Source organism: Micromys minutus, assembly GCF_963924665.1.
Source record: "Micromys minutus genome assembly, chromosome: 1".
Lineage (NCBI taxonomy): Eukaryota > Metazoa > Chordata > Mammalia > Rodentia > Muridae > Micromys > Micromys minutus.
Window position 1 is genome coordinate 84,614,940 of NC_137969.1, and position 72,089 is coordinate 84,687,028.

Sequence of the window (72,089 nt, forward strand, 5' to 3'; positions counted from 1 at the left end):
GGACAGCCCAAGCTACATAAGACTCTTTCAAAAAAAATGTTAATCTCCTCAGTAGGAAAAAAATATAAATGAACCTATCCAGAATTCTTTGTGCCGAGTCTGTTACCTTTAGTAATCTCACATCATCTGGGATGAGAATCGAAGGTGATATCCTTTTTGAGGGAGTCATCCAGGGAGATATTTTCTGAAAACATTTTAACTCCCCTCTTAATGTTGGCTTGTCAAGATAAAAGGATACCAGATTCAGCTGGGTAGATTTTACTTGAATGGCAGTCTAATTTCCATGGTTTTAGAGATAGATGTTTATACCTAAAAATCTTGATTCCTTTTCTCCTAGGCTTTGTCTGAAAAGGGATTTTTGTTTTAGTTCTGAGGCCTCAACGGGTCCTTAAAATATAAATACCTGTTCCTTCTAAAACTTGTCATTGAAATGTTGCAATATCTGGGTCCATTTTTTAATTTTAGGATGCTCTCTTCTGTTAATCTACTAATCAGCTATTCCTGCTCCACTTTAAGCCGAATATAAAAATCCTTTCTAGTTTCAGATTTTAAAATATTCTTTAATATTCCTCATTCATTGACAGAACATTTTGTTCACTTGGGATATTCATTTATGGGTTTTAGGCAGTAGTATCTATGTGCTTAGGGAACCTGTAGTGGCTGCTTTTGTGTCAACCTGACACAAGCTGGAGTTATCACAGAGAAAGGAGCCTCAGTTGAGGAAATGCCCCCATGAGATCCAGCTGTAAGGCATTTTCTCAACTAGTGACTAAGCGGAGAGGACCTAGCCCATTGTGGGTGGTGCCATCCCTGGGCTGGTAGACCTGGGTTCTATAAGAAAGCAGGCTGAGCAAGCCATGGGAAGCAAGCCAGTAAGTAACATCCCTTCATGGCCTCTGCATCAGCTCCTGCTTCCTGATCTGCTTGAGTTCCAGTCCTGACTTCCTTTGGTGATGAACAGCAGTGTGGAAGTGTACGCTGAATAAACCCTTTCCTCCCGGACTTGCAACATGTTCATGATGTTTGTGCAGAAATAGAAACCCTAAGACAGGATCCCACTCCCTTTAAGCAACCCACCAGTACCTATCTAGCTGGGGCTTTTCCTTTCTCCACCTCCAGAGCGCTCAGCTCAACAGGTGAGCATCATCCCACCTAGTTTCTGGTCTCTTAATTTGAATCCTATGAGTATCTTTAAATTGTCCATTTAAAGGTGCATATTGTTAAGGGAAAGTTACCCATACTCTGCATTTCTACTTGGTAGTTTTTGAAGTCTCTTGTCAATCTAGTTTACAAATCCAACAAACATATCCAAATGAAATTATCTTCCGTAGTCTCCCACTTCTCTTCTTTCCATTGCCCCTGGGATGTTCTTCATTCCAAAAGTTCGTCCGTCCATCCATTCCTCTCTTCTAGGAGTCAAAGTCGCGTCTAGCTCAGCAGTAAGTCCCAAGCCAGAACCAGACTCGCTTTTAATTTCCCCCCCCAAATAAGCACAGACCAACGGGGTGAGGAAAGCCTTGGGTCCGATGGGGCGGGGTGGGGGCACCTGTCCTGGCTCAGCCGGCGGGTGCCTGGGGGCGGGGCGAGGCCGCTGAGCAGTAGTGAAGTGTGGTCCAGCGGCACTTGTGTCTTCCCCCTGCGTCGGAAGGACGTAGGCGCTGCAGCATCGAACAGGAGGGGGAGCCGGGCCTTGGCCTCACCCGCACTCACACGGCGGGTCTCCGCTAACCGTCACACCGGCCGCGCCTCCTCGCGTGGAACGTGGCGCACGGGACCGGACGGCCCGCGATGCGCAGGCGCACGAGACGCTCGCCAGCTGGGCTTCTCCGCGGCTCTCCCGGAGCGCGTCGGACTTGGACAGTGTGCAACGGCAGCGCAGGTGCGAGGTAGCGAGGCGGGCGAGCCGCAGCCAGGTAGTGGTGGGCCTCAGAGGGATGCTCTAACGCCGTCCTCAGCACGACTTTCAGACTCCTGGGAAGAGCACGGGGCAGACGGGAGGACCGGCCAAGGGAGGGGATCCCTCCCCAATCCCCACCCTACTCCCTCTTCCCGAGCCGAGTCAGGCGACCAGGCGGCCTACGATCTGTTCACGCTTCTCCTGGTCATTCCTACACCGCGACCTAACACATTTAGTTTCCAAAAAGTGGCTGAGAGTTTCAATCTGATTCTGAGCTGCGGTGGGGAATGACACCCCCTAAGGAGCTTGAGATCATACTTTAAGCATCCTTATCAGCCAGGCCCTGTTGGTACTTAACTACCAACCAGCCTCTAGGAGTGGGAGGGTTCATCCCTCTACAAGCCGAGCTTTGGAGTTTGTAGTGAGTGTGGCAGGAAGGCTTATTGTGGTGCACGAGCCTTGGAAGACTTAGGCTATTGGCTTCAGCCTTATTGCCTATAACACCCACATCTGAGTTTTTATATTCTATGGCTGGTCGTTAAAGGCTTTTTGTTTTGTTTGCTTGCTTTTGGGTTTTGTTCTGCCATGGGTTTGACCACTTTCAAAAGCATTTTTCCCCTTAAATCCTATAGCACAATGTCTGAACAAGAGCGTATACAGGACTGTCTGAGGAAAGAGATCAGGTCCCTTCTTATCTCCACTAAAGATGGCTTGACTCCACAACAGTTAGAAAAGGAGTACCTTTTGATGGTTGGCAACCACCTACCCCTCCGAATCCTTGGATATCGGTCCACTATGGAACTGGTGTTGGATATGCCTGATGTGGTTAGTGTCTGCCCCTGTGGGGATGGTACCGTGATATTGAAAGGTAGGTTTAAGATTTTGGAGGGCCCATCGTACCCTTTAAATTAAAACATACCACTAAGTACAGAATTGTTTTAGCTCTACAGTTATCTTGTATCCCAAGGCAGTGGGTCTTAACTGGGGTGGTGGCCATAGGTGCCTTTGAGGCTGTGGGCAAATGAGAGCAAAGGGAGACCAAAAAACTCCCCATATTCAGAAAACCGTACTGAATTTTAAATTCCTAAGGCTCACTTTAGATTTCATTAAGCACAAATTAGTGACACTTTCAGACCCTAATTAGCAGTACTAACACATTTTTCCAGCTGGTAGAGGAGTTAGGAAGCTACTGGTCAGAATGTAAGAAATGATGGGACCAAGAGCTTTGTGCTGCTTTACCTACATAAACAGCTCTTTGGAGAGTTAAAAATTGCCTGTGTGATGACACATATAAAGGATGGATGGAGTGTGTTGTTTACCTGAAAGTGATTTCTCTACCTCCCCCATATCTCCTTAGCCATTCCGGATGAATCCACCAAAGGAATAGCAAGTTTGGTTGCAAAGCAGAGAAGGAGCCATAAGGTCCGGAACTCCATGCAAAAGGGAAGAACCAGCCTTTGCTCCGGCCGGGTGCCTTACCGAGGACGGGTACCCCCGATTCTTCCAGCAGTAGTGAAGAGTGAGTTGAAAGACCTTTTGGCACTGTCTCCTGTTCTCCTTTCTGACTTTGAAAAGGCATTTGCCAAGCGTTTTGGAAGATCATTTCAGTATATGCAGTATGGATTCCTCTCTATGTTTGAAGTGCTGAATGCAGCTTCGGATGTCATTTGTGTAGAGCAGACCAGAGCAGGCTCTCTGTTGACACTAAAGAAGAGTGTGTCTGAGGAGAAGCAGAGAGGATGGCCAGCAGGTAAGCTTGTAAGCATTAATAATCGTGCCGTGCCCACAGACTCTCAAATACAGTTACCTAAACAAGACCCTGCACACAGACAACAGCAGCTGGCATGTCACCATGGGGGCACCTCTCAGAAGGCTCCATCTGCACCAAGCTGACCAGCTACCTTTGGCAGTTACCGGCTGCAGAGGGAGACTCAGTCTCCTCTGAGGACGAGCCCTGTGATGCGTTCTCTGATCCCAAGCAGTCTGCCCTAAATATGTTTACCTGTGAGCAACCCTGAATGAACTCAGCAGGGCGTGTGTGAGTGAGAGACAGTAATTGAAGAGGTCACAAATTTGAGAGAGAATTGGGGGACATGGGAAAGTTAAAGGGAAGACATGGGAATGATATAAATACAGCACTCATGTATGAAATTCTCAAAAAAATTTAAATTAGAAACAATAATTGTGGGGCTAGAGAGATGGATGCTCTCCTGGAGAAGCAACATTCAGTTCCCATCACCCACAGGGCAGCTCCAATTCCAGAGGATCTGACCCCGTCTTCTGGCCTCCTGGGGCACTGGGCATGTATGTGTTACACAGACATATATTCACGCAAAATACATATAACACATTAAAAATATTTTTTAAATGATTGTGCTTTGGGTGAGCAAATGTTAGAGCAATGTCCCTGGAAAAGAAATCGAAGGGTTAACCTTTGAGTTTGTTAAAGTAAAATCATGTCTGCCACTTGCAAGGTGAATAATCTTGGGCAAGTCTTGGTCCAGATCTCTGCTGTAGCTACAATACATGGGATTTGGAGTTGTACTGAGGACCTTACAGGAGACAAGGGCAGAGGAGAACTTGGCATTTAGTAAGTTCCTATGATGTGGTAGATGAGGCTCAAGATTAATGTAGTCATCACCCCCTAGACCCTGGACAGAACGTATATCCTAAGCAGGGAAGGGGGGCTTGTTTCAGAGAATGGTATGTCTGTTTTGCTGACCTTTTCCTCCAGAGTCTGCATTTAGATTCAGTAAGGTAAATCACGAGAATGTGTCAGGAGTTTGCAAAGCAGTATTGAGCCGGTAGGTGACGTAGTTCTTAAAGACAGGAAGATGCGTTGTGCTCAGAGAAAGCACTGGATGCCAGTGCACACTGAAAGGGGGCCTCCCAACCCTGCTGTGTTCTTCAGGGCTCAGGTTAGGAGGACTAGGCTGTGCTACTGAGCTTACAGGGAGGCTGAGTATGTAGCCAGCTTACTGCTAGGACATTTGCCTGGTGAGTACCAGCCCTGGGTTTGTGTTCCAGCACTCAAAGAAGAAAAGCAAAAAATTATTATGTAAAGCAACTTGCCAACTTTGACTGAGTGTTGGAGTGGGTATTCTTCCCAGTGATTGGCTTGTTCACATTTCCCATCCATGGCTCATTTCTTGTATCTTCAGATATCTCAGAAGCAATTGGTATATTTAGTAATCTCGACCTTGGGGTGAAGAAAGAAAACGCTAGACTGTCAGGATTTTCAGGGCACACGGTACTGTGGAATACAGTTCCCAATAGAGAACTTACATTTTGGACTGTGTCCCTGGTAGCATTTCCTCCTTGCTTTTCCTTACACCGACCCCGAGAAGCATAGCTCTTTGCAGACCGCTTAGTTGGGCATTCTTTGGTCTTTGGAATGAAGTGCAGTTTTAAAGGGTTTGGCTATGAAATGCTACTTCCCAGTTATAGTCAGGCGACCTTATATGGAGCTTTAGAGAGCAACAGTCTTTTCAGTGAATGACTAACGACTTACATGTTTATGAGTTTTATTGAATATATACATTTTCCCTTCTAAACCGAGGGCAGTTAGTGCACAGTAGTCTTTTTATATAAAACTCCTGAGAAATTGCTAGTCACTTTTTTTTCTCTCTTTCTTAACCAAAGGTAAAATTTTTACTCAGCCGTTTAGAATGAAACAGCAGGGGTCATATTCTACAGGGTTCCCAGTACCGAAGACACGCTTTTCACAACCCATTTCAAACATGGAGCCCCCAAAGCAAGTACTGAGCATGGAGAAGATGCCGCTGTTTAATGCAGTGGAGACTTCGAGGCTGAACCACACTGAAAAATTGAACCAGGTAAGGGATAGCGACTAGTTGAGTAGTGCTGTGACTCAGACCTGGTGGGAAAGCTGACCTTGGAACAACCGACACCTGAGGCTGAAGACCAGCTGCAGTCAAAGGCACTGGCTGCTTTTGCAGAGGACCTGGACTCAATTCCCAGCATATGATTTCTCACTGTCCTCTGTAACTCAAGTTTCAGGGCATCTGATGTCCCTCTGGTCTGGCCTCTGCTGCCACCAGGTGGTAGACATGTGTGCAGACATCCTCACCTATACATATACAATAATAAAAACAAAAGTTTTTTTATCCATTCATCGATTGTAGGTGTGACTAAGCCTCTTGTCTGGTTAGTGATTTAGGGAGAGGTGAAGCAGCATGTTATGAGCTACATGGCTTCTGGTATCTCTCTGGCAGATGCCTTCTTGTCCATAACTCCAGTTCCAGCTTCTGTTTAGAATTATGTTATTTGATTTTATGCTGGAGAATATATCTGATAACCATGTTAGGTATCTTTTTATGCACACAGTTGCCATTCGTATACAGTTTTTGAAATATCAGAGTATTTGGTCCTTACAAAATGGGGTTTTGTCATTTTATTGAAATGGAGGAATTCAGTACATTCTGGCTATAAGTCTTTTAAGAAGAACATATAATGCAGACATTTCTCCTGGTCTATGGTTTGACTCTAATCTTTTAGATTTATTTTTTTTATTCTCTGTGCATGAGTGTTTTGACTGTATGTATGGATGTGTACCATGAGCATGCCTGGTGGCTATGGAGGCCAGAAGAGGGCATCAGATCCCCTGGAACTGGAGTTAACAAATGGCTGTGAGCAGCAGGTGGATGCTGGGAAATGAACCTGGGTCTTCTGCAAGAGCAAATACCAGATAGCCTCTGAACTATCTTCCAGCCCCACTCTTCCTCTTTTAACCTTGTCTTTTGTAAAATTGAAGACCTTGATTCTGGAGATCTAATTTTCTCAGTTTTCTCACATGGTTCCTGTTTACCTAATAGATCTTTGCTCAATACAAAATAACAAAAATGTCTTCTATATTTTTTTCTAGAATTAAGTTAGATCTGTTACCAGTTCCATACTGCTCTTTGTATAATATGACAGGTGTGAACTGATGTTTTCTAAGTAAGGACAGCAGTTAGGGCAATGCTGTCTGCTGGATAAACACCCTTGCTGCATTGGGTGGACTACCTCATTCCCCTCATACCTCACTGCGGCTTCTGATCACTACCACATACATTTTATTAAACATATTCCTTACTCTTCTCATATTTTTGTACTAAAGATGATATTTTAAAATTAATCATTGTTAATATGTAACCCATGTCTTAGAACCGTGAGTCAAGGTTCTTGATAAACTCGGTTTGTTGTGTGGGGTAACAGTTTTTTCTCAGAGTTGATAATGACAGCTTTGCTTCTTTTCCTGTATCTGCCTTTTCTCTCTTGCCCTTAGGCTAGGCCCTCTAATGTGTCTTGTTCCTGCCACAGGATGTATCTGTGTTCAGTCGTTGTTGTTGTTGTTTTGAGACATAGTTTCTTTGTGTGTAGCCCTGGCTGTCCTGGAACTCACTCTGTAGACCAGGCTGGCCTCTGACTCAGCTGCCTGCCTCCCACGTGCTGGGATTAAGGGTGTGCAGTGCCACAGCTAGCTTGCTGAGCCTTTGTCACACGGGTGGATTCTCCTTACTGGATTGGGGGAAACTCATTCTTACTCACACCTCCTGAGAACTTTTCCACGGCTAATGCTATTTGTCATGGTTTTCCCTCTGTTTACTGAGACAGTTATAAAACTTTAAAAATCACATTTACAAAGACAATAAGCTGACCATGCATTACTAGATGGCTCCTACTTAGTTACATGTAGTGTCCTTTTTACATGTTACTGTGCTCCTCCTCTAATTTGTTAAAGACTCTGGCTCTCATGTTCATGAGATATATGGTTCCTTAGTTTTTGTATAATGCCTTTGATTCTGGAGTAGCATATAGGCCTCAAAAATGAGAAAACTTGCCTATTTTTTATTATAAAACTTTGTATAGCATTGTATTGATCTTTTAAAAAATTCTTCACAAATTTATTAATGCAGTAGATTGGATCTGAAATTTTCTCTGTGGAAATGTTTTTAAAGTGACATTTAGTGTTTTGAACAGATGTAAAGGTACTCTGTTTTCCTTCAAAGAAGTACGTCAGGCTGTGTCCTGTTCCTCTGGCTCATCGTTTGCTGGAGAAAAGTTGAGAGGGTTTATTACTCAGTTTTGAAGGTCTATATGGTGATATTCTCTCCTGCAAGTGGGGAGGAAAATATATATACAAATACATCCTACCCTTGTCTTGTTAAAAAAGATCCAGATTTCCAGATTTGGGCTTTGTTGAATTTTCTTCTTCTCCTTCTCCTTCTCCTTCTTCTCCTCCTCCTCCTCTTCCTTCCTTCCTTCCTTCCTTCCTTTCTTCCTTCCTTCCTTCCTTCCTCCTCTCTCCTTCCTTCCTTCCTCCTCCCTCCTCCTTTTTTTCCTGTTTACATTGGATTAGATCCATCTTTTTTAATTTTTAATTTTTAGTTTATGGGTGTTTTACCCGCCTGTATATATGTGCACCACATACATGCTTGATGTGGGGAGGGATCCAGAGATGAAGGGGGTGTGATCCCCTGGAACTGGACTCACAAATGATCGTGAGCCTCCACAAGGGTGCCCAGAGCTGAACCCAGTACTCTGCAAGGGCAACCAGTGCTTTCATCCGTGTCTCTCCAGCCCGTTCCTTCTGAACAACTCTGCTCCTTTCCTAACTAAACATTTAAGGCCATAGGGTTTTTCTAATATTGCTTTAGCAACATCTCATAAATTTTGATGTATTTTTGTTCTTACCTTGGTAAAATGTTTTCTGAGTCTGTCATGGTTTCTGTTTTGTCTCATGGATAATGCTGTTTCACTTTTAAACAGTTGGTTTTTTTTCCCCCCAGAGGTATTTCTGTTGTACTTTGATTCTATTACAAGCAGAAAACGTGGGTTTCATTTCTTACAAAATTAATGAGACTTAGTATATAGCTCTATGCCTATTTTGGTAGATGCTTTATAATTCAAAAGATGGCATTACTATATTTGTTTAGAGTGTTCTGTGCCACCTAAGTCAGTTTACCTAAAACCATTCAGAAGTTCTAAGTTTTTACTGGTTTTCTGACTTCCATGAATTACTGAGGGAGGGTATTGAAATCTTCCAATATAACCATGGACTTGTCCGTTTTTCCTTTCAGTTTGGTCACTTTTTCTCTTTTGGTTATCATGAGCTTCTTCTGGCTGCACGTATGCATCCCACACAGTTCACCAGCCACTTGATCTGTCATGGTAGCTGACTTGTTTCAGGGGGTCTGGAAGTGTTTGTCCTCAGTTTTCTTCCCTTCCCTTCTAGAATTACAAAGGGTGGTACCTTTGTGCCTGTCTCAGGGGCTTGCTGTTTTATTTTGTTTACAGGCCACTGGGTTTCCATTCTTTTGTTAGTCTTTCTTTTAATGATGCCCCCCAGTACTCCCCCCCCTTGTGTTTCATTTTGAGTATTTTCTCTGGCTGCCTTCAGAGTCAGCCGTTTATTGGGAGGTCAGAGTTGTAAGGTTTCTTCAATAGTTAAGAGTAGCTGCTATGGACTGAATTGCTATATATTCCCCTCAAAATGCTTATCAAAAGCTCTCTTTTAGAGATGAGGCCTTGGGAGAGAGTTTGATGAAATCTTGAAAGTGCCCATCCCTCTCTCCTTCTTTCTTTCTAGTCAGCCAGGTCTTCAGCAGTATCACAGGGAATGAATTTGGTCAGGATGTGTGGCCAGCATCTTTACCTGCTGAGCCACCTTGCTAGCCCTATTTTTATTTCTCTTAGCATTTCTTCTGCTAGACAGTCCAAAGACTAACCTGTATATTTTAGTAGCTAAGCTGACCAACATGTTTATTAAATCTTTGTTTTTAAATTCAGAAAAGATTAGCATGAACAGTCGTTATCCAGAGAGTTGCATGGTCTCTTGATTGTCTACCCTTCAAATCTAATTATACGTTATCAAAATACAGTGTCTCACTACAAGTCTCTGGAACCTATTTTTGCTTATGTAGCCTAGAGGTTAAGGTGTTTTATATTATAATACAACTTCCACCTATCAATCCAGGTTTAACTACTGATGCCTCAAGGCAAACTGTGGTGGTAGTGGTGTGTGTGTGTGTGTGTGTGTGTGTGTGTGTGTGTGTGTGTTAAGAATGTATGAGTGTATGTGCTGTAAGACTGAGTATATAAGGGTGTGTGTATACGTGTTGTGTGTGTGTGTGCCTGTGTGTGTGCCAGTGAGTGTGAATGAGTGTGTTGTGTGTGCTAGACTGTGTGAGTATGTATGAGAGTTTGAGTGTGTGTACAGACCTGAGGTTGATGGTGGGAACCTTCCTCATTGACTCTCCACTTCCCAAGTTCAGGTCCTTAAATATCTGCTCACCCTCCTCCTCTCCTGTGCTTTAGGAGAGGACTTTGCTTGCAAATTCCCAGAGCAGGAAACCATTAGATAGTGGCTCTCCTTGCCACTGACCCCCCCACACACTGTTTCTTTCATCCTTTGCTTCTGTTACTTAAAGGAGCTTCCCCCACTACTCTTCTAAAAGGCCCTTCATTTAGCTTGTGCTCTGACTCACACCCCTTCCTCCTTTCAGGCATTGGGCAACCACTAAGTATTTAATAATGCTAAGTAACTTTAGAAAATGAATAGCAAGTATCCTTTCTAGACAGAAGTATCCAGCTAACTGGAGACTGTAGAACCTATTATAGACAATGCTGTGTATCTCAGTATTCTTCAGTGTCTACTTTCATACAAATTTCGTTTACATATTTGATAAAATATAAAATGTTTCAGTGTTAACTTAAATTTTTTAATTAACTGTGAATACATATACTACATGTACATAAATATACTTTGTGTCTGTATGTGAGTATATTACTGTGAATGCAGATTCCCATAGAGGTCAAAGCCTGGGAATCAAACTGAGGTCCTCTGCGAGGCAGTAAGTGCTCTTAACCACTGAGCAGGATTTGACCCATCTGACTGAAATGCATTTTATTTTACAGCTTGCTTATATTCATCTTTGACTTTTAAGAGATTTGACTTTTTGTTTTATTCACAGTTGGAGAGCACATTCAAATCAGTAATTGCACAAATTGGACCTGGAGGGACTGTTAATCCAGACCTAAAGCAGAAGATAAAATTTGTAAGTATTTTCCATTTCTTGGAAACAAAAACAATTGGGTTTCACATGCTTTGATTTAATTGCCTGCAGTGATTATTGGTTTTGTGTTTATATCTTATTGTTTTGAAAATACTGATATATGAACACTGATTTTTAATAAAGTAATAAAAAATATCCTGAATTTTGGTGTAAAATTGTTAAGAAAATGGTTCTCCCAAAAATGTCCTCTTACTTCTTTTTCCTTCCTTGCCCAACAAATCATTGTTGACAAACAGTTGAAGATCTTTCCAGTTCAACTTTCTGTCCTGCAAATGCAATTATTACACGTGGTTAGTGTAGCCCAGAGTGTTAGTGTTCCATGCTTCACTTAGGGGATCTGTAAGGGGTTAAAGTTTGAGTTGCTTTAGATTTTGACTATTAATAAAATAATCCTTCAGTGATTATTTGTGTAGCACAGGTCGCCATCAGAGGCACTGAACATTTGATTTATTGAGGGTAAAAGTCACGAGTTGAACAAATGGGCACTTCTGCAGACAACATCACTTCAGTCACACTTTAAACGATAATGATTTCATATTAGCTGAACTTTTTATGTTTTTTGTGCTGGTTTGCACATTTGTGTGATTGGCCTATTTTATTGTTTTGTGTTATTAGCATATGGAAACCATTCGGTGGTTGTATAATGGGCCAGTGTAGTCTGTCTTGAGGATTTTGGTCCTGACTTGAGTAAGGAAATGTCATAGTTCTTACTGCCTGGATTTATCCCATCTCAGTGCTGTGGCTTTGGTGGGAGACAGGCAAAACAGATACACGTGGGTAGCAAAAACTATTTTTGAAACTTGAACAAGTGTTTGACAATTGTTTGTTCAAGGATGTTGTTCAAGCTTAATACAACACCAAAAATAGAGGAAACATTCATTGATTTAAAAAAATTGATAAAAATAAAAAATTAATTTGTTAAACTAAGGATTCTCATGTGGCTCTTAAACTTTCAATTATATCTTAGTTTCATTTCTGTTGATTAGGTCGTGTCTAAGTTTCCACAAGGTCTGTTCATTTCTAAACTGCTTGGAGAATTTGAGGTAGGTGTTCTCTTACTCTTTGCATTGCTTATTTTTCTTATGATAAACACATTTTGCCATTACTACTGGATCCTCTAAGTCTGTGCTATTAACACTTAAGCCACCTTGTTTTATGTTTTTGTGACTTTTTCTTTACTATGATAAGGCTATTTAAGAATATGACTAGTAACATATCTGGCTATGGATAGAAGAAAAATTTTTATACTTACTGTTATAACACCATTGAAATAACAACTAACATATTTTTAAGTGTGATCATACCAAGAAGAGATGTGGAGAAACAGAATCCTTCATATGCATTCTTGATTTTGTGTTCAGCAATACTAAGTGATATTAAAGAATGAAGATGCTGAAAACACTTAAAATAATAAAAAATAGAGAAGTATAAATAGACCTGCGTGGTAAGAAAATATAAATACTGTAGGTTAAGCTAACTAAAGTAATGCCAGGCTAGAACTTGTTTCTTTAAGAAGGGCTGAAGAACAAAGGATGAAGTAAACATGTAACTGTATCTGAAAGATGGCTCCCCAGTTAAAACATGCCACTATTTAAAGCTGAAGCGGTGGCCTCTAGTGGCGTTTATAGCACAAAGCTGATGTAATAATACAAAAACCATAGCATGACAGATTGATTGCACAAACTGCTAATTGTTATGCTTTCTGTGACACGGACAGTAACACTGGAAGCCATAAAGCCAACAGATAAAACCACCTGAACACATGTGTGCTATAAACTCAGGAAGGTGGGTGTGCGATTGGTTTGTGTCAACCTGACACAGCTGGAGTCATCACAGAGAAAGGAGCCTTAGTTGAGGAAATGCCTCCATGAGATCCAACTGTAAGGCATTTTCTCAACTAGTAATCAAGAGGGAAGGCCCAGCCTATTGTGGGTGGTGTCATTCCTGGGCTGGTAGACCCGGGTTCTATAAGAAAGCAGGCTGAGCAAGCCAGTAACTAACATCCCTCTATGGCCTCTGCATCAGCTCCTGCTTCCTGACCTGCTTGTGTTCCAGTCCTGACTTCCTTTGGTGATGAACAGCAGTATGGAAGTGTAATCTGAATAAACCCTTTCCTCCCCAACTTGCTTCTTGGTCATGATGTTTTGTGCAGGGATAGAAATCCTGACTAAAACAGTGAGCAAACAGAACAGAGGAACAAGATATGGAATGCAGGATACAGGGCAGAGATGGGTGGGGTCACCTGAACTTTAAAAAGGTGAGAGGGAGGAATAGGCTATATATGGGGTCGACTTATGGAGCGTGGTAGCTCTAAATCTAGACATAATGCTTTCGTGAATGCAAATGGAATAACTGCTGTAATTAAGATAGTCTGTGAGCCCAGTCACACACCTTTAATCCCAGCACGTGGGAGCTAGAGGCAGGATGATCTCAGTAAGTTTGAGGCCAGCCTGGCCTATGGAGTGAGTCCCAAGACAGCCAGGGATACAGAGAAGCCCTGTCTCAAAAACAGAACAAAACAAGACAGTCTGTGATATAGGATGAGAAACAAGACCTGTGTATAAACAATTCTCATGTTAAATTCTCAAAGTAGTTTTTAAAAATTTGATAACAGTTATAGACAGTGAAGGTAAGGAAGGAGTAAGACAGACTTTTTCCCAAATCATTTTATGTGGTTAACAGTAACTCAGAATAAGTAGATATGAGAGCAGATGTTCACTGGAAAAGATGGAAGACGTGTTCCTGCAAGCACTGTGCGTGAGAGCCACAGTGACTTGGGGAAGGGCTGCAAACAGGGACAGGAGACATTCCATAATGACAGAGGTCAGTTCCCTAGGGAGACAAGCAGTTGACAGCGTTACAGGAAACCAAGGGACAATTGGAAAGAAGACTAGTGTCTCCTCTGCTGAGGCACAATCACACGAAGGGGTAGAGGAAAGGGTGAATGTGTCCAGAGGTTTTATTGTTAGTATGTTGGCAATGATACTGTTGTTCTGAAATTAGTTATACAATGTGGCATGACATGGGAATAATTGTGAGATAACAGTGCATACAAGAATATTTATTGTAATTGAATGAGTTGAACTTGGAACGTGTCAACAGATCAGTAAGGAGAGGCTGAAGACTAGGTTCACATCAAAAGAATTTACAGATCTGCTGATGAGTTTCAGGCTTTAATTGTAAGGGCTGGAAGCCCCTCGGGCACATTCAATTCTGTCAGTGTCTGTAGTTACAGAAGTTACTTAGACAGCCTGGAGGATGATAGAGGCATCCATCTTTGAAGAATGGTGACTAAAGGTTGGTGTTAGGGCTGGAGATGAGCTAAGGAGCAGAACACTTAGGTGGCATGTGCAAGTCCCCAGTGCAGTCCCAGCCTGGACGTCAGCCATTGATCTGATGTGCCTAAATGAGCCCTGTGGTCCCATAACCAGCAGCAATGGAACAGTACTGTTAACACTTTGAAAAGAAATGGCTACTATGTGCCCCACTGTAGAACACAGACTCATTGTAGCCTTGTTGGAGGTCAGGCCTGAGCTTAGCTCACATGCTGACTGGCAGGAAGTCGAGTCTGCAGTACCAGTTTATCATCTGGAAAATGTAGGAGGTTGGCAGAAATAAAAATGGCTAGGTCAGAAAGCCTATTCTGAACTCAAAGGATCTGTATAATATCGAATGGGAGGGAGCAAGGGAAGAAGGGAGGAAAGGAATAGAACCATGCCAACCTCTGTACTGCGCATTGTTGAGGCTGGTAGGGCAGAAAACATGCCAGCTAATCATAGAATATACCTGAGCTGTGTTTCATATAGCAGCAATGTGGAACTACCTTTACAGTAATTGAAAAAGCAAGATGTATCCTGTAGATAATCTTATATCGGAGCCACTTAAGTTTTGGCAGTTTCTGCAAAGTTACACAAAAATTGTTAATAATAGCTATTTCTAGGGAGGTGGTTTCTAAGTGACTGATAATAGGTGACATTTGGGCTCAGCAGAAACTTGATTTTTTTTTAAATGAATGACATTTTAATTTGTGAGAATTTTTACCATAATATTTTTCTTTCACAACTTCAAATATATATAACTTAGAGAACCCCAATTACCCTGTTTATCCTCTTCTCCCTCCTGAGACTTGTTTTTGCTGAATATTTCCTTGGATCTTTTGAATATACTTTTAAAAGTGACTGATTTGGGGTCTGGAGAGACGGCTCAGGGGACTGGAGTTGAATCTACACCCATGTCAGGTGGCTCCCAATGGCCTCCCCCTCCAGCTCTAGAGGATCCAACATCTCTGGCTTCTCAGGGGACCCACACTTTGTGCACACACCCACATGCAGACACAATTTTTAAAATCTAAAAACTAAAATAATAACTCACTTGCATTTTAATACTGTTTATCCTAGTTTTGTGTTCAGTTAAATTGTTTTCACAGTTAATACAACGCAGTTACCTGAGAAACTATAAAGACTGATTGATAAACAGAAGAAGCTGTAATATGTACCATCTGAGGAAGTAGAAATACCAACTGTAATTTCCTAACGCCCTGCCCTGCCCTGCCCTCTGGCAGTTGCTTCCTTTGGCTGCTGATGGGTGACTAAATACGACCTTCCGGCAACCTTCCTGATGATGATCTGCCTGATTCTGGACCCCCACTTATACCAGTGTTCTGTGGGGGGAGTCGTAGAACTTAGTGTGGTATTGGAGCATCCTGTGACAGTCTGCCTCAGCTGTACTACTCTGTGAGGGCCAGTCCTTTACAGGGCTGTCAGGAAGAGCATTTAGTTCAGAAGCAAGCCTTCATGTCCTTAAAGCCTAGGCAGGAGAGAAGAACCGGTGGTATTAAGAATAGCACAGATGTATGTGCACATGTGTGTGTGTGTGTGTGTGTGTGTGTGTGTGTGTGTGTGTGTGTATGGCACCGACTGTTGTTCCTTAGCAACTGTCCACCTGTGTCTTGAGAACGGGTCTCTCTAGGACTGCCACCGGCCGGTTCATGGTTATGCTAGACTGGCTGCCAGGGAACCAGGCTTTTGCACACGAGTTCACAGAGTGTTAAGTATTTCAGTTGACAAAATCCAAATTCAAGCCTTGCTTAACATAACCAGAGTTTTCATGCCTCTTCACTTTTTTCTGACAGCTGCCTTTCCACTTTTTTATGACAGCTAACTTTTAAAGAACAACTTTCACCGAAACAACTAGGGTTCTTAAACGTGACAGAACTTGTTGGAGCTCTCAGTGACATTCTCCGAGTTGAGTTCAGTGAAGAAAAGCAAGACTTGCTTGTGTTTGATGCTGACCTGAAGCCTCTGCTACCTGGTGAGTTACATGGCATAACACTGATGTCATTTTCTATTGAAGAAAGCATAGGTCACCAGGAGAATCATATGACCCAAACACCTCCCATATTAGCCCCAAAATGTTTGAATAATTACCTTTTTAGTTTAGTGATTATTGTAGTAAAGTTAACCTGTGTTATTAGTTTAAAGTTTAAAATTTTTACAGTTTAACTAATTTATTTGTTTATGTATTGAGACAGGTTTTTATTATGTAGCCCAGGCTGGCCTGGAACTCACTGTATGTAACCCAGCAGATCTTAAAACTCATGTCACCACCCCCTGGGTGCTGAGAGTACAGGTGTGAGCACCACATCTAGCAATTTCTTTTTGTCTTTTTAAAATTATTTTTTGTGTATGGGTGTTTAGTCTGCATGTGTGTCTGTGTGCACCATGCATGAATAGTGCCTGCAGAGGCCAGAAGAGGGTCAGAACTCCAGGAACTAGAGTTACAGTTAGTTAAGAGCTGCTATGTGGGTGCTGGGAGTCAAACCCCGGCCTTCTGGGAGGGCAGCCAGGGCTTTAGCCGCTGACGTCTCTCCAGCCAGTTATCTTCTTTATTGTCCAGTTATTAGCAGTTCTGAAGGACTAATTCTGAATTGGTTGTTTGATAGGTAATGCTTCTCAGGCTATGCAGCCAAAGCTTCTTACAGATATGTGGAGAGTCAGAACATTTATATTTTACAATAAACTTCAAACCAAGTGTTCACTCCCTTTTCCCCCCACCCCCATCTCTTTTGGTTTTTCTTTTTTTTTTCATTTTTATTAGATATTCTATATTTACATTTCAGATGTTCTCTTTTGGTTTTTCACAACAAGGTTTATCGTTTATCTGTGTAGCTGTCCCAGAACTTGTTGTGTAGACCAGGCTGGCCTTGAACTCAGAGTCACTTTCTTCCACCTCCCAAGTGCTGGCATTAAAGGCCAGCGTCACCACTGCCTGTTTCTGTGGTCACTTTAGGAAACCACATTGGACATAGGGCATTATATTTTTGTTTTTCTGTTTTGTTTTTAGCCCAGTTTAATTTTCTCTTAGACTTTTTATTGAGATAACTTTGTATGATTGTGTCCTTTTCTGTCCCCTCAATGGTAACCTTTCGCAAAGGCACGAACAGTATGGCGCTTTTATCTCATAAAGTGTGTATGGGAGAGGTGCACGTGTGCTGGCACTGGGAAACCAGCATATAACCTCGGTGGTCCTGAGTGCCGCCCACCCTTTTCTTTACCTACCTACTTTGGAATAGAATCACTGGTTGTCCAGGGAGAACCAGGACCCTGCTGGCCCCGCATCTCCAGCATGGGGATCACGGGATCACAGGCATGTGCCCCAGGCCTGGTTGGCTTTTTAAAATGTGGATTCTGAGGGGTCAGACTGAGATCCTCTGTTTGTGGGGCAAGACTTCATTCACCACTAAGCTGTTTCCCTTCCAAGTCTATTCTATGTGTTTTTATAAGTGGTTATGATGGACATCTGCCTTTCTATGTGATATCATTGATTTATTGCCAAGATAGGAGCATTGCTATTGCACTTTTAAAGGTACCTCATGCTGGTCATTGTCATGGCTCAGGGGTGTCACAGATGGATAGGACAGTAGATTGTTCCTGTCCCTTGGAAGCTTAAAACCCCAGTACCAGACATGAAAATTCTCCTTTACATTGTTGGTTAACGTAGGCAGAGACATGACCCAAAGCAGTACAGTTGGGCTGCCCCACAGAGCTCCAAGACCAGTCCCTGTTGCTCAAGATAGCACAGACTTTAATACAGGACTTGGGAGATTGGAGCAAGATCTGATGTGAAACCAGATATTCTCTAAACCATCCACACAACATAGGCAGTCACTGCTTGTAGCTTTGAGTATATTTCACAACCTCCTACAAATTATATACTTAATTATAATGTAATTTTGGCAAAGCATTATTATATATTGTCTTTGCTTATGCTTAGTATATTGTTTTCCATATTAGTATTTTTTTTCATTTTTACCTTTGTTCAGTTCCTATATATTTTCTTTAGCCAGTGTCCTGTTGGCAGACATTTAGATTGCTTCCATTTTATCATTGTAAAAGCATGGTGATAAGTATTCAGTTTTTTATTTGTTTTGCTATCTAGGGGAGGAAACTTCAGCCTTCATTCTAGGCAAATATGATTAATATTTTTGTGCCTACTTCTTAATGTGCTTGTGAGTTTGTTTTTTTAGGAGCCACTGTGGTTAGTCACAGATCTGAGGAGTCCATAATGTGCCAGCCTCAGGTACTCATATATGCATAAATTTCAGTAAAGTATGAAGTTGACTGAGAAATTCTGTAGAGTTACGACATCACCGTATGGAATATTAAAGCAGATGTGTCCGTTGCTTTGTTAGAAGGAGAAATTGGAGATGAGATGTTGAGACAGCCACTCACCAGAGTTTGAAAAGTTGTACCAGTTCTGTTTCCCAGTCTGAGAATTTACAGTTTGTTTTTCTTCTAGTATGTTGTCCCTTGTCTCTCTCCATCTGCAAGGACGAGTTCCTATTGCCAGTGTCTCTCTCCCTAGTGCCTGGCACATGGGGGCTGCTTAGAGGCAGTGGTCCCACACTGTACCCCTCTCTCCCACAGTACCCCTCTCTCCCACGCTGTCACCCCTCTCTCCCTCTGTCACCCCTCTCTCACACTGTCACCCCTCTCTCCCACTGTCACCCCTCTCTCCCACTGTCACCCCTCTCTCCCACACTGTACCCCTCTCTCACACACTGTACCCCTCTCTCCCACTGTCACCCCCTCTCACACTGTCACCCTTCTCTCCCACGCTGTAACCTTCTCTCACACTGTACTCCTCTCTCCCACACTGTAACCAGGTGGACCACTTCCATCAGTCAGAAATTCATGTTTAGTTCAACCAGACAAGAAAATAGAAGCTAATGCGTGGGCCTCCAGTCCCTCTAGAAATTCCCTGTCCACTGTAGCAGTTAAGAAGACCACATGGGATTGCCCGTTGAGGAACCACAAGGAGGCAGAACAGAAGATCTACAAGAAGCCTAATCTGGTGGTAAAGCCTTTACAGCTGGTGAGTGGGTAGTGGTTAGATAGTGTAGTAAACACAATAACTGAATGGATGCCTCTTTAATCCAAGTGCTCTTTAGAAAAAAAAAAAATTCCAGGGACACCATTTCTTGGAGAAGACTGGTTCTGCCCAGCACCACATTATCCAGCATTTCTCTCGTTTTCTGGTTTTTATTCCCACATGCCTGATGTTAAATTTTGTTTGTTTGAAATGTAGTTTCCTGGCAGTGCTGTTGATTTCTCTCTTCCTGAGGGGCTTCAGAGAGCACAGGAGCCTGCTCTGGCTCAGCCTGGGCCGTGGCCACAGGTGGCAGATGCCCTTGTTCCCATTCCTACTTACTTGGTTCATTTAATTTTTCTCCTTCATTATGGCCCCCAACATTTCTTTTTGTGTTTGCATCTCTGTCTCTGACTTTGTGGTTGCTAAGGATTAGTTGTTGTTCTCACTCTGACAGGCTCTTCAGTGGAGGGAGCAGTTGGAGAGCCTGCTGTATTTTCTTCAGGGCAATGGGAAGGTCTAGAGGAAAGAAAGAGCAGAGGTTGTGATAAAAGCAAAACCTTTTGATGGGAAAAGTCCGAATTGATCCATCCCTTAAAATTACTGTTGGCTATGGGTACAATTAGGTTACCTGCCATACTCCATCCACCTGAATGTCTTTGCCCATTTTGTTGGGGACATTTGCTTAATACTCCTAACTTTTTGGCCAATATTTTCATAATAGAGTACTTAAAGGATGTTTATAAATGGTGATAAATCATAAAAATGATTTGTGAAGTAGTTTGAGGAATTTGAAATGTCTCTCTAATGGTTTTTTATGGTTTCTTTCTCTCCCGCCTTCCCTGTAGCAAGTAGAAACAAACAAACCACAGCTCAGCTTGCCAGTGCCAAGCCACGATATCCCACCAGATGCTGTGCGTGCTAAGAAATTGTGCAGACTTCCACCCCTAGATACCAGCACCCTTGTGGGGGTCTTCGTGGAATATATAATCTCTCCTAGTCAGTTCTACATCCGGATCTACAGCAGAGATTCATCAGAACTCCTTGAAGACATGATGATCGAGATGCGGTAGGCGTCTCGTGCTTTCGGTGTCCAATTAGCTTTTACCAGTAGTTGTCAGACATGTTGGTCTCAGGACTCTTAAACCAACAAAAAGCTTTTGCTTACTGATACTTATCAGTTAGAAACTTAAACTATAAAATTAAAATATCTATTTAAAAATCCATGTGTGCCATGATAAATAACATTTTAATGAAAAATAGCTATATTTTTCTAATCCAAGCATGTGCTTTTCATATCCATACACAGAGTATATTCCAAATTCTTCTCTGGATACTCAAACTGTCGATGATACCAAACTCTGGATATCTGTATGCATATGTGACTTCCTGCCTTTGTGCAGTCAAGGGCAAGAACACACTGATATAAGGCACACACTCAGCCTCTGTGCGGTCATACACATACTCTTTCTGTATGCAGCCAGGGGCAAGCAAGCTTATTACAGAAGCAAAAACACATGGTTTATCTTCCAAAAACAAGAACAGACAATTACAAGAATAACTCCCAGCATTCCAAGAGGGTATCTGTCCTTGGGTAAGGGAAATTTATAGGTCAGAGCATTTTTTGTTTGTTTTGCTTTATAGTTCTCTTAAGCATAGTAACTTTAAAACGTAATCTCTACCATCATATTAGTAGTTTTTAAATGCAAATGGTGTTGCATTAAAATCAACTACTTGTCATTTTTTCTTTCTTTTTTTATTGTTGTTGTTGTGGTGGTGGTGGTTTTTTGGTTTGTTTGTTTGTCACCGTGTAGACCAGGCTGGCTTCAAGCTCACAGAGATCCTCTTACCTCAGCCTCCCAGAATACTGGGATTTAAGGTGTGTGCTAACATGCTTGGCTTAGTTATTATTTTTAAAAGATTTTTCTGTTATGTGTCTGTGTGGGAGTGTGCATGTGAACACACATGCCCCTGGAAGTCAGAAGATATCAGATACCCTGGAGCTATAGGTACAGGTGGTTGTGAGCTGGCCCATGTGGGTGCTGGGAACAGAGCTTGGGTCCTCTGCAAAAGTAGTGTATGCTCTCTAACCACTGAGAAATTACCCCAGTTCCCTGTAAGTGAAATTCGGGTCCCCACCAAAGGCTAGTTTAGGTCAGAATTCAAATACAAAGTGCTTTTCCTTGAGATATTTGGGAAATACTGTGTATGTCCTTCAGGGTCTTTGTCAATAGATGATAGTTGAGTTTTACTGCCTTATCCAGACTTTGTTTGTTTGTTTGTTTGTTTGTTTTGAGATGGGGTTTCTCTGTGTAGCCCTGACCATCTTGGAACTCACAGAGACCCACCAACCTCTGCCTCCAGAGTGCCGGGACTTAAAGGTGTATCACCAATACTGGCTTTGGCTTCAAGGGCCTTCTTAAGTGATACTGATTGTTGGTTGGTTTTTGTTTGGTTCAGCTAAGGCACCTGGCATGTTTCCTATTGTTGCTTTCACAGTACCAGTGCAATGTGAAGGAGCAAGATTTTAGTCATATTATGAAAATAACATGAATTGTGTGGACTATCAAGAAGGCTATCAAGGCCCCAAGGGTTTATGGACTCTTATCTGGTTTTTGTCTACTGAAAAAATCTGTCCTGTGTTAATAAACACTGTATAAGATGTGAATACATTCAGCCACCATACATTCATTCATAAACAATTTCTGATTATGTTGTCACATAAAATAATAGTTTTTTGTATTTACAAAAGCATCCCATATTTTTTATTTTACCATATTTAATATTTATGGTTCCAAGTTACCTGGCATTAGTTGAATAATAATACCTTAGAAATAAGTACTGTCCTGGCTTTATTGATAGCTTACTAAAGTGCTTGCTGTGTGAACACAAAGACCTGAGTTTTATCTCTAGAATGCATGTAAGTATTCCGGACATGGTGGCAAATACCTGTAATCCTAGCACCGGGGAGCAGAGATCGGAGAGTCCCCGGTGCTCACTGTCCAGCTGGTCTAGCTCTAGACCAATCACAGACCTTGTCTCAAAGGAGGTGGACAGCATTCTTGACAGTGATACTTGAGGTTGTCTTCCTGGTCTCCACATCACATTAGTGTGCACGCATAAACACACACACAGATACTCACACATTAGAACAATTATATTCTATTCTACTATGTAAGACTTAGTACATGTTTTAAAGTATTATCTTCTCTGAGATCTGTACATTATTCAACTTTTTTGGTCTAACCTTATCTCCAAATTGGGGTAATACAGTTGAAAATAGAGGCTTTGAAGCTTGAGATGTGGAGTCTTCCAGGGAGTGAAATGAAGTGAAAATGAGATGGGAAAACCAATGAGATGTCACACAGAGAGAGTGACAGGCGTGGAGTACTTCTGAAGTCCCTGTCCTCAAACCCAGCCAGTCTAGCCTCCTTGTGAACAAGGGAGTCAGGATTTGAACCTATGTTTCTGCTTTAAACATTGCAAAGAACCCAGACTTTTAAGGCAACACAGATCCTATTGAGTGTATTGATAAGGAAGGAATAGGGGGAAATTGTGGAGATGGCGTAGCCAAGAGCATGGAAGAAGATAGGCTGGAGAGACTCTTGTGGGGATTAGAGCCATTGATGCGTTTCTTAATTGAACTAGAATTGTATCACCCCCTCTCCCTTTGGAACTCCTCCTACCCACCTGCTTCTCCCCTTTCAAGTTGATGGCCTCTTTTTCTTTGGTTATTGTTACATGTATGTATGTAACATGTATGTATGTGCATTCCAAATATACATAACCACAACTTGGTTCTGTGTATGTTGATTTAGGGCTGCCCGCTGTGCAGTGTATAACCAGTACTGGGGTTAACTCCTGGGAGAGGCCAATTCTCCTGGAAGTTATTGGTGGGCTGTAGTTCTTTCTTTGGGGTGAAACCCCACAAAACTTTCTCCCTTCCACGTTACTGTGTCCTTGACATTGTCATTGTCCAGTCACAGCAGATTTCCTCGTATCTTCTGTGACCTCAAATGCAGAAAGTGTCTGCTTTAGGAAGTTCTATGGAATGAAGTTGGATTATATTCAGAGAACGGAAGATAAAAAAACAAGTGTGTAATTTTCATATTTGGAAGGAGTTTGTCGATAAAAAGAATTTGGATAATGAAATTGGCATTAATAAATCAGAGAAATTACAGATTTTCTTTACTTTTTGCTAAGACTTGATTGTTCTTGAAACATCAGTAAAGATCTCTCTCTCTCTCTCTCTCTCTCTCTCTCTCTCTCTCTCTCGGCTTCTCTCTCTCCCTCTCTCTCTCTCTCTCTCTCTCTCTCTCTCTCTCTCTCTCTCTCTCTCTCGGCTTCTCTCTCTCCCTCTCTCTCTCTCTCTCTCTCTCTCTCTCTCTCTCTCTCTCTCTCTCTCTCTCTCTCTCTCGGCTTCTCTCTCTCCCTCTCTCTCTCTCTCTCTCTCTCTCTCTCTCTCTCTCTCTCTCTCTCTCTCTCTCTTTCTCTCTTGGCTTCTCTGTATTGCGGATTCTACAGTCGCTGCTACTCCAACCAGCTGGTTTCTGATCGGTACATTATGCCAGACTATTTTATCCAGCCAGGACATCTGTGTTGTGTAAGGATCTCTGAGGACAAGTGGTGGTACCGGGTTATTATCCATCGAATCCTTGGGAAAAAGGAAGTTGAAGTGTTCTACCCAGATTTCGGAAATATAGGAACTGTGCAGAAGTCCTCGCTGAGGTTCCTCAAGTGAGTTGAATTTAAGAGGTACTGGGAAAAGGAAAATCTGAATAGTGGAACTCAGGGACTGAGAACTTTCTCTCTTGCCACCTTCCATTTATTCTCTAATTCCTTATACAGCAAATGATTTTTTTTTTACCTTTTTAAAATATTCATTTTTGTAAACTGCATGTGTACATATGTAATCAGGTGCACACAGGGGCCAAAGCTGCAGGGTTCCTGGTGCTGCAGTTATAGGTGCCCATGGGGGCTGGGAATGAACTTGGTCCTTGTTCTGTGCAACAGCCGCTCACTGCCCCCAGCCCTTGTCACTTGCTCTCAAGGATGAACTATGGCCTCTTGTCCTCTTTCACTTGCTTACTAATTTGAATGGACCATGAGAATAAAATTCCATCTTTTATTAAGAAGATGACTCGGGTTCATGCTAAGAGGGAAACTTACATGCCAGGGGGTTGAGTGACTCCTACTGGGGCTTTTGTTACGTAGTTCTCTTGAAAAAAACTTACTGTGGTTTGTAATTTACTTTTAAAATTATTTTAAAGTACAAAGAATTAATTTAAAGTGTCACAAATTAATTGAAATGGCCTGAATAGCAAAACAAGAAATGGATCAGAGACAAAATAACAAGCAGTGTACATACATGATTAAACAGTTATGTGTTTGGCTTTCTGCAGATGCTGCTACACAAAGCTTCCAGCTCAGGCTATTCCTTGCTCCTTGGCGTGGGTGAGGCCCACAGAGGTAGGTTTGCTTGTTTCTCATTAGTCAGCAGAGGTGTAGGGATGGCCTCGGTATCAGTAATGGTTCAGAGTTCTTGGGACACACAGGTTACGTGTGAAACGATTGTGTGTTGTATGAGAAACAGGTGTGGGCAGCAGCTGTGCTGTGTTAGAATGCGGATCTGCGTGTCTGCCCCTCTTGGTTACTCCAGGCACTGAATTTACAGAGATGATCTTACTTACAATTAAAGCAGGTAGGAATATGTCTGTCTCTCCACTTCTAGAAACATGACACCAACATGCTTTTATTGGTGATTAGAAGCATTGGGGTGGGGCAGTGTCCTTTACAGGGCTGCTCTCACTTGCTCTGGTGTATGAGAGAAACAAAAGGAAGTGTGCTAGCTGTGTTCAGACTAATCAAGAAAGGCCTCCTCCTCACAGAAGGGCGAAAAGAAAACATCGCTTGCAAAAGAAGAGTAACACAAACATTGAGACATTTTAAGTTGCTCTGTTGACACAGAATATAGGCTTAAGCTGGAGTGAATAAATTAATCTATCAACCAATAGCAGTCATTTATTACCACACACTGCAGAACTGCAATTGGTGTGCTTTCAAATGACTTCCAGCAGTTTATTTGTACCAGGACCACCAAAAATGTGAGCAAGGTGGTGCATTGTGGTGATGTACGATGTTGCTAAGCAATAGGAATTTTTGAGGTCCGTTATAATCTTAATGGGAGCGCTGTAGTGTAAGTCTGTTACTGTCTAAAATAGGACTATGCTGCTTACCACTGGGAGACATTACATACGCTCACTTCTGGTTGTTCTGTTTTCTTTGAGGGGTCTACAGCTCTGTCTTTGTGCCAGCGTTGTGGTTATTTTGCTACAGCTCTGTGCTACAGTTGAAATCTGGTGTGGTAATCCTTTCAGCACTGTTCTCTATTCAGGATAGCCTGGGCTAATGCCCTGTGTGCTTCCATGTGGATTTTAAAAGATTTTTCCTTATGTTTCTATAAAGAATTATAATGGAATTTTTGGGATTGAACTGAATCTGTACATTACTTTTGTTAAGATGGCCATATTCAAAATATTAATAACACCACTTGTGATCTCAGAAGACCTCTCCATTTTCTAGTGTCTTTCACAATCTTTCTTAAGAAATTAAAATTTTTCATTTTATAGGCTGTTCACATTACTGGTTCTGTTTTTTCTTACATATTTTTCGATGCTACACTGAGAGTGTGTATTTCCATGAACTCTTTCTTAGCATGTCTGTTATTACATTCACTAGTGAAATTCACTAGTGAATTTTGTAAGTTGATTTTGTATCATTCCACTTTATTAATAGTGATCAGTTCTATAAGTTTTCTAGTGGAATTTTGGGCCATCTATGAATAAACTCATATTATCTTCAACTTTGACTTCTTTGACTATTTGTGTTGTTGAATTTTTTCCCTTGTTAATTTCTCTACCTGGGATGGATGGATGTTAAGAACTATGTTGGAAAGGATTGGGGTGGTCAGCCCTGTCTCGTTGCTCTGAGTGTCTGTTCAGTTAGGATAATGTCAGCTGTAGTTGGCTTTATCCTGGAGATGAAGGGGACAGCTCAGCACAAATATAATCAATCCTATAAATGAAATTAAAGACAAAATCATGTAATCTCAGTAGACACAGACCAAGGCCTTTGACAAAACCCAACATGGTTTCATGAAAAAACTTCCTGGATTGGAGAGGAGAGGCTATCTCAGCATAACAAAGGCTGCACACCCTCAGATATTTTTACAGCGTGAATGCCTTCATGGTGGTAGAACTGAGCACTATGGAAATAAATGATAATTCAAGTTGCTTTCCTTTTTTTGTTTAGTTACTAGTCACATGTTGGCACATACTAACATGATACTTGGCTTTATATGTTAGACAAGATAGTTTAGCTTCTCATGTTGAATGGATATTATAAGAAAAAAAGAAGTACCTGTAACAAAAAATAATGACCCTGAAAGGTGCTATTAGAAGGAATTCAAATGGAAACATAATAATATCAATAAGAATTTGCATTAATTTTCTACCATACTTTACATCTACTAGAATGAACTTTTGAAGGTAACATAAGATGTGCTTCCTCGTGGAACCCACCTTCCTGACTGACTGAGCCTCAGTGTTCTCTTACCATTGACAAAGTTAATGCTACCACAGGTGTTATAAATTGCAGTTCTTCCTTCTTAATTCTATGCTTAGGGATGTTTTACCTGAATGTATGTTTGTGTAACACGTATATTCAGTTCACAGAGAGACTAGACCAGGGCACAGGAACCACCAGAAGTGAAGTCATAAGCGATTTTAACCTCCAAGAGGGCACTGGGAATCGAACCAGGATCCTCTGCAGGAGTAGCCAGTGCTCTTAACCACTGGGCCATCTCTCCATCCCTGGATTTGTATCTCAAGTGTAGATGAATTATTTATGTTTGTGATACTATGTTTTGGTAATAATTAAACCTGTATTATATATATTGCCAAAGTTACTGATTATAAAATTAATATTTACTGAGATAAACTGTTAGAACACTTTTTAAGCAAAGCCAGAAATCAGTTCATTCTTTTTCCTCATTGAGCTAGCTTAGATTACATCATGGGTCATGACTGAGGGCTTCACTTTGTGTGTGTGTGTGTGTGTGTGTGTGTGTGTGTGTGTGTTTGTGTGTGTCAATGTTCTGTATTCTGGCAAAGCACTGAGCATTAATGTGTATATCAAGCAAATTATATAAAACTCTTGTTAGAATTATCATATTCTTGAAATTTAAAATTAAATAATAAAGTAAATAAAAATGAGCATCATTAGGATAGTGCTCCAATTATTGTGTCTTCACCTCTTTCTACTTGATCTCTCCTAGCTTTACTTGAGCTGGTTCACATGCCTACTCCCTTTTCCTCCCTCACCCCTCTTCCCCCTCTCCCTTCCCTCCTTTCCTCTCCCTCTGTTTCTTCTTTCTTTCACATTGTGTGTGAGTTCATGGCTAAAGGAAGGCTCTCTACTAGCTAAGAAATATGACCTCACTAGGAAATGAAACTTTTCAAACCTTGAGTTAGAATTCTAAGACTCTAGATTCATGAAAAACTAATGTTCACATGTTTAAGCTATGTAATTTTCTGGCTTTTGTTAGATCTACCCAATGGGTTAAGCTGTACAAATAGAAGTATTAACATCTTGTTAGATCTGCCCAATGGATTGAACTGTACCTATCGAAGCATTAACATTTGGAAGCTGCAAAGGTTCTCATTCCTCTTGTGACCTTAAGGAACCTTTTTATTTACTGGAACAGAGCCTAAGGACTGTGATGCGCCCCTATAGTATCTGCAAACCTTCTACTGACACACCCTCATGTGTCAGGCTTTACTCTTAACTTTTTAAAGTTATTTTACAATGTCTGACATTCAGTAGTATATTTTTATTAAAATACTTACTTTGTATAAATGCCTTACATAATACCTTAACACATGAACACTGTAATTCTCAAGTAATTTAACATTTGTGACATGATATATCATATATGTTGCTCTAAAAATAAATTTTATGCTATACATTATACTGAAAATTAACACAATGGTAAAGGGGATGGATATTCAAAGAATATCTAGTCTCTATATGATATAATATATAATTATAGTAAACAGTGTTGTTGAAGGAATGCAAGAAAAAGGAAACATTAATTTGAGGGTGTTTGTTTTATAGGAATTTTTATTTTTCAGAAAAATGTTCTTAATAAAAAATAAGAAATTGGTCACAAAACTATAATAGTGTCTATTTGGATCTAATTACATATTTCTCAATGCCTTGCCTACCCACTTTCCTGGAAACACTTTTCTTCTCCTTGAGCTGCCGTTATTTAGGATTTTATCTCTAGGGGGGGTCACGTGGTGGCACATTTAGGAGTGTTTACTAGAACACATCATTCCTCTGTACAATGGAGTGCAGGGCCTTGTGCTTGCTGAGCATAGGCTGCCTGCCGAGTTACAGCCCCACCCACTGTGGTTTGCCAGGTGTAGCCTTGGGTTGGCTCAGGCTCAGTGCACTGAGGCTGTCGCTATGTTAGCCTGGTCCCCTTCCCTTCAGGGGAGGGTAGCTTGTCCCTAGAAAACCCTTGACCATTGCTTTGTCCTATTTGTCTTTAGTTGTTTTAAAGACTCCATTTATCCCTTACATTCAGGGTATAGTATGATACGTTTGCATGCATATGTGAATTTATTATTTAACCTGCTTCATTGGACATTTTTTTAAATCTGTGGGTTATTTTCATTAAACCTTGTAAATATGAAGTTGTTATTCTTTGATTATTGCCTATGTCCCATATTCATATTTTTATTCTGTTTTTGTCTCTCTCTTTCTGGAACAAAAATTAAAAGTGTTAAAGGTAAGTTTTCTTCCAGATCTTTTAACTGTCTTCTGTATTTTTACATCCATGTCTTTACCTGTAGGCAACTGTTTTTGTAAATTATCTTCCAGTTATTCACTCTCTAATCCTGTCTAATCTGCTACTGAGTTAACCTATGAAGGTTTTAGTTTTCATTAATTGTATTTTTACTTTCTGAAACTTAGTCCAGTTGTATCATTTTTAAAATGAGAGAATGTGTGTGTGTGTGTGTGTGTGTGTGTGTACACATGGATGTTAGAGGACATCTTACAAGGGTTGGATCTCTCCTTCAGCTTTTTGTCCTGAGCATGGAGCTCTGGTTTATCAGCCTTTTGGGCAGGGCTGTTTGACCTGTGGACAGTCTCCAACCTCCTCCCAGGGTCTCTGCTGCTACCTGGAGACTGTGTGTCAGGTAGTTGATGATGCCTGTCTCCACAGGCATCCACTTTCTTTCACCACACTGTTAGAACTCCACTACTGTGTTGGGCTGATGTAAATCAACAACTTGAAGATTGGTAGCTGACTCTGGTGGTGTGTGAAAATGGAGCTACAAGTCCATGGGAAGCTTAGTGGATTTGCCTCCCTTTTTTCTAGGAGTAGATTCCCAGCCATTATAGGCTCTGGCTTTGGTATCTGTGCCTTTGACCTGTTAGGGCAATCCAAACTGTAATTGAGAATCACCAGATGAGCAGGCTCTCTGAAGGCAGAAGGATCACTTTACTTCATTTGGCATCACAATTTGTTAACTAGCTTAAAAGTTCTTTGGTCTTTTGTGATATATTAACATAATTTAAAATTTTTCCTATATAAGGTTAGCCTAATAATCTTCAACTGATTGTTGTTTGGTTTTGTTTTTCAAGACAAGGTTTCTCTGTGTGGCCCTGGCTGTCCTAGAACTTACTTTGTAGGCAAGGCTGGCCTCAAACTCAGATTCTGAGTTGTGCATCTGCTCCTCAAGTACTGGGATCAAAAGTGTGTGTTAACTATCTTCCTTCCTTCCTCCCTTCCTTCCTTTATTTCTTACTCAGTGGGGAATTAATTTTTCTCTAAACCATTTCATTATTTTTCTTTTAAAATTGGCATATGTATATAAAATAAAACTTTATATATTGTATTTTCAGGCATACATGTAATGAATATTGATCACATTCGCCCCATTACTTTATTACGAGGTTTTCTTTTTACCTCCTATAAATCTATTACCCCTTTTAGAGAAGAATGGTGTGCTTGTGTTTGTGTGATTGCTCTAATTCACTTAATGTGATGAGTCCTACGTCTGTTAGTTTTCCTGAAAAGGACATAATTGAGTTGTTCTTGATGCTGAGTAAGACTCCATCCTGCATGTATACACGTCTGCTTTATCCCTTCATCTTCCATCCACCAGTAGGCACCATTGCTCTGAATCCTTAACCTCTCTGCTGTCACAGGGTCACGGTTCTGAATGCATCCCTAGAAGCAGCGTGGTTAGCGCATATACAGTTACTGTTTTCACCTTTTGAGGAATCTCCACACTGGTTTCCTGGTACCCAGCCTGAAGGGCTCCTTTTCCGGTGCCTTCTCCAGCATTGGCTGTGGTTTTCCTGTGACCCTGCTGATCGCTGTGTTTGCTGTGTTAAAGTGGAAGCTCTGAGTGCTTTTGCTTTGCATTTCCTTGATGATTGGTCTTTTTGTTCATTGCAAATAAATAATGTATTTCTGATAATGAATTTTTCTAGTTATATTTATTTAAGCACATTTTCTTTTTAATGTCTCTTACCCTAAAATTATACATATTCCATGTGTTACTCTGGAGTTGGGGACTTTGTTTTTGTCACTTGGAACTAGTTCACTGGCAGTTTATTTTGTATGATTACTGTGACTTGGTGTCTAAATCTTATCACATAAACATCCCTACTGTATTTCAGGAACACTGGACATCCAGAGCTATTTTGCACTTCCAGAAGCTATGTGGTTTGAAGCCATTAGTGGGGGTGGTGGATGAGTATATAGATGGAATCCTTAATATTTTTCTTTGTGATACATCCTCAAATGAAGATGTGTATTTTCATCACGTCTTGAGATCGGAAGGTCATGCTATTGTGTGCCGAGAAAATGCCCCATCCAAGGTAGAGTACATATTTTAAAATACTGTAAATGCTACACTGTAGGATATAAAACAATTTAGTATGATCAGTTAGTGGTTTACTCTTCAGTCTTAGGAATGTCTGTTGGGTTCCTAGATTCTTAATGCAGATGGCCCCTTCATTTCCAGGTGACCATTGAAACCAGGGCATTTTCCACCACCAATAACAACTCCACCTTTTGCTAATGGTTCTTTTCCCTCTGATAAAAAAAAAAAAAAAAAAAAAAAAAAAAACTTCTGTTTAAAGCAAATGATCTAATCCCTCTAACCCTGAAGTATGTATTTATCTAATGAAGTCAGTGATAGTACATCTACACAATTTCTTGTGCTGCTATTTTTGTACCTAAAGAAGCATCAGTATAGAAATGTTCACCTTACTATTGGAAATGTTACCAATGTTATAAAATATACTTCGGTGCTGTTGAAGCTGCCAGATTGTTCTCCTTTTGTACTTTTTATAACGAAACACTTCATCCTAGGGCTTCAGGGATCTAAACCCACCAGCACTGTACACTAACTCGAGCGCAGCGCCGGGTGACATGGTCCTGACAGAGCTGGGGCCTCCTGTTCAGCAGCACTATTTGAATGAAGACCGGGAAATCCTACGGCAACCCCAGGTGAGTGCCCTGCACGGCCCAGGGGAAGCTCCTGCAGATACGGTCCTCACTGTAGGTGAGTGAGACACAGCTTTCCAGACAGGAAATCTGGGAGTCTTGCACAGTGGCTCTGACAGTAGCCTTGTCTCTGCCTTTAATCCTGTGCATTGGTTCTGTTTCTGGAACATTCCTCTTATGTACCAGATTCTCTTGCTACCTTTTTGTGGATGTGGTTCTCCTACACTGATTATGCCAAACCAACGCTAGTCTCTTTAAAATGTTTTGGTTGCATTTACAAGTTGTGTGTATGTGTAGAGGTACATGTGTGCCTCAATGCACATTTGGAGGTCAGAAGAAAACTTGTGGGAGTTGGTTCTCTTCAAGCTTGGGCTGACAGACACTTTTTGAGTGACAAGTACTTTTGCCCCCTAAACATCTTAGGATTCATTGTACCACCAGGTTGTTGAGTTTTCTTAACTCATAGTCTGTAAACATGGCTGGCTTTCCCATCATGGTAATGACAGTATTATAATAATTTTCCATAAACATGTATTATTTCACCCCCCCCCCCACTGTGGTGGTTCATATATAAACCCAGGGAGTGGCACTATTTATAAGGTGTGGCCTTTTGAAGTAGGTGTGTCACTGCGGACGTGGGCTTAAGGCCTTCATTCTAGCTGCCTGGAAGTCAGTATTTTGCTAGCAGCCTTCAGGATGAAGATGTAGAACTCTTGGCTCCTCCTGCACCATGTCTGCCTGGATGCTGCCATGTTCCCACCTTGATGATAATGGACTGAACCATGAACCTCTAAGAAGCCAGCCCCAATGAAATGTTGTTCTTATAAGAGTTGCCTTGGTCTTGGTATCTGTTCACAGCAGTAAAGCCCTAACTAAGACATCCACCTCCCCCATATAGTAACAGTTCTTGAACTAGCACTGTGTCCCAGGCACTGCCGTGAGTACTCCCATAGCTTACTTAGTCTTCAGAGCACAAAGGGAAAGTGAAGCCGACAGCAAGAACCAAATGCTTCTTGAGAAAGTACGACATATCCTGAGTCTGATGTTCCATGGCAGTAGCTACGAGTCAAAGTGTTTTGTTTGCTGATAAGGTGTAACAATAAGGTATTTTATTTTCTTTACGTGTAATGGAATATAAAAATATCCCTTTGTTTAGCAGGTACATCTATGTATTTTAGAGATGGTAAAGTCTTTTTGAAACTATTTACTGACTATTGAACTTGTGAAAACTGGGCAGCAGCGCTCACCTCCAGTGCCATCATGCAGGAGCCTTAAGCAAAAAGATCACAAGCATGAGATCTGTCTAGACTGCATGACAAGACTGTCTCAAACACACACACAAGTATCCGTGGCTCCTGCTGCATTTTAAAAAGCAGTCGTTTGGCTTGAGACTAGAAAAATGGCTCAGAGGTTAAGATCCCTTGCTGCTCCCTTGATGCTTTTGCAGAGGACCTGTGTTGGTTCCCAGCACCCACTTGGTGGCTCAGAACTGCCTTTCACTTTGTTCCTGGGAATCCAGTTCCCTCTTCTGGCTTCTTGGGAAAAAGTCACACATGTGGTACACATACAGTCAAAACATTCATACACATGAAATAAAAATCATTAAAAAATTTTAAATGATGCCTTTATTTATTTTGTGAATGTTTTGAGTATTTACATGTAAGTAATGCACCTCAGGGCATCCAGTGCCCATGGGAGTCAAACAAGAGCATCGGATCCCTGGGAAGTGGAATAATGTATAGTCGTGAGCCACCTCATGAATATACCATCTTCTGTACAAAAGAAAAAAATAAATAAGCTCTCCTGATTCAGTTTGTATTTTGGTCCAGCTGAGCTCTGTGTGCTTTATACCCACATGCATACCCACTGTGAACCCAGCCTCTTGCCCATTGCTGCTGCTTTGAGTGTCCTAACTGTGAGCATGCAGCATCCTGACTGCATCCTCTCACAAGGCCTCCTTCCAGACTTCTTCATGCCACGTCTCTGTGATGGCCATGTCGGGAAGACTCCACTGCCATTACCTGACCATGTGTCTCCTGGAGTTTTAGTTCTGGTGGCCTGGAACCTTTAAGTTTTTGTTTTTTTGTTTTTTTTTTTTTGTTTGTTTTGTTTGTTTTTTGTTTTTTTGTTTTTTGTTTTTGTAGCTACAGGGTATCTTGTAGACACTTGATAATGTGCCCAACAATGGTGGTTGTTTTCTGATATAGTTGAACAGAATGGGAAGACTTGGGGAAATGTATAAAATTGAGAGAGGAGGGGGATGGAGGGAGAGAGAGAGAGAGAGACTGACTGACCTGTGTAAATATATGAACTATAGAGTAAAATTCCCACCAAAGTTTATAGGTATGCAGATTTTGGAAACAGCATTAATGTAGAAAATAATTTCTCTTTTTTAATCTTTGCATCTAATAGCAAGATATTAATGATGAAAAGTCTGGAAGTCACCTTAAATCTGTATCCAAGGAATTATTAAAGGATTCTAAATTGAATTCATTGAAAGCACGTAAGAGCTGTGAAGAGGACCCACAGTGGTCCATCCTGAAGCCCAAGGATCCTAAGGAAGAAAATGAGGTAATAGGAGGAGATGGGCTTTAAATTCAGTTAATTCATAAATGACAACACCTGGAAATCGGTGGTCCACAGGCTCGACTGCTTTTGTCTGTGAGTACTACCTATGACGCTGATTTACAGATAATCTCAACAGTCGCCAAGACCACAGAGATGGGACAGAGCCAATCACAGTAGAGGAAGGCACTGCTGGGCCAGTGTAGGTTACTATCCCAAGATGGAGTCGGCAAGGCGGCTTTAGAGGTCTTGAGAAGCAGTATTAGGACAACGCATCAGGAAACATATTTCTATTTTAATCAGGTGTTTATATACACATAACTTAGAGCCCCTCATGACATCTGCAGTTTCGGTTTTCTAACACAACCATTTTCTAAACCATCTTGTTTAGTTGTTGTTTGAGATTTCCCTCTTAATTATTTCATTAAACAATGTATTTAGTATTTCCTGATTTTCCAGTTTAAGTGTCTTTGGATTTCTTGACATAGAAGAAAATTGTCATCCCTTCACTACACATAAACTTAACCATGATTCCCCTCCCCCACCATCTGTCTCTGTACAGTATACTGAACTTTCATTTGACCATTTAGTATTAATGCTGTTTTCTGCTGAGCTAAATAGTATGCTAGGACACTTTCCATGTATACTTTTAAATAATCATTTTGTTTATTCTCTGAAGATTTGATAACGTAGATTTTTTTTGTATTCTTTCTCTTCCCCTGACTCCTCCCGGATTCCCCACCTCTCTATCCAAGCAATTTTATGCTCATTCCAGGGGATCTGACACCGTCCCTGGCCTTCACAGGCATACATGTGGTGCACATACATGCATGTAGGTACTCATCACACATAGACATGAAGAAAGAATCAGGGAGTATGAGTTCTCACATTTTTATTATTTTTAAATTATTATGAATATTCTTTTAACCTTTGGAATCATTGTGTCTGTGTCTCAGTTTTGTCTGTTGTCATTCTGTGTTCAAATTTATTTTGTGATTATTTTGCTTGGTGCGCATTTAGTTTTCCTTCTCATTGTTAAGGTGAAGATTTGAGTCCTCAGATCTGCACCTGTGCTATATCTGTGCACAATTAAGCTGCACTGTAAACATCTGATGTTTTATTTATCACTATTTTCAGCTAGGATGTTTTTAAATTTCTTTTGAAATAGCTTGAACTATGGAATTATTTAGAATTGTTCAATATACAAGTATTATGAGATTTTCTTTTTTCTTTTTGTTATTTTTTGTGTTATATCATGGTCTGAGAGCATACGTGGTATAATTTTAGGTCTTTACATTTGCTAAGTTCTGTTTTGTCAACACAGGATGCAGTCCTTTGGCTGATGTCCTTGTGCCTTTGGAAAGAATGTAAATTCAGTTTTGGGTGGGAAGTTCTGTGGATGTCACTGTGTCGCAGTAGGGGTGGCACTGATCAGCACTCCTGTGTCACTGCAGCTGATTGGTGCATTGATTACTGGGAAGGATTCCAAGACTCCTTTGTTCCAGTTGTATTTTGAGCCTGTTTGTCCAGGTGCTGTCTTGTGGTCTAGGATTATGATTTCTTGGTGAAGTGATGTTCATCCTCAGAATGTCTGTGTTTACAGTTGCTGTCTGGTACAGAAGCCTGCATGTCTAATCCAGGGAAGTCACTCTTGTCTGTGTGTTTGCAGGGAGGGGCTTTTCTCCCTTCCTTTTACTTCTAGCCTATTTAGTAATCATATTGAAGTTTCTTGAGACAGTGTGTCATTTAATCATTTTTAAAAGCCCACTGATCATCTTTAGACTGTTTGTACCTTTCGATTACCGTGTTTTGGATTTGGTGTTACATGTTCGTTAGCTATTCCTGACTTTCATGACTCTACTCTGCCTTCCTTGCTGTTGTTTATATTTTAAGGAAATTTACTTTTTAATGTTTCTATTATAGTTGCTTCTTTACTTTTATTCACTTATTTGACTTACTAACTTTACATCCCATTCACTGACCCCTCCCCATCAACCCCCTCCCACAGTCCTTCCTCCCATCCCCCCTCCTCTTCTCTGAGCAAGTGGTGGCCCCACTAGGTATCCTCCCTAACCCCAAACCCCAGCATTTCAAGTCTCTGCAGGGCTAGTACATCCTCACTTACTGAGGCCACAGAAGGCAGCCCAGCGAGTAGAACATAGGCACCAGCTTTGGGGACAGCCCCCATTCCAGTTGTTCAGGACTCACTTGAACGTCAAGCTGCACATCTGCTACATATGAGCTGAACTCATATCCAGGAAAAAAAATTGTGCACTTAAGTTTAAAATGTGTTTATGTTGGGAAATAAAAATAACAGTACTTGTTTGTCTTGTGATATATTTCAGGATGAGGTCCCTACTGGAATGCCAGGCCTGGAGTCAGTGACCATAGGTGATGACATTTGGGATGAGAACTGGCTACCTCTACAGACCAAAATGGGGAAGGCAGGGGCTCCTGCCTCCCATCTATTTACTTCAAGACTTGTTGGGAAGAAACAGTATCAGACACGAGGAGAAATGACACAAAAGGTTAGAGTCTTATGATAACAAACAGCACATCACTGTTGACAAAGAAAATGTAAACCTAGCAGATCAGGCTTCTAGAAAGTTCTAAATGCTGGAGTTCAAAAGGATGTGTCAGGCTATAGTTCAAAAGGATGTGTGGTTTTTAAGTAGGTAAGTAAAGTGCTTAGGAACCACTTAGCTAGGAGAGTGGTGTATGTACCACAGTGCTGTGTTTACATTCATGAGTCTCCAGTGTTGAAGGTGTGTACAATGGACTTGGAGGAAAGGTGTCACTCTGATGGAAATTAACACACCCATCCATCAGGTTGCTTAAAATACACTGCTTCCTTGTCCCCTGGTGTGATTTACAACACACTACTTCCTTGCTGTCACCTTAACTTGCTTTGGGATCTTGTGGCATTGTATTTTGATTTACTGTTGCATTTTTTTCTTTGTAGGACTGGTGTTTTTCAACATCTAAAGATATATGGGATGATTCCTGGCAGCCCTTAGGTCTTGCAAATGATGTGAAAGGAAGAATTCACACACCAAAAGGGCCTATTGTTCAAGAAAAAAATACTGGCACAACCCGAATTCGCAAGGTAGAGCCCAGTTTATTATATCCAATGGCATTGTTTGTCACTTTCATCCTTAGAAATTGTGGTTAATATATCAGTTAATGAAGACACCCACAGACATACCCATAGGCCCATCTGATCTAAGCTGTTCTTCAGTGAAGACCATTCTCCTCAGTGACTCTAGGCTGTGTCAGTTGACAAAGCTGACTAAGACAGTGTTAGCTCCATATTCCGCTCTGGCTTTCACTCTTAAGAGTTTGTGTTTCACCTTGTCAAGGCTAGACTCCACTGTCTGTCTACCTCTCAGTCTGCCAGCTGCTGTTCTCTATGGATTTTCATAAACACTCACTTGATGAACTGGCAACTTTGGACTTTGCAGATAATTTGAAATAGTTATGAGCAGATGCTGGACTATTCTCTAGTCCCTTTCTCTGAATGTGTCTGTCAAGGCCCATAAGTCTGCAGCTTCTGTTAGGACCTCAGCTCCATTGCTGACTGCAGACTGCCTCAGTTAAAGTGTTTGAGGAATGACCATGGAACCCACTTCATTTTCTGAAAACTTACCTGACTGCTTGTTCCCCAGGACCTTCAAATACCATAAAATCTAATTTTTCCTGTGCTTACAGTGCAGCAAAGTTGAAAGGTACCATGGCTAGAACTGGAAGTCTTTCCTGACATTTCTGTAGCTTGTATCTCCACAGCAAGGAACCAGGATTTGTAAACCAGCTATATCTGAGTCTCCTTGGGCTTCTAGTAACCATTTTCTGGGTCTTTTCAATTAGTGACAGATAGTTTCCCCACTGCTAGTCTGTACAGAGTTGTGAACTTCATGGTAGTTAGGAGCTCTGTCTGCAGTCAGATGCTGAGCCTTGCTCTTGTGATTTATTAGCTGTGATGTCTTTGATGAGTAAAAAAGAGCACTGCTCACAGTGCTTAAGCACTTTAGTGTTTACTGCCACTGCTGTCAGCTCTTTCTGCACATCCACTGTCCATTTACTCTTCCTTAAGTACTATCGCCATTTTAAAGAAGAAAGAGAGACATAAATTAAGTTGCCAGAGGTTTATATTCAGCATTTGTCTTAGTCACTGTTTAGTTGCTATGATGAGACACTGGCCAAGGCAGTTCTTTATAAGAGGAAACATTTGACCAGGCCTTCCTTACAGTTTCAGAGTGTTTGTACCTATCGTCATGGCAGGGAACATGGTGGCACACAGGCAGCCATGGTGCTGGAGAAGTAGCAGAGACGTCTACATCCTGACTCACAGGCAGAGAGAAACATACTTGGCCTGGTGTGGGCTTTTGAAATCCAAAGCCTATTACTAGTGACACACCTCTTTCAACAAGGCCACACCTAATTCTTCCCAGATAGTTCATCAGCTGGGGATCAAGCATGCAACATAGATGAGCCTCTGAGGCTTTCCTTATTCCAGCCCCACACAGTTAAAGTGTTCCATAAGGGTGTGTTTGGCAGAAGTAAGCACACGCTGGTTTATAAAAGTAGCAACAGTGGTCCTGGTGATGGTGATATTATTAGTAAGCCCATAGGCTAGGAACCATGTATACTGAGGAAAGTCTTAATTTTAATTTGTTTTAAAGAAATTGTAACAATTTGAAAATAGGCCTGAATATTAAAGAGCAACAACTCTGAAGTGTTTCTGAGTGGGTGATAATTAAGATTATATATAGTCATGTTGCAGTAAATAATAAAAAAACCAGTGACTGCTTCCTCTCCCACCCCACCCCCCACTCAGGTGGCTGCTCCCACACTAGTCCCAGCACCATATGGAACTTGTACAAATTTTTCTCAGATTCTCTATGCTGGCTCCAGGCTCTTTCTGACTTAGGCAGTCCTAGAGCTGTTTCAGTATGGCACCTCACCATTCCTCACCCACTCACAGTTCCCTTGGTGGGGTGTTACCACTCCAGACCCACACATCCCTTGGCGGGCTTGGCCAAGTGCGTCCTGGCACTGCACCTTCTCTTGAACTCAATTAAGTCACCACATGAAGGAAAACACCGCACGATAATCTCTAATCTAATTGATAAGATGTAATTTTCCCATCTAGACAGCACAAAATCCTGTACACACCGGTCCCTTATAAAATATTCATAACAACCTGTACGTATGCAGAGAGAAGAGTGTTCACATCTCCATGTTGCTCCCAGCTCCTCTTCCTCACTCCGGCTCCTCCCTCTCTTTCAAAAACTTTGTTCCCACCCATCCTTCCTTCTCGCCCAATGACAGGCCTCATTTTATCTTGTTCCTGCCTTCCTGCATAAAGACATCATCTTACCTAGTTAGACCTGTAATTTAGAGTTCCTGTAGAGAGGTTATTTACAGAAACTCTGTAGTGGTAAATATTAGGAAAGGGAGATAGTTCCAGGCATTACACCATGCTACCTCCTGCGGCTCTGTCCCCAGCAGCAGCTGCCCTCTTGGCTAGTCTCTGCTGTGAACTCTGCTCACATTTCCATCATCTGTCCCCTGTGGTTATTGTCACAATTCCCAGAAACCTGTCAAAATCAAAACTCTTGAAACTTATAGTTTATCAATCAGCTTTATATCAGTAAATTCTCATTCCACAAAACATACACACAATAAACTCAGAGCCATTTGATATTGGTATAAACTGCCCACCTAGATAAGACAAATTGTCCTGTAATAATCCATCCCTTAGAAGATATTCATAGCTGTCTGTGGCTATTTAAAGCCACACAGGAGTAGGTTATCCTCCTCATCCTCCACCTTCTCTTCCCCTATCTCCCCTGCCTTTCCAGAACTCTGCCCCCACCTTTCTTTTTCACTGCCCAATCGCAGGCCTTGCTTTATCTTGTGCCTGCCCTCATCTGCATATAGACATCAACCATAAAACTCTACTTTCTAGCATTGGAGGATATTTGTTAAAAATAAATATCAGTAATATGTTAGAAAAATATATAATCTCTTCAATAGATCTTTGAAAATATTGCCTACTGTTGTGGACAAGGTGAATGAGAGAAAATTAGATGCAGTTTGACTCCTAGGTCAGCACTAACTTACAGGCTGTTTGCAGGAGAAGGAACAGTGCTCTGTTGGTGTGAATTGCATGTGTTTTTTTTTTTTTGTTTGTTTGTTTTGTTTTGTTTTGTTTTTTTCCCCTCAAAGCATCGTATGTCGGGTGTGGTCTCTGGCATAGCAGCACTAAAATGCTGTGACTAGGATATATGATGTAACTAGGTCATTGAGGACACGACTGCCAAATTATATGTATAACATCTATATGTTATATGTTCAACTCTACTTATCCTATTGCTTTAGTAGCCTGACTTCCAGCTTGATTAACAGATGCCTTATACTTACATCCACTGAAAGAAAAGCACCCCAAGAGAGGGAGAAAGGACAGCATATATGACATGGACCCAGAGTGTTAGCACGCAGTGAGCTTAGGGTGGTGCCAAAAGCATGATGTTTTTTTCTCTTTTAAAGTTGCCAGTGCAAGTTCAGTCCAGAGCTCCATACTCCGGTTCCACCTGTGCCTGCCCGGCACCCTGCACCCCAGTCTGGGACCTGTGCAGATTCCAGTAACATCTCCAAGCTTTCCTCTGTGATATGGAGAAAGAAAGGCTCCTTCCTCTCCTGCACGGAGCTCGAAGTTTGATGCATATTTTCTTACCTGACTCCCTTTTGAGTCCTGATCTTCCTTTGGAGTGTGTGATGCCGTTTTTCCTCCTAATAATGTGGCGTAATTTCTAGGCTGTCTGAAGAGTTCTGTCCTGCCCTTTTCCTGTTTGCATGTATTGCATTTTTGGCAGCAGTTTGAGTGCTTCAGTTCGTCAGTGTTCACATTAGCCACGTGGATGTCACTTAACATCAGACGATGATGGTCCTGAGTGGTTCTGTGCTGTGTGTATTCGACACTAGGCATATGGCAGGAGGGAGGGTAGCAGTCAATTCCATACTTGTTCATATAAATATCAATAAAGACATGCTAGGTTGAATTAATACTCATTAAAACGTAGAAGAGTTTGCTTTTTCAGGAGCTTTACTCTTTAACTGTGATCTAAATAAGGAAGCATAGAAAGTGTGTCACTTTTCATGCCTTTGCCATTTCTCCCGTTTTGCAGCCGCCAGATTTACAGTATCCTTTGGATTCTTCCACACTGCCTAAACTGGAAGAATTCTACATCTCTCTGATCAAGTCACAGCACTCAGCAGAAGGCAGCCAGTCTGAGCCTGCCAGCAGTCAGGCTCAGCCTAAACCCGGGCAGACTTCCTCGACAGCACCCACTTCAGCCTCTGCAGTGGTTGACTCTCCGGAAAACCACCCCGGCTCTGGTAGGTTTTGTGTCCTTGCACATGCTCAGTTGACAAGTAAGAAGTTTGTCGTGTTGCTAAAGCCTTCGTCTCTTTGAGAGTGTACCGTGAACAGTGGCTGGTGCCACCATTCACTCCACGGTGGCCTTGGGTTGAGTGCAGGTCTCTGTAACGGTGCCACTTTCTTTCATCTCAAGTTAGTTTATTCTACCCCAGAACATGACAGCTTTTCTCTTACATTAGGATGCTACCTACCTAGGCAGCAGCTTCTTGAATCCGTGAGGGGTGGAATGCATGGTAGTAAAAGGCTTTGAACATGCAACCACCAAAATGTTCTTTAAACCTTTTAAAGATTTATTCATTTATGTACTTTATGTATGAGTGTTTTGTCTGCACACCCGAAGAGAGGACACTGGATCCTCCTGAGATTATGGTTGTATATACTGCCCTCTGGGCACTAGGAATTGAACTCAGGACCTATGGAAAAGCAGCCAGGGCTCTTAAGTACTGAGCCATATCTCCAGCCCCTCCATTCAAACTCTTAATGAATCCAGGGTACTTGTGGTGGCCTCACAGTGCTAAATGTCAGCCTTTGTCCCTGTACACTTACGATGAGCGTTCTGCACACTGACAGGCCGTGCAACATGACCTGGCCAACAAATGCCTCTGATGGACCTTGACTCAGACTTGAGATGAGGTTGTCATGAATTTCAATGCTTTTATTATACAAAGTTTTCTGCTCCTATAGAGACATAATGTTTACCCAAAAAGTGGGGCTAGGAACTAGATGGAGCTCAGTTAATAGAGTGTTTGCCTAGTGTACACATGGCCCAGGTACCCTATAACCTCATGAACCCAGCCAGCACTTAGACTGGGGCAGGAGGATCAGGGGCTCTACAGAGTTCCAGGGGGTAGAATTTGCAATGCGATACCCTGTACAAACAAACAAAAATAATACAACATAATGGTTCAGTTATGGAAATCAAAGACTTTTATGTCCTTCCTTATCATGTAAGTATCAAATTAGTGTCTCTTGGGATTGAATTGCATTCAAATGCTTGAGTTATTGATGAGTTTCATTTTTTAAATTAAATTTTGCCTTTAAGATTAGAGTAGAATTTCCAACAATTTCTGAAATGATCTAAAAGAATTCTTGCCATTTTATAATACATCTTAGTGGAATAATGCTCAGTGTTGATAATAAAATGAAAATACTGATAAAAACACTGAAGATGTTCTTTGTCCCTATAGCATCACTCAGCTAAGATATGACCCCTTTGTGTAAAAAGTACATCTGTCATGTTAGCATCCGGCTTTGACTGTATCCTTAATAACAGTAAAGTTACCAGCAAACATTTAATTTATATGCCTGTTTTATATACCAGAATCCTATAAAGTTTACTGGCTCCAAAAAAGAGGGAGGGGAGGCCTTCAGTAGGAAAGAGTTAGCACTGATCTAGCCTGTCCACTTAAGAGTGTCTACCACCCAGGTGTGGTCACTAGATCCGGAGTGTTAGAGATCCAGGATCTCACTTTGTTCCCATCGTCGTTTTTCTTACACAGATCAGTAGAGAACATTTTGTTAGCACGTGGTCATTTACAGCTTTGCTCTGACTCTGGCACAGATTTGGAATTAGAATTCTCTGGCAACAGAGATCTATGGAGTAACATTTTCTTTTGTGCTGGAGAGAAGTGAGGATGTTTATGGCCTCCTCTCTGGCATTTGAACTTAATCAGGTTCATTCTTTATTCTGACATTCCTTTTTTCACTCACGTGTTCCTCTCTCTCGGCCCTCAGCCTCCAAGTATTCATTTTCATACATTTTCCTATCCATGGCTGTTTTCTGAGTAGCATCCCCCTTGACCGGGATTGCCATGAGTCAGAAAATGCAGCAACACAGGTTGGTAAAGAACTAGACTGGGAGAGGCAGACAGTGAGTTGGAGAACTACTTGAAAGAACTCTTGTTTTTTCTCTTTTTTAGTGGAAAGCTCTCCAGGGAGCCTAAAGAATGAAGATTTTCCTGATAGCCATGCGGATGCAGCCAAGGACAAGAGTCAAGGAGCCATAGACCAGCTCTCTTTCATTTTGTCCCCCCAGCACCAGATTTCTCAGAAGCTCTACATTCCTCGAAGTACAGCCACGGCTGTCTTGGGAGCAGCTGCAAGGTTAGCCACGTCCAGGAGCCTCCTGCACTGGTACCCCAGTGTGAAGGGACCAGAGGCGGAGGGAAGTGGGGTGAAGTAGCGGTTGGGTAGGGGTTGTGTGGTCTCTGTGTGACCATGTGCTATATTTGTTTTGCTAACTGACCACTTTGATGTGTAAGTATTGATATTTTGTGTTAATTCTTTTGTTTATGATTTTACGTCATTCTGAATGGTTTGGTTTACCTTTGTTCTAGTGAAGTACTTTAAAGGAGTTTGTGTAAATGTTTCTGTGTAATTCTTGTACATATCATGACTGATAAATGAAAATTGAAAAACTAATGTTTTGTGATCTGTATTTAGCCAAACAAAAAGTACTTTCTCACGCAGTGACCTCTCTAGGAAAGAATTCTGTTAACAAGCCTGGCCATACCATTCCTGACTCTAAATGTAGAACTATATGGCCAAGGCCGTCAAGTTCTGCTTGCTAGGAATTAATTACCTTTGCATAAACATCCCAGTGTTGTTTTAAGCCTAGGAAAATTTAAGGCCTTCTCAGGATTGCTGAATTGGCTGAGTGGGGCTTGCCAAAGAGAGCACCACTCCCTTTATTCTGTTTAGCATGAGGCTTTTCTTAAACTTTTTATCTCCTTGAAGACTGGGACTTCTGTCTTCTACATCACATTTTCAAACTGTACATTTTGTATTTCTCTTTGACCCACCTGTTCCTTTTCACTGTAGATGTTCATAAGAGTGCTCACCAATAAAACCACACCTCACAGTCTCTACTGTGCTGTTTAAAATCTTTTTAACTTGGCCTCAGGCAAATTCTTAGGCCAAAGCAAAAAGCAGCCACATTCTTTACCCAAATATAACAAGAATGGTTTCTAAACCAACTGGTGATATTCTTCCCCTCTGAGCTGGGCCTGCATAGTCTACTCTCAGCACTGCCGTCTTCCATGTTCCTACTAAACCCCACTTAGAGTGTTTAACTGCTTTTCAAAATCAAAGTCTTCCTTATTTCTTCAATAAAAAGCTAGGCTAGGCTTGCCATAGCAATATACGAGTCACTGGCACCAACCTCTTCTGTCTTTGTTAATATTCTGTGGCTGTAAAGAGCTACCATGGGAAGGCAACTCTTACTTGAGGGCTTAGTCCGTCATCATGATGCGAAGAAGCAGAGCACAGTGACAGACAGACTGGCCCTGCTATGAGCTTTGAGACATCAAAGCCCACCCCCAGCAACACACTTCCTCCAAGGCCACACTTCTTAGTCCTTCTCAAAGAGTTCTACTTCCTGGTGACTAAGTATTCAAATACATGAGCCTATGGGGACTGTTCTCATTCCAACCACCCCACTGAGTTTCTTCCTTTAAATCTGCAAGTCTGAGCAGTACTCTTCACATTGCCGTGGGCTTGGTGAATCTTAGGAATGGAAGTCCACATTTAGTCAGTGAAACTCCCCCTCTGTGTTAGCGACCAGCTTCCAGGAAGAGCTCTACCAAGGCTAGACTGACAGACTTAAGTTTGACAGGTTTATAAGCTGAAATCAACTATTACCATACCTTGCAAGCTAGAATTAACTATACTAAAGCCTTGTAGTTACTTGCTCTTTTGGAAATGGACAGCTAGACCTTTAGTACCAGGTCAAACTGGTGGGTATCAGCACAATTTGAAAGAAGCTCGTGGAGAAATTTGTAGTTAATGTGAGTCAGGATGAAGAATGAACCTTTAAAATTGACTACTGGGTTTTGACAGAACAGCCATATGTCAGTCTCTTAACCTACCTCATTCCCAAAGATGGTCTTTATTAGGTAGTTAAATAGCCAGATAAGCAAACTTGATAGATCATTTGAAAAAGAACAAATAGGTTTCTGCATATGACCAGGGACAGCAATAAGAACATATATGAAAGAAAGCATGACATGGTGGCTCATATCTACCGTCTTAATACTTGGGAAGCTGGCCAATCACAGCAAGACCCCGTCTCTGTAACCAAGTAGGTAGAGGGGGAAGAGAGCAAAAAAATATACAAAAGATGAGGATGTTCTACCGTTTACATTAAACTTCATTTTATTTTCACCTGATGGGTTGGCTTGTGTATAGAGAACATTTGAGATGTTTATTAGTGGAATTGGAAGTCCCTGTGAGAAGATGACTAGGGAGTAGAAGCTCAGGTGTATGAGAAGGAACCTAGTTCTTGACTCCTCAGAGATGTAAGCAAAGTAGCTTTTACTGATAGTCAAGGCTTCCCTCTCCCATCTAAAGATGCTCCATGTGGTTTTAAGAGCTGAGCTACATCAGCATCCGTCACCTTTTCTCTCAACATCACACATGTGAGGTGTTTTTGTTCTCCTTAAGAGACTAGACTACAAATGTCTGTCTGTATTTACTTTGTCTAACCTAGAGATATATTTTTGTCTAGGAAGAACCTTGGGTGAGGAGTTCGAAGCCTGGCATGACTGGTCTCTATGGAGTTGTCTTAACTTAAATGCCTGTTTCTTGTAACTTCCAACTTGGTGCCTTTCCAGAGCTAAAGCTTGCAAGTCCCTTTAGTGAACTTTAAATGGTCTGTGCCGGAAGACACAGGTACAGATAAGTGCAGAAGGGCATGACTCTCTGATAGACAGAGAAAACCTTTGAAATTAATAGGTGGCCAGAACCACTTTACAAAGACCTGTATTCTTGAGCATAGGTAATTTAAGTAATGATGAGCCAATTGCACAGCCAAAGTATCTCACAGGGGAGTCATAAGAATTGGGAAACGAACACCCCACAGAGAAATCTTTCTAGAGCTGGCTGTTGGCATTCCTATTCTCTAACATTTTCTGTCGTTCAGAATCAAACTCCAGTGTGTAGTGGCATGAAAGCCGTGGAACCTTACTCATAAGTAGGCATCGTCCCCAACTCACTGAAAACAGGTCCCACAACTCACTCAGACCCTGACGTTTGCCATCTGTCAACCAAAGTGTGTAGCTGTGTCACTAGATCTGTCCATGTTTCCGCTCCAGCACCGTTCCTGACAGGTGTCATTTGTCCCACTGACTCACCAGTCCACCTGACAAGGTTGTGGTACTATTGATTTACCTGAACATGCGCACAGAAACTGTGAACCATTGAGGTAAGGACTTGTGTAATGTAACATGAGTAACATATGTGCTTCTTTCTATGTGTGACTAAATTCTTGGTCTTACATCAAGTTCATCTTAGAAGCTTTCTAAGCCTAGAGTGGTGGGGCATGCCTGTAATGCCAGCTCTCTGGAGGCTGAAGCAGGAAGTTCACCGAGAGTTCAAAACTAGCCTGGGCTACATGGTGAGCTCAAGCCAAGCCTTGAGCTCAAGCCTAAGCCACTTGGTAAGACCTTGTCTTATGACAGCAGTAACATCTTTCTACTGGGTGTAAATCTTGCTTTCTGTTAAATACTTTTAATCCGTGGAAAATGGATATAAGTAAAACTGATTACTCCTTAATTATCTCTGTTCTCAACTTGGGTTACATAGTAGACAATAGGATAAAAGAAGGAAAATGAGATGAATCTTTGGAGCTGATAACAGCATTGTTGTTGTCTCAGTGCTTTCATGTTTTTGTATTGGTTCTGTAGGGATGAAATACTGACTTGAATGTGTGACCCAGATAACTTAGTTGAGTGAAATACAGAGTTCATATAGTTGGAAAGTAGACTTGACCTTCTTTTTCATCTAAACAGCTTGTCCTCATTTTTGGCATGACCTTTACAAACCTTTGCTGTATTACAGACTTATCCCATGAAACTGGAAATTCATTTGCTGTTAGCACACTTACATCCCTGGTGGCTATTCACAGACTGTTCTTTTATTTATGGCTATGTGTCACACCCCTGCAAGGCATCATTAAGGCTTTAAAATCCTCATTTGATGCCATCCTACAAACAAGCAAGCTAATCTTTGAGCTGTCATTCAGTATTCTTCTTTTGCTCCACATTGACCCCACATACAGTTCTACCTGGAATATTGTTTCCAGACGGTCTCAAATTCCAAAACTTTGCTTTCATCTGTCATCCCAGTGGACCATAAGTAGAAGCCAAAGGCTGGGTTCCTCTCATTTCTTACTAGAACAATTACTCCTTGACAAGGTCTTTCCCCACTGCTACAGAAGTGGTCACTAATGGAAGCTCTTATCATACTACATGTATGAAAACAGTAGATTAAGCTTATGTGTGTCATTTCAGACATTAAAAGGCAAAGAAAAGCCAATGGAAAAATTGTGTGCTCTCCAGGATACCTTTTTTCTCTTGAATGCCTGTGTTTCCCAGACAGTTTAAAAGAAAATTTAAGCATATACAACACGGGCCAGAGTCAGAAGTAGAAAACTGGGCTCGGGTGTAGCTGAGTGTGGAACATTTGCCTGGTGCACGGTGCCCTACTTTCTGTCCTAAGCGGAAATAGATTGTTTTACTGCTGTTTGCGTGTGATTAACAGGTAAGATCTTTTATACCTCGTATTGGGGTGTCAGGTTCCTTGGGGCAAGTTTGATATTCTCCATCAGGATATCTAATTTCTTCTTATTTTTTATCTGTGCACAACTACTTAATAATCTGCAACCAACAACAAGCAACAACTCACCCTGCCTCTCAGAACCCTAGTATTTATATACCTTTCCCATCGCAGAAACTACCTGCCACCGGCTGAATTACACCCCTGCTAGAGCATGAGGCAAATCATAGCTGCTGTGGACAACCCTATACCCCACACCCGGGATTAAAATGAAAACATATACTATTTCTGTGTTTTTAAAGAAACACAAATTCCAAAATTGTCACTACACACTTCAAACATTTTCTGACAAAAGTTGTTGCTGTTGGATCTCATATCAGAGACATTAGCATTTCCTCACCCCTCCCTGCTCCCTGCCGGTGTCTCCAGCATTACTATTCCAGCTGAAATCATAGCACATCTCTCTACTGAACCCAGAAAGGGTCTTTATTATTTAAAGCCTAACAGTGTAAACCCCAGGTACCTGAAAGGTAAGTGGATGTAGCTTTCTAGCCATTTAGCATCCACCTCTTCAAACTCCTGACTGGGCTCTTGCCCTACTCCTGGGTTTCTGGCCCCTCCTCTTTGGGCTCCTGGTTTTACTCTGCTGCTCTTTCCCTAGATAAGCCTCTAGATTCTGGGCACCTTGTTCTCAGCACTGGGTCAGAGGGAAGAGTGGATCTGAGTCCATCGCCCTGACATGATGGTTTCTTAGGAGGCTCCTCAGTAGCTACATGAGGTGTACAGACACATCTGTTTGTTCTCTTGATCTCATCTCAGAGAGGCAGCTCTATGTATTCCCGTGACATTCTGGAGGACTGCACACTCCTATACAAAAGTGAGCAGGCCCTTCTCTAGCCCATGTTATACATGCAGACCACTGTCTGTCCACATGGTACCCCAACTCATATGGATAACATACTCTTGATGCTCAGATGCTAGCTCCTGGCTCAGAGATCACCAGCCGACTACCTGGCATGGGATAAAGAGGAGGGCTTGACCTACTTTCATCAAGAAGTAGCCAGAGCTTAAGGCAGTGCCCATAAATCCTTTAGGCCCTGCCTTCTTTTAATCCCTGTTCCATAAATATTTTTTTTTTATTTTAAAGAGAATTATTCATTCACATGGATAATTAACATCCTACTCTGGGTGGAACATGGGAAAAAACGCTTTGAAGAAAAATGCTCAAAATGTCAACTAAGCTGAACTTATTAGTGATAACCTAGTATCCAGTGAGCATAAAATAAACACTAACTGGACGTTAATTGAATATTCAGGGTTTGTGAGAAGGGAAGTGGCTGCGGTAAGAGGACGCATCAGAGGTTACTCAGGTAGGTCAGCATTGGGAAGAAGCAGTAAGCATATATTGGAGTGATGCAGAAACCCATCCTAGGCCACTGTGGCCCAAAGGTAGACTGACCTGGGAGGCCTGTGCCCAGCTGCAAAAGCCAGACGGACAGAACCTCAAACAAATGCTGGAAGTGGTGTAAGCTTTACTGATAGGATTAGATCAAACAACTGAAAGACCAAGGCAGGAGACAAGATTGAAGAAATACTGCGTCATGTAAAGGAAAAAAGAAGTATAACCAAAAAAATCTGGAAAACTGTATGAAATGTCAGCTTACAAAAGGACAGACTGGCACGTGCACTGACAGAATGTATGGCCAAGAGAATGACTCACTCCTGATGTATTGATTATAATGATACATTAACACTACATGTCAATCTTGAAAACTATGCCAAGGGAAAGAAGCCAGGCACACAAGGCGGCACCTGGGATGATCCCAGTTACTCTATAACAGGAGAATCCACAGAAATAATAGATTAGAGGGGGAAGGGACCAACAGACAGTGCATTTCTTTGAGGGATTGTGGAAAGCTGGGTTGCTCTAGTAGCTGCAAACTCTATAAACATTCTATTTTGAAGAATTCAGCCAACCATGTACTTAAGGATGGATTTCAAACTGATTTTTAGTAAAGCTATGATAAATATGGGAGAACACTGGATTGAAAGTCCTGATGGAATGAGGACTGAGCAAAGGGTAAAGAAATAGTGGAACCAAAAGAAGTGGCTTAAAAGTCAAAGCTAGGAGGCTGGAGAGGTGGTTTAGTGGTTAAGAGCACTGACTGCTTTTCCATAATAAAATGATTATGTGTATCTTATAAAACAAACACTCTTGGACGTAAAGGTACAGTTAGGTCAAGATAGAATGACTTCAGTACCCTCATTCTCATCAATTGATGGACCATCTGTTTTCTTACTTAGCAGGCTTTCATATATTTAATCTAGTTCTATAGTTCAGTTTGATGGTGTTGCTAATATAACAGTTTTCTAAACTGTGTGTGTGTGTGTGTGTTGTTTTCATGCATGTCTGTGTACCATGTGATGAGCAGAAGGAGGTGTTGGGTCCTCTGGAACATTACAGATGATTGTGGTCTTTCATGAAGGTGCTAAGAATTGAACGTGGGCCCTCTGAAAGAGCAGACAATGCTTTTAACCAGAGCCATATATTCAGACTCAACATCAGTTTGTTTTATCCTCCCTGGTTGGTACTAAATTATGCCATGAACATCAGGCTTCTCGATAAGATCCACATATAAAACAGGTAGAGGTGCCAAAACCAACAGACTGATGACACAGAAGTACCAGAAGCAACATAATAGGACTTCCAAAGGATCATAAATCAACTACTGAACTCAAGACAGGGAAGCAGTCAGAGGGGTGATCATCAGTGTTTCCTGTAAAGATGATCAGTGACGCTTTTGAGGGTAAAGCATGTGGAGGAATTTAGTCCAGGGTCTGGAAAAGTCAGCAAAATGTGTGAAAAATAAAAATCACGATAAAAAAAGTCAGTGGCATGGAAGAAAGTTCAGCAAAGAAGTTAAGACTGGCAGTGTGTGGGGGAAGGAGGCAGGGTGTGTGTGTTGACAAATAGAAATATTGGAGAGAGACTCAATGAACCAACTTAAAAACACGATGGAGTGTAAACCACCAATGGTCTCAACCAACAGAAGACAGAAGAGCAGAAATAAAAAATAGCAGGGACAAAGCCAAGGAAATACATTGTGGGAATGGCAGCCCTGGGTGTGATGAAGAAATCACACCTAAAAACTCATGAGGCAGAAGAGGGACCTGCAGTGAGAATTAAAATCATACCAATCTGTTCAGGGAAATTATTGCAGAAAACTACCAAATTTAGAAAAAATATGGGGCTGGAGAAATGACTCAGTGGTTAAGAGCATTAACTACTCTTCCAGAGGTCCTTAGTTCAAATCCCAGCAACCACATGGTAGATCACAACCATCTGTAATGAGATCTGATGCCCTCTTTTGGTGTGTCTGAAGACAGCTACAGTGTGTGTGTGTGTGTGTGTGTGTATACACATATACATTTAGAAAAAATATGTTATCCAAATTTCAGAAGTATTTAGCAGTGCAAACACATAAGCAGAGCCACCTCTCTATGGTTCTAGTGGTATGAAAGGTATTAAAAGCTATAAGGGGGGCTGGAGAGATGGCTCAGTGGTTAAGAGCACTGACTGCTCTTCCAGAGGTTCTGAGTTCAAATCCCAGCAACCACATGGTGGCTCACAACCATCTGTAATGAGATCTGATGCCCTCTTCTGGTATGTCTGAAGACAGCTACAGTGTCCTTATATATAATAAATAAATCTTAAAAAAAAAAAGCTATAAGGGAACTAACCTACAACTGTAGACACATCAGAATTGCATCAGATTTCATCACAAGTTTAAAACCTTGAAAACCATGGAACAATATATTTCAAGCCCTCAAAGAAAATGACTATAATAACTATCAACCAAGCATTTGAGACCTACCAAAGCTCTGCTACCACCGACAGAGTGGCTGGAGTATGGATTGGTGTTTGGAAACACTTTCTGTTCTCTGCTCACATGGCAGCTTTCAACTGCCTATAAAAACAGCACCAGGCCTCCATGGGCCTCCTAAACAAAGGCAGTATATTTCCACAAACAAATCTTTTTAAAATGTGTGTTTGTGCATGTGAGTTAAGGACCCCAAGGAAGTGGATGTCATGGATTTGGCATTACAGGTAGTTGTGAGTCACCTATATGGATGCTGTGAGATGAACTTGGGTCCTCTGGAAGAATAATATGAACTTGTGCCCACTGAGCGAGCTCTCTAGCCAATAAATAACAATGATAGAGAAATAAGTGCACTTCCAAACAAGGAAATGCAGAGGTAGTTTGTAACCATCACATCTGTACTGCAGAAGATGCTTGAAAGAATACTGCACACAAAGCAGTGACAAGCCCAACCACAGAAACATAGTGAAAAACAATGTCTATCAGAGGACTCACTATACCAGCAAAAGACAGAAAGAAAGCTACCATGCCTGACACAGTAGAAGACTATTAATACTAATGGGAGAAGAAGAAAAGATCAGACAAAAATCCAACAAGGAAATAACAAAATTATGAGAATTAAATATCCCAGTAGTAAATGTAAATGGACTCAACTTACCAATAAAAAAGATGCAGATTAACTGGTTTGATTACAAAACACTATTCACTTATCTTTGTTGTTGTAAGAAATCCACTAGCTAGAGAGAGGGCCGTGTCTCCACCATCGGGATTCAGGATTTGCCCACAGAGGGCTGAGCTCCCAGAACAGCCTAACAAGAGCTCTTACAACTGAGCTCACGGAAACAGAACAAAGTCACTGCCATCAGAACTTACTGCCTGCCCCCAAAGAGCCAGTCACCCAGAAGCAATCTCCCTCCCAAGCCCATGGGACCTGAGACCAAAAGGAGAGACAAGCACCAGTCACAGACAACAAGATGGCAAAAGGAAAGAACCCAAGAAATGGAACCCAAGACAACCTGGCAACATCAGAACCACATTCTCTTACCACAGCAAGTAGTGGATTTCCCAACACACCAGAAAAACAAGATTTAGATTAAAATCATACTTCATGATGGTGAGTGATGCAGAAGATCTTCAAGAAGCTCATGAATAACTCCCTTAAACAATTACAAGAGAGCCAGGAGAAATCACTCAAAGAACTACAGGAAAACACAACCAAACAAGTGAAGGAACTGAAAATGGAAATAGATTCAATAAAGAAATCACAAAAAGAGACAACTCTGGAGATAGAAAACCTAAGAAAGAAATTAGGAGTCATAGATTCAAGCATTACCAACAGACTACAAGAGATGGAAGAGAGAATCTCAGGGGCTAAAGACAACATAGAAAACATAGACAAAATAGTCAAAGAAGATTCAAAAATCCCCTAACCCAAAATGTCCAGGATATCCAGGACACAATGAGAAGACCAAACCTAAGGATAATAGGTGTACAAGAGGGTGAAGAATACCAACTAAAAGGGACAGTAAATATTTTCAAAAAACCATAGAAGAAAACTTAAGAACGAGATGACCATGAACATACAAGAAGCCTACAGAACTCCAAATGGATTGGACCAGAAAAGAAATTCTTCCCAACATATAATAGTCAAAACACCAAATGTTCAAAACAAAAAAATATTAAAAACAGTAATGAAAAAAAATACAAGGAACATATAAAGGCAGACCAATCAGAATTACACCAGACTTCTCAACAGAGACGATGAAAGCTAGAATCCTGGACAGACATCCTATAGACCCTAAGGGAACACAAGTTCCAGCCCAGGTTACCATATCCAGCAAAACTCTCAATTACCATAGATGGAGAAACCAACGTATTTCTTTTTTTTTTTTTTCAAAAGCTTTATTTGATCTATTAGTTACACTCCAGATGCACAGATGTATAAAGATTATAAAGAAAATGCAATAAAATAAAAACAGCAATTACATAACATTCTTCTCAAATCTTGAAAGTTCTATTAAAAATAACATTTTTGTTTACGACAAATCTGTAAGACTGTGGTGACCTGATACAGCAATTCAGCCACCTCCCCCATGCTTAGTGCTCTAGTCTGCTGACTCTAACTTCCCTACACTTCAAAGGAAGGAAGAACTAACTCCCTCCAAGAGCACAGAAATGAAGTCAAGTTCAGTGTTACCTACATTTGTAAATTCATATACCTTCTAGATAAACCAAGATATTTCTCTTGTATACTGTGATTAAAGGCACATATGCCATTTTTGAAGAGGATTTGAGATGACCTAAAAGAATTTTATATAACAAATTAATAAAATATATTCAATTAATGTGTAAGTTTAATAAATTTGACAGGACTATTTTAATACTATATTTCTAATGTGTGGCATAACACAAAATCTTCTCAGTACCCCCATGCATTATTATTATTTAAACCACTTTTGAAATAATAAAAAATATAAACTAAATAAAATATAATACTTAGAAGACTGCCTTTTGGTAAGGTAATTGGCCTGTAACTTTAATTATGTACTCATGAAGATAACAAGACACCTGCATACATACCATTTTTCCTATAACTGTAATGTAGCTTTGCCACTGGGCAAAGTCAACTACAATACTAAGAATGAGACAGACCTGGTGTGATAATATAAAGCTGTAATCCCAGAACTGAGGTGGAGCCAAGAGGAACAGGAGTTCAAGATTACTCTTGTCTACACAGTAAATACTGGCCAACCTGCATTAATAAGAGACCCTGTCATAAAAATAAATAAGTGAAAAAAAATCAAGAAAATCAAGAAGAGGAAGAAAGCCAAGCAAGGGGACAAAGGCCTGCAATCTCAGGGAACAGCAGCACCAAGGCAGAAGGGGTACAAGTTCAAAGGCAGCTGCACAACAAGACCTTGTCATTAACAAAACACAAGATTATTATCAATTCAAGATGCCTTGTTGAACAAAATGATATGCTATGTAACTCTTTCATTAATGACAGTATACTTGTTTGAATTACATACGGCCTTCATAAGCTGAGAAAAACCTATATTCAGAGGTCCTCTCTTAAAACCTACATTACAGTAAGCAAGACAAATTCATTTGTGTCCGTGAGGGGGTTGTCTGTCTGTATGTCTGTTTTGCCTTTTAAAGACAGGATCTCATTACACGACCCTCACTGGCCTGGAACTTGCTATGTTCACCAGGCTAGCATAAAAAAAAACAGCAGATCCACTTGCCTCTGTCTCCCATGTGGTAGGATTAAAGAAATGTTCCACCATGCCAGATTAGCTCTCATACATTTTTTAATTTGGCCTGTTAGCAATAATTTATGTCCAAAGATACTGTCTTAAAAGTAAAGTCTTCCCCCACTTTAGATTCCTCCATTTATCTATAGTAACTACGTTTATATGTGAGCAGACCATTTCCTCCCTATCCCTGAAACCAACGTATTTCAGAACATAAACAAATCTGTACAATATCTGTCCACAAATCCAGCCCTACAAAAGATGGAAAACTCCACCACAAAAGGGAAACTTTACCCTAGAAAATCAAGAAACTAATCCTCTTGCAACAAACACCAAAGAAGAAAAGCACACAAACATAACTCTACCTCTAACAACAAAAATATCAGGAAACAACAATCATTATTTCTTAATATCCCTTAACATCAATAGACTCAATTCTCAAATAAAAAGACATACACTATCAGACTGGATATGTAAACAGGATCCATTCAGCATTTTGCTGCATACAGGAAACTCAGCAACAAAGGCAGGCACTACCTCAGAGTAAAAGGCTGGGGGAAAAAACTTTCCAAGCAAATAGTCCCAAAAAACAAGCTGGAGTAGACATTTGATATCGAATAAAATAAATTTTCAAGCAAAATTCATCAAAAAAGACAAAAAAAGAACACTTTTTACTCATCAAAGGAAAAATCTATCAAGATGAACTCTCAATCCTGAACATCTATGCTCCAAATACAAGAGCACCCACATTCATAAAAGAAACTCTACTAAAGCTCAGGGCATATGTTACACCACACAATAATAGTGGGAGACTTCAACACCCACTCTCATCAATGGACAGATCATGAATGCAGAAACTGAAAAGAGACACAGTGAAACTAACAAAAGTTGTGAACAAAATGAATTTAACAGACATCTATAGAACATTTCATCCTAAAAGAAAAGAATATACATTCTTCTCAGCACCTCATGGTACCTTCTCCAAAATGACCATATAGTTGGTCACAAAACAGGCCTCAACAGATACAAGAAGATCAAAATAGTTCCATGAATTCTATCAGATCACCATGGACTAAGGATGTTCTTCAATAATAACAAAAACAACAAAAAGCTGACATACACATGAAAGCTAAAGAATGCTCTGCTCAATGATAATTTGGTCAAGGAAGAAATAAAGAAAGAAATCAAAGACTTTTTAGAATTTAATGAAAATAAAAGTACAACATACCCAAACTTATGGGATGCAATGAAAGCAGTGCTAAGAGGAAAACTCATAGCTCTGAGCGCCTCCAAAAAGAAACTGGAGAGAGCATACACTAGCAACTTGACAGCAAAATGGAAAACTTTAGAACAAAAAGAAGCAGATACACACAAGGGTTAATGGAACCTTTTCAAGGCTGGGTTTGTCACTCCTTGCCACTAGGTGACGCTGAGGGACAAGCGCGGGCCCGACTGGAACTTCTGTTGTTCCATTGCACTGTAGAAATTTAAGTTAAGCATGCGGCTTGGGGCTCCTCTAATCCAACCATTTGTTTTTAACCTGGAAAAATAGTTAAAGTGAGTTCTTTTGGGATAGCTTTAGGGTAATTCTCATAGGGTGATCTTTCTAATTTTCCAATTTTACCCTATGTGAAATAGCCGGAGAATTCTCCGTTTACAGAAATTGGCACTAAAACTGTGAGTTTATTCCTTGGAAGAATCAGGGAAACCCTAACAAGGCTCTAATTACATTTGGAAACTGTAAACACTAACCAAGATAGCTCAGTGGAACAGTTCTTAGGAAAAGAAAATCAGTGGCCATCTTCCGTTAGGGCTCAGGCTGGTACTGTAGACTTCCAGCACAGGAAGGACATAAAATTTATACAATTCAAGCATACCTGTGCATCTCCAAAAGGATTTTTTCAAGCTGAAAATACTGATACATGTAGAACACATTCTTTGCATATATGAAGTAATCCAGGGTCTTGGGGGAAGGAGGGTTCTTACTTCATGGTACATTTCTCTTGGGGAAGGTTTTTCTCAGAATGGCTAGGAGAACTTGCAGGTACTCTATACTGTTTGATAGAGGATGGGTGCTTGTCCTAGAGTGTCACCTAGCAGCAAGAGAAAGGCAAAACCCAGTTCCAACAGTGACCACATGTTACATTATGTCACAGTTTATGGCAGACAATGACCACATGCTACAGTATGTTACAGTGTAAGGCAAACAATGACCACATGCTACAATATGTTACAGTGTAAGGCAGACAATGACCACATGCTACAGTATGTTACAGTGTAAGGCAGACAATGACCACATGCTACAATATGTAACAGTGTAAGGCAGACAATGACCACATGCTACAATATGTTACAGTGTAAGGCAGACAATGACCACATGCTACAATATGTTACAATGTAAGGCAGACAATGACCACATGCTACAATATGTTACAGTGTAAGGCAGACAATGACCACATGCTACAATATGTCACAGTGTAAGGCAGACAATGACCACATGCTACAATATGTAACAGTGTAAGGCAGACAATGACCACATGCTACAATATGTTACAATGTAAGGCAGACAATGACCACATGCTACAGTATGTTACAGTGTAAGGCAGACAATGACCACATGCTACAATATGTTACAGTGTAAGGCAGACAATGACCACATGCTACAATATGTAACAGTGTAAGGCAGACAATGACCACATGCTACAATATGTTACAGTGTAAGGCAGACAATGACCACATGCTACAATATGTTACAGTGTAAGGCAGACAATGACCACATGCTACAATATGTTACAGTGTAAGGCAGACAATGACCACATGCTACAGTATGTTACAGTGTAAGGCAGACAATGACCACATGCTACAGTATGTTACAGTGTAAGGCAGCCGAGGCACAAGAGTTAAGTATCTTGCCCAAATGTGGCATAAATTTATACTGTGTCATGGTGAGGTCAAATCTCTTCACTAGGCACTTATTACACAACTTACTAGAGTTCTCCAGAGGAACATAGTGGGGGGGGGTATGAATAGAAGCAGAAAGGGAAGCTACGCTGGTTACCTGGGTGGTCTGGGTGGTCTGGCACTGAATGACTTCACACTGGAATGAGACTCTGGTAACTGCTTGCTCTATGGGGCTGGACTCCTGGAAGCCACCAGGTCTTCAGACCACAGGGGAAGGCTGAAGAAGCCAGGCTCTAGTGCCCAAGGAGAAGGGAGGCAGCAGTGCAGGCAGAAATTATAACACCAATGGGCAATGGGAAGGCAGGAAGGAAATAGCCCACAAAGCCTACCATCAGGCCTTGTATCTGGATTGCCGCTGAAAGGTGCCCCTACATTCGGAGCAGGTCTATTTACTTCAGTTGCTGTTGTCAAGGAACACTCCTGCAGGCAAGCCCAGTACTCATCTTGGCTAGATAATCCCCTGGCAGGTGTGCCCAGATGCTTCCCTTAGGTAATTCTAGATCCTGCCATGTTGGAATACGAACCATCACAATTGACATACTTTCTATAGTTTCGATCTTCCTAACACTCCTACTACAGTTCCATTTTTATAGGTGGCTTGGAACTCATGGAGGTAAGTGCTCTTTGCCTAGGAGTCACATTCAGAAAGTAGTGGTGAAACCCAAGCCGGTATCATTTATCCAGCTGGTCTCCTGAACCGTATTCTCTGCTCTTCTCCAGTTTCCCTTCTAAGCCCTTCTGATTCCACCCAGACTGTGTCTACCAAGGTCTGGAGACTGCTACATCACCACAGTCACCAGTATCCCCTCGTGCTCTGGCCTCCAACTCTGCCCCTGTCGTCCTGCCCTACCCATCAGCATGTGACCTGCTTGACCACACTTCCTCCTGATACTCTTCTTTTCCAAGACCTCTCTCCTACCTTTAGAGTTTCTTCTCTTGCTCGAGTCCTAGTCCTCTTTTCCTTTCCTTCTTAATGCTTGAGGGTGCCTTAACTAGATCCTCCAGGATCTGGTTTAATCATAGTCCCGAAACTGGACTCCTTCCCTTGCACAATCACCCAAGATTGCTCTCCCAAACTGACTTAAATGCCTGCTGGTCTCTTCACTACCATCCAAACATCGCAAACTTAGCAAATCCAAAAGTGTGATGGCCACCCTGACTGCATCCCTAACTATGCCATGAGCAGTTTTCTGTTATCCCATAGACTATAGGTAGCTCTCTTGCTTCCACCACCAAACCCCTATGGGTCATCCCAGGATCTTTGCTTTCACTCCTAACAACCAATCAGTCAGGAAATCCTACTGGCTCTACCTTCGGAAGAGATCTGATATGGCCACTTCCCAGCACGAAGGTCAGCCAACCTTAACTACAAGCTCCTACATAAAATGCTTCCACATTACCTCCCCTTGCTCACTCTGCTCCCCTATAGTGGCCCTTTTGTTGACCAGCATATGTAGCTCCTACTTTTGCCCTTCACCTTAACTGTTCTTCTGCCAGAACAGTTGGGGTAGACCAGGAGTTAGGGGACTCAGAGAGGAGGTGTGTTCTCAAGGAAGCAGCTCAAAACCTTCAACTGCTGGTGTTGCCATGAGCAATTCCTCGTATTGCTCATAATTCACTTAAAGATAAACCAGCAAAGGGCCTTCAACCAAGATGAGGCAAGGCTACAGGGGCTGAGAGCTGGCCTGGAGCTAGAGCTAAGTATGATAGCATATGTGGTCTCCTATACAAAAGGCATTTCAAGCCACAATGGGCTGAACCTTCCCCCATCAGTCACTACTTTAAAACTACTCTACAGCATGCCTGTAACCCAATACATTGGAGGTGTTTTCCCAACTGGGGTTCCCTCCTCTCAGATGATTCTAGCCTGTGTCAAGTTGACATAAAATTAGCCAGCAGCACAATTAACCTTTTGTCAGCTTGACACACAACACTTTTAAAATCATAACCTTTCCATTTTTGGTTCATCCTCAAGATCTCAGATTAATAAATATCATGAATATAAAATATATTAAAAACTTTAAAGCTGGAGCTGGAGAGATGGACAAATTTCTAGACAGATACCAGATACTAAAGTTAAATCAGGATCAGATAAACTTTCTAAACAGTCCCATAACACCTAAAGAAATAAAAGCAGTCATCAAAACCCTCTTAAACAAAAAGAGCCCAGGACCAAATGGGTTCAGTGTAGAATTTTATCAGACCTTCATAGAAGACCTAATACCAATATTCTCCAAACTATTCCACAAAATAGAAACAGAAGGAACACCACCCAACTCATTCTTTGAAGCTACAATTATGCTCATACCTAAACCACACAAAGAGACTATAAAGAAAGAGAACTTCAGACCAATTTCCCTCATAAACATTGGTGCAAAAATACTCAACAAAATTCTTGCAAACTGAATCCAAGAACACATCAAAACAATCATCCACCAGGATCAAGTAGGTTTCATTCCAGGGATGCAAGAATGGTTCAATATATGGAAATCTATCAATGTAATCCACCATATAGACAAACTCAAAAAAAAAAAAAAAAAAAAAAAAACACATAATCATCTCACTAGATGCTGAGAAAGCATTTGACAAAATTCAACACCCCTTTATGATAAAAGTCTTGGAAAGATCAGGAATTTAAGGCCCATACCTTAACACAGTAAAAGCAATATGCAGAAAACCAGTAGCCAACATCCAACTAAATGGAGAGAAACTTGAACCAATACCATTCAAATCAGGGACTAGACAAGGCTGCCCACTCTTCCATTACCTATTCAGTATAGTACTGGAAGTCCTGGCCAGAGCAATTAGACAACAAAAAGAAGTCAAAGGGATACAAATTGGAAAGGAAGAAGTCAAAATATCACTATTTGCCAATGATATGATAGTATACTTAAGTGACCCCAAAAATTCCATCAGAGAACTTTTACAGCTGACAAACAACTTCAGCAAAGTGGCTGGATATAAAGTTAACTCAAACAAATCAACTGCCTTCTTCTACTCAAAAGATAAACAGACTGAGAAAGAAATTAGAGAATCAACACCCTGCACAATAGTCACAAAGACTATAAAATGCCTTGGGGTGACCCTACTCAAGCAAGTGAAGGATCTGTATGACAAGACTCTGAAGAAGGAAACTGAAGAAGATCTCAGAAAATGGAAAGATCTCCCATGCTCATGGATTGGAAGGATCAACATTCTAAAAATGGCCATCTTACCAAAAGCAATCTACAGATTCAATACAATCCCCATCAAAATTTTAATTCAATTCTTCATAAAGTTGGAAAGAACAATTTGCAAATTCATCTGGAATGTCAAAAAAAACCTAGAATAGTGAAATATATTCTCAACAATAAAAAAACTTCCAGGGGAATCACCATCCCTGATTTCAAGCTATATTACAAAGCAATAAGAAACTGCATGGTATTGGTACAGAGATAGACAGGTACATCAATGAACAAGAAGTGAAGCCCCAGAAATGAACCCACACACCTATGGTCACTTGATCTTTGACAAAGGAGCTAAAAACATTCAAAGAAAAAAGGACATCCTCTTCAACAAATGGTGTTGGTTCAATTGGCAGTCAGCATGCAGAAGAATGCAAATCGATCCTTTCTTATCTCCTTATACAAAGCTTAAGTTCAAGTGGATAAAAGACCTCCACATAAAACCAGGTACACTGAACTATTAGAAGAGAAAGTGGGGAAGAGCTTAGAACACATAAGCACAGGGGAAAATTTTTTTAACACAACACAAATAGCTTATGCTCTAAGATCAAGAATCGACAAATGGGACCTCATGAAATTGCAAAGCTTCTGTAAGGCTAAGGACACTGTCTAGAAGACAAATTGGCAGCCAACAGATTGGGAAATTATCTTTACCAATCCTACATCTGATAGAGGGCTAGTATCCAATATATAAAGAACTCAAGAAGTTAGACTCTAAAAAATCAAATAATCCTATTTAAAAATGGGGTACAGAGCTAAACAAAAAAATTCTCAACTGAGGAATATCAAATGGCTAAGAAACATGTAAAGAAATAATCAGCATCCCTAGTCATCAGGGAAATACAAATCAAAGCAACCCTGAGATTCCACCTCACACCAGTCAGAATGGCTAAATCAAAAACTCAGGTGACAGCAGATGCTGGAGAGGATGTAGAAAAAAAGGAACACTCCTCCACTGTTGGTGGGGTTGTAAGCTGGTACAACCACTCTGGAAATCAGTCTGGTGTTTCCTCAGAAAATTGGACATAGTACTACCTGAAAACCCAGATATTCCACTCCTGAGCATATACCCAAAAGATGCTCTAACATATAACAAGGATACATGCTCCACCATGTTCATAACAGCCTTATTTATAATAGCCAGAAGCTGGAAAGACCCAAATATCCTTCAATAGAGGAATGGATAGAGAAATTGTGGTACATACACACAATGGAGTACTACTCAGGTATTAGAAGCAATGACTTCATGAAATTTGTAGGCAAATGGATCGAACTAGAGACTCATCCTGAGTGAGGTAACCCAGTCACAAAAGAACACACAAAGTATGCACTCACTAATAAGGAGATACCAGCCCAGAAAGCTCTGAATACCCAAGAAACAATTCACAGGTATTCTGAAGCTCAAAAAGAAGAAAGGCCAAAATGGGGATGCCTCAGTCCCTCTTAGGAGAAAGAACAAAACATTCATGAGAAGAAATACAAGGTCAAATAGAGGAACAGGGATTGAAGAAAAGATCATTCAGAAGCCACCTCCCCTGGGTATCTACCACATATGCAGCCACCAAATCCAAGTACTATAGCTGATGCCAAGAAGCACTTACTGGCAAGAACCAGATAGAGATGCCACCTCAGGGACTATGTCAGAGTCATATAGATATAGCTGAGCATGCTTGCAGCTAACCATTGGACTGAACACAGGGACCCCAATGATGGTGCTAAAGAAAGGACTGAAGGAGCTGAAAAGGGTTGCAATCTCATGGGAAGAACAACATTATCAACCAACCAAACCCTCCAAAACTTCCATGGACTAAAATACTAACCTTTGAGCACACACTGAGAGGCCTATTGATCCAATTGTATATGTAGCTGAAGATAGCAGTGTCTGGCATCAATGTGAGAAGAGGCTATTGGTCCAGGGAGGGCATGTTTTTCCAATGTAGGGGAATGCTAAGGCAATGGGATAGAGAGGGTGATTAGGAGGGAGTGCGTCTTTGTGAAGGCAAATGGAATGGGAATGGGGATGGGAATTGGGGTGGGAGAAAGTGATAACATCTCAAATGTAAATACAGAGAATCTAATAAAAAATGAGAAAAAAAAGAGTTGTCTTGGTCATGGTGACTGTTCACAACAGTAAAACCCTAACTAAGGCACTAACAGATAAATAAACTGAAAGAAAAAAGAAACACATGATTATTTCATTAGATGCAGAAAGTCCTTTGACAAAATCCAACAATCCTTCATGATAAAAATTTCTGGAGAGTAAGGATACAAGGAACATATCTAAACATTAAAAAGGCAATTTACAGCAAGCCTATAACCAACATCAACTTAAATGGAGAGAAATTCAAGGCAATTCCACTAAAACCAAGAATAAGTTGAGGCTGTACACTCTCTCTATATCTATTCTATATAACACTTGAAGTCTTAGCTAGAGCAATAAGATAACTGAAGGTGATCCAAATTGGAAAGGAAGAAGTCAAAGTATCTTTATTTGCAGATGATGTGATAGTATGTATAAGTGACCCTAAAATCTCCACTGGAGAATTCAGCTGGTAAACACTTCCAGCAAAGTAGCTGGATACAAAATTAATTTGCAAAAGTCAGTAGCCCTTTATCTAAAAATAAAAAACAGACAAAGGGAAAAATCAGGAAAAACAACATCTTTCACAATAGCCTCAAATAATTCCAAATATCTTGAGGTAACTCTAACTGAACAAGCAATAGACTTGTATAATAACAACTTCAAGCCTTTGAAGAAAGAAATTAAAGATACTAGAAATGGAAATAGAAGATACCAGGGGATAGAAAGATCTCCAATGCTCGAGGCTCAGTAAGTAGGATTAATATAGAAAAATGGCATCTCACTAAAAGCAATCTTTACACATATTGAAATGTCAATATTCAGCTTCCTATGGGAACACAAGAATCCCCACATAGCTAAAATATTTCTATATAACAAGAGAGCTGTGATTGGGGTACCATTATCCCAGATTTCAAAGTTACAGTAATAAAGACAGCTTGGCATTAGCACAAAAATTATGGTAGTTGATGGAATCTAATTGAAGACCCAGACATAAATCCATATATGTATGGACACCTGATTATTTATAAAGAAGCCAGAAATACACATTGGAAGAAAATATAGCATCTTCAACAAACTGGACAGCTGCATGTAGAATAATCCAAATAGACCATACTTATCACTGTGCATAAAACTCGACTTCAAATGGATCAAAGAGTTCAACACAAAACCAGATACACTGAACCTGACAGAAGGAAAATTGGGGAATAACTTTGAACCCATTGGCACAGGAAGAGACTTTCTGAACAGAACCCCATTAGCATGGGCACTAAAATCAGCAATTAATACATGGGACTTCATGAAACTGAAAAATTTCTGTAAGACAAAGGACACATCTGTCATTCAGACAAAGTGGCAGCCTCCAGAATCAGAAAAGATTTTTTACCAACTTACATCGAGTAGAGGGCTAATATCCAAAATGTATAAAGAACTAAAAAAAAAGAAAAAAAAAAAAAACTAGATGACAAGAAAATGAGTAACCCAATGTAACCCAGTGTGGGGAAAATGTGGTACAGATCTAAACAGAGAGTTCTCAAAGGAGGATCTCAAATGGCTGAGAAATGCTTAAAGAAATGTTCAACATCCTTAGCCATCTGGGAAATGGTAATTAAAACTACATTGATATTTCATCTTTACTCCTGCCACAGAGTGGCTAAGATCAATAACATAATAACATAACTGGCAGCTCATGCTGGAGAGGGTGTAGCCAAGGGGAGTGCAAACTTGTACAACCACTATGGAAATCAGTGTGTCAGTTCCTCTGGAAGTTAAAAACAGATCTATCTCAAGATCCAGGGCATGTTCCTAAAATTCGTTTCACTGCAGAGACATTTGCTCAACCATGGTCACTGCTGCTCTATTCATAATAGCCAGAGACTGGAAACAGCCTAGATGTCCCTCAACAGATGAATGGAAAAAGAAAATGTGTCACATCTATATAATGAAGTATTCCTCGGCTGTTAAAAATGAAGTTATGAAATTTGTAGGAGAATCATAGAACTAGGAAAAAATCATTCTGAGTGAAGTAACCCAGACTCAGAAAGATAAACATGGTATGTGTTTGCCTATATAAGTGGATATGGGCTGTTAAGTCAATGACAGACAAGCTGAAGTCAATAGAACTACAGAGGTTAGCTATAGAGTAAGAAGTAAGGAGGCATAGATAGATCTCATTACACAAAGGAAATAGAGTAATTACACATGGATGGGAGGTAGCTAAGGGAGGTCAAGTGTGAAGCAGGGAGAGGAAATTGGGAATATGAAGAAAAACAGCTAAAATTAAGGGCCATATGAAAGGTAGTGTGTAGAACAAATACAGTGCACAGTTTTCTAAAATAAATACATGTATGAAGGTAATCTAAATGATAGCCAAATAGTGAAGGAAACAGAGCCACAACTAGACATCTCTTGTCACCAAATGAGGCTTCCAGACCTGGGGTTGGGTTACATCTAATTGAGTTGTTGGCCAAAGGGGTCCTATGGGAATTCTCAAATGACCTAGAATATTGCCAACCTTGTGGGTTTTGCTTTCCACAAACTGATAGCAAGTTCCCATTGCTGAAGACAACACCTAAACAACTCATTAAACATAAAGAAGTTGAGCTGATACCTACATGAGGCTTCACCCCTATGCTCTAGAGTTTTTGGTATAGAAAGGTACTATGCACACTACCGAAACTAAGAGAAACACCAACCTAGCCACAAATTCTGTGTTCTACACTGGCATCCTACCTTCAAGGTATGCTAGGGCAATGGTGGCACAAAGCTTGAGAGAATGACCAACCAATATCTGATTTGACTCAAGGACCACTCCACAAGATGGAAGCCATACTGGACACTGTTTGCGTGGCTGAGGTAATTCAGGGACCTAGGATAAAACCAAACACTATTGTTCCTTTAAAAAAACAGTTGTAGGGGAGAGGGCAGGTATGGGGTGGGGGTTGGTAGAGGGGTAACCAGGAAGTGAGATATCATTTGAGATGTAAACAAATGTAATGATTAATTTTAAAACATTATAATAAAATGATTCCTAATGACCGTCTTCTACACTCATGGATCAGTGTCTTGCTCAGTCATCACCAGAGAAGCTACCTACTGCAGCAGATGGGAACAAATACAGAGACCCCCAGACAGACAATGCGCAGAGAGTGAGGGACCTTAGAACTCCCAGTCAGTCCTAAAGAGGATGTCTCCATCAAATCCGTTCCCTCGAGGCTCAGAAAACCTGGCTAAAGAGGAGATAGAAAGATTGTAAGAGCCAGAGGAGACAAGAAACACCAAAAGAAGGAAAAAGAAAAATCAGAAATGTAAGGCCCTCTAGATCAGCATGACCTCATAGGTAATCATAGAGAGGGTTCAGCACACACGGGTCGAAGCGAGGTCTGCAGGGTCTGTGAATATCACAGCTTCAACTCTCACGTGTACAGAGTTCCTGTGTGTGAACAAATGGCTCTCTGACTCTTGTGCCTTGTCCTGGGCTTTTTTCTTCTGTTTGTTTGTTTTGTCCAATTCTGTTGTGTTAATTTTTGCTATATCATATCAGACCACTATCCCTTAGAAGCCTGTTTGTTTTCTAATGAGAGACAGAAAGGGAGGAAAAGGCTGAAGGCTGAGAGGAACTGGGGGTGGGGCAGAGAAAAGGGAAACAATAATCAGGATATATAATGTGGGAAAATATTTTCAATAACAGAAAAAAATCTAAAATCTCAAAAATTCAAATCTCTCAATTGTGGGCTCCTATAAACTTAAAAAAAAAAAAAAAGCTAAATGCTTTCTTACTGCAAGAGTGAAGAACCAGGCACATTCACAATCTGAACAGAGCAAACTCCAGCTGTATCTGACTCACTCATGATTTTCTGGGCTCCCCGAAGGAGTTTGGGTCATTTCTCCAGCTCCGCCCTCTGCAACACACACAGCTTCTCTTTCTAAACTCGGGCAGGCTCCACACCACTACTACTATGTGTACTGGTCACCCCATGGTACTGGCATCCCCAAAATGCTGGGGGCTTCTACTATAAAGCTGCACATTCATCAATAGTGCTCGTGGGTTCTCTTCATGCATATTCTCTCCATGACCACTGCTACTCGGCTGCTCCCTCTCCCACAGCGCCGAGCCTCAGCTGCTCTCTGTGGTCTCTCTGTTCCTTCAAAACCACTCTGACCTGAAAGACTACCAACACAAGGTACAACCGTGTGTGTGTGTTGACTCTGAGCAAACACTTCTCAGATTTCACCTCAGTGATGCTGGACTCTGTATAATCACAACTGATTCTTCTGCCCCAGCTGACTAGCATCCATTGCTCCAGCAAACAAAGGTTTTACTTTAGTGTTTCTGGTCTCTTGTTATCACAGCTGAATCTTCATCTCCTGCTGCCCAGAACCATGGAGTCTTCGTACAAATGGCCTGGTAGAGTCTTTGTTTCCCTCTGAAACCTCACAAGCCAGGCCTCCATTGTCTGTATTGCCCTCAACACTCATCTTTCAAGCTCCTTCAAAGCCCACTGAGCTCTCAGCACTCACGGCTTTCCCAGCCCAAAGTTCCAGAGTCCTTCACAACCCTGCCCAAAGCAACATGGTCGTGTCTGTCACAGCAATATCTCACTACCCTGGTACCAGTTTGTCTCAGTGAAGGTTTCTCTTGCTATCACAAAACACCATGACCAAAAGCAAGCTGGGGAGGAAGGGGTTGATTTACCGTAGGTTTCTACATCAGTATCCACCACTGAAGAAAGTAGGACAGGAACTTAGAACTGGACAGAAACCTGGAGGCAGAAACTGGTGCAGAAGTCACAGAGCGGTGCTGCTTACTGGCTTGTTTCCCATGGCTTGCCCACCCTGCTCTCTTACAGAACCCAGGAACTCTAGCCCAAGAATGGCAACACCCACATGGGTTAGGCCCACCCCATTAATCACTAATTAAGAAAATGCCTTTTAGGTTTGCCCACAGCCCAGTCTTATGAAGGCTTTTTCTCGGTTGGGATTCCCTGCTTTCAGAGATAACTCGAGCCTGTGTCCAGCTGACATAACATTAGCTAGCCCAGACAGCAGGAATGACAACAAACCTCATTTTTATCTTCTTGGTTCCAGACTCTGCACTGAACTTCAAGGTTAAGGAACCAGAAATAATTTCTACCCAGAAGGACCTTATGGTGAGGCAAGGCTCTTGTCTGATAGAATTTAGAATTCTCTGAACAAGCTACAATCCTCTGTATCCTACACTGTCCCTCTCAGTTATCTCCTACTTTGGTAGCCCCCAAGAGAAAAGCAACCTGAATACTAAGCAGGAGCAGCAAGAAGCACATGTGCTCTAACCTCTCTGTGACCCTGGTGCAGTAGCTGGGGAGATGAATGAAAACGATGAAGCCATTGGCGTCAGTCCCCAGTGACGCCAGCGGGAAGGTGGAGCCCAGAAGCAGATTTGCAGCTGACAGTCATTTCCTCCCCCAGAAAGTCCCAAGAGGTTCGGGAAGCCATTCCAGCTGAAATAATGTTTACTCAGAAGCTTTGTATGAATTCTTAACCCACTTTACCTGCGCTGTGGCATGTTTCTGCAGTGCGATTAGAGAAATTACCATCTTGATACATTGTTGCAGTTTGCAGGAGAGAGCAGAAACACAGAGTAGAAAACAGACCTTTGGAGTCTGGTGCTTTACCTAGGTCTTTTCTCATCTCCATTGCCCCCAAATTCCAGTCTATTCCCAGCATAGACTAGTCAGAAACTTGGAGTTCATCTTCCAGCTAAAGGAAATGTATGAGGGAAGCTGTTTGACACGGGTTTCCTGCTTCCACAGACGGTGCTAGCTGTAACAGAATGTCTAAGACTTAGACATTTGTAGGAACATTTTAAATCACATAGATCCTAATGTGATTTAAAATGGATCTCAACATCCATTTTCAAATCTCTTCATAAGTTTCTTATAAAGTTATTGCTGGAGAGATGGCTCAGTAGCTAAGATGGCAGCTCTAAGATCATACTTCATTGTATCCATGTGTGAAAAATAAAAGTAAAACTATTTAATGGAAGAGACCAGAGGGTAAAGGTGCTTGCTACAAAGCCTGACAGCCTATGTTCAATTAGCACACCCCACGCAGCATGAGACCAAAACTGGCTCCTGCAAGTAGTTCCTGACCTCTACACGTGTTCTGTAGCTCTGTGCACTCATACGCACAAAGATACAAATAAATAGAAAAATAATAAGATAAATGCCAATTAATATCTCATTTGTAGTTGAAAAATCCCCTTTAACTGAAAAAACAAAAACCCACAGACCTCTGAGGCAGAAAGGAGCCAAGTGCGGGCTTCAATAGCCACGACACTGTCAGAGGACTGCTGGAATAAGGACTAGGGACGTCTTCGGTCACATATCACATAGAAGTGTAGGAACTTGGTTGTTTCTGTTACCCAGAGAAGAAAAACACAAGCCGTCTTCTGGGTGAACTCAGCAGCCCTGGCACTGGAGAGAAGGCTGGGTTCAGAGCTTAGAGATTGTTACATCTGCCACACCCTCCACGTTGGCCAAGTACTGCCAGGCAGACCAGGACTCCGCCTTGCCTTCCTACTGGAGACAGGCAGAAAGAATCACATCCAGAACACCAAAGAATTGAAGCTTCTAGAGGTTTTGTTCCAGTGATTGTTCCATGGCCTGTGAAGAGGTGAAGGTGAAACCTGCCAAAACCACTCTGCCTCAGCAAAGGAAGGACCCACCAGTGTTTGTCTCAGCGGGAAGTCAGGCAATTTTACCTTGGTCAGCTCTTGTGTATGAGAACTTTGTGGCTATTCCCCAACACGTAGCAGTTTCTACAATGAATTAAAGTTCTGACTTTTTTTAATTAGCTAATTTTAATTTTTGAAACAGGGTGTCACTCTGTAGTCCAGGCTGGCCTAGAGGTCACTTTGCTGCTCAGGGTTGCCTCAGCCTCGCAAGCCCTGAAACTGCAGGCGTGCGCAACGGCAACCAGCTAGGGTCTCTTACCCAACGCAATCTCACTGATGACATTCTGAAACATTTAATACACAGAATACAATGCTCAGGGGAAACGTGACTATTAACAAGTGGAGTAGCCTGTTAGCTGTAAAGACACAGAGGATTTGTGCTGGCTAGTTTCTATTTCAATTTCACACAAGCTGGAGAGGATCTCCATAAAATGCTTCCATAAGATTGGGCTGTAAGCAAGCCTATGGAACAGTTTCTTAATTAGTGATTAATGTGGGAGGACCCAGCCCATTATGGGTGGGGCCACCCCTGGGCTGGTGGTCCTAGGCTTTATAAGAAAGCAGGCTGAGCAAGCCACGGGAAGGAAGCCAGTAAGCAGCATCCTCCATGGCCTCTGCATCAGCTCCTGCCTCCAAGTTCCTGTCCTGTTTGAGTTCCTGCCTGACTGCCTTCAGTGATGAACAGTGATGTGGAAGCCAAGCCAAATAAACATTGTCCTTCCCGAGTTGTATTTGGTCATGGTGTTTCATCACAGCAATAGAAACCCTGACTAAGACGACAAACATTCCTTCTCTCCACTACACTGCAAAGGATTTCTTCCTCTCTGGCTAGAAACTGGAGGTGGTTGAATTCCGGTACAGAGCTGGAAAGATGGCTCGGTGATTGAGAACATTTCTGTAGGCAGAGCAGATCCCAGCACCCATGCAACAAGCTGGGTATCCCATGCATGTCGATTGCCACAGCTCTGAGGGATGCTGGGACATGAGAATGGTTAAGATTTGATGTCTGCCAGCTTAGCCAAGAAAATGTGAGCCCCAGGTTCAGGGAGAGACTGCGCCTCAAAGGGAAAGGCGGAGAGTGATGGAAGATACGCAATGTGCTTCTTCTGGCTTCCGCATTCAAGAATAGGCTCAAATACCACCCCCCCACACACAAATAATAGTAATAATCTTTTTAAAACCCAATAAACCTCTTTTGAGGGAATGTCTCCCCTCATCGATTCAGACGCCATCGTCTGAGCTGTGAGCACCAGAGTGCGCAGCCAAGGGGACATCTTTAGGTGCAACCTTCAGTTTCTCACAATGACAAACAGCTAGCATGAGATATTCTTCCCTAGACTTGGATAAAATTTGCAGCTTTCCCAGGCTCTCCTGGTCTTATCCTTTTTATTTTTGCCATTACTTTTAAAATAGTTTCTCTTTTCTGGGTAGCAGCAAGTCTTATTCAGGGTCAGATAGAAACTTGAATATTTAAAAGGAAAAAAAC

The 72,089-nt window shown here is 41.3% G+C and overlaps 1 protein-coding gene across 2 annotated transcripts; it reads left to right on the plus strand.

Moving 5' to 3' along the window:
* Window positions 1–2,533: 2,533 nt before the first annotated feature.
* On the plus strand, window positions 2,534–44,118 carry TDRD5 (tudor domain containing 5; the record flags this gene model as incomplete). Of its 2 annotated transcripts, none has more annotated exons than XM_080928516.1 (17): window positions 2,534–2,765; window positions 3,255–3,647; window positions 5,540–5,733; window positions 10,873–10,956; window positions 11,961–12,017; window positions 16,131–16,284; window positions 19,139–19,347; window positions 20,190–20,410; window positions 23,866–24,078; window positions 24,744–24,810; window positions 31,099–31,299; window positions 31,796–31,933; window positions 34,343–34,501; window positions 36,841–37,023; window positions 37,458–37,601; window positions 41,683–41,893; window positions 43,856–44,118. In XM_080928516.1, 17 exons carry the CDS (start codon window positions 2,534–2,536, stop codon window positions 44,116–44,118), a joined length of 3,123 nt encoding a protein of 1,040 aa, XP_080784642.1. The 2 variants fall into 2 exon arrangements, with proteins under 2 accessions (XP_080784642.1, XP_080784643.1); XM_080928517.1 differs by having other exon boundaries at window positions 3,255–3,416; window positions 5,594–5,733.
* Between the last annotated feature and the right edge of the window lie 27,971 nt (window positions 44,119–72,089).